Below are 72,089 nucleotides of genomic sequence, written 5' to 3'. Positions count from 1 at the left end.
ATCCACTTAGAGCCATTTTGAACCACTTCGACTAACATGAAATAAAATAAAGAGACCAACTTTAATATATAAAAATTGGTTTCTGCTTAAACACCGACAACTTTTTTTTCATCGCTTACAATTAGCCAGTCTAGTAAGATGTGAAATTAGGTGTCTCTATAATTATTGTTGACACTTTTTTAATTCTTAAGAACCAATTCAAAATTACAAAAAGAAAACCTTAAAACAAAATGCTTCATTTTTTTTTACATTAATATTTTTTTAGAAAATGAATAAATTTCCAAAAAGCTTTTTTCCTAAAAAGACTTGTGGGGGGGGGGGGGGGGGGTTAGTCTTAATTAATCAAACGTGTGGAAGGTCCGAATGATCTTCCTAGCAACCCCAATGATAAAGATAAGCTCTGAGTATGTCTGGAGACGATAAGAACGAAGAAATATCTAAAGGAAAAGCTGCTACTACCGTATTAAATGCACTGCAGCAACTTTTTTGGCCGCATTTATGTGGAGAAGACCCCTGAACAGTGTAACCTCAGCTACTGCCACTCACAAAAAACTAAAGAAGATACATGACATGACATACACTCAAGTAGGTACCCAGATGAAGAATAAGTGGACGATGGAGATGATGGGGAAGGATGCTATATAAAGAAGAAGGGCACCTGATAAAGGGGGGGGGGAGAAAATAGACAATAGAGAAAAAGAGAGACTTTACTGTAACTCTAAGAACTATAATCACTACTCAATTTATCATAAACTTCTTTGGACTTCAATTCATTTCGTCTTTTCGTGTATCTTTCTGTTGGTTTATACTTGAAGGTTGTAACCAATTGTTGTTAATTTCATAATCATCCTAGTTCTATCATCCACGCTCTACAAATTCATTGTTTTGGGCTTTGGCCACAAATCTTAACCCCACAAGACTATATCATTTTTTTTTTAATATTTAGTAGCAATCTTAAAATGTATTAGAAAACTATTTTTTGACTTTTTTTATTTAGCTTGATGTGAGATAAAGTTGTTTTTTGTAAATTTTAGTGTAAAACAACTTTATCTCACATTATGCTAAATAAGAGAAGTCAATAAATAGTTTTTCTTCGAACTTCTTTTTTTCTTGATACTACCAAATACAGGAAAATATGAAAAATTATCTTCACATGATATTTTCTACCAAAACAAATGGAGCTTCAAAATATTTAATGCTACTCCTCAACTGCCACCGGATGTTCAAGGAATATAGGGAGGCGACGGAATTTTCTTAAAGAATCTTCCATAATCTATTACATTATGTCGTGGTATATGAACTCATAAAGGTTTTTTATTTTATTTTTTTATTTTTTTTAATTTTTTTAATTTTAATTTTAATTTTTATAATAAGAATAAAAGATAATATTTGATATAAGTGATTAATGAAATATTTGATTAAAATTAGGATCTTCAATGCAGAATTTTGTAATTGCTGACCATCGCTTTCGACTCAAGAAAAAAAAAGCTTTATTTTTGTTGAATCTTTGCATAATTCTGTAATATTGATCAGCCGAATATCAGTAGAAGTCTATCATAAATTTTTTGATGAATTAGAAGTCTTATCATAATTAATTTTTCAAAGATGCCATAGTTGATTCAGTCAAATTAGAGGAACATTTTTAAAATTTTATTATTTTTATTATTTTAGTAACTAAGTATAGGATTTGACCGTTTAGTATCCTTCAACTCTCTTAACTATAATAATTGTTCTTTATTATCACTTCAAAATATTAATTAATTATTTTTTTGAATAAATAGACTAAAATACTAATCAAATTTTTTTAATAGGTTAGATTCAAATCAAGGCAGTGATAAATTTTTTTTATCAATTAAACTAATTAAACCCATGTAAAGTATTAATAAGAAAGTTAGGTCATTATCAGAACCAAACCAAAAAAAAAAAAAAAAAGATTAAATTTAGGTGTATATGAAATATGGTTAAAAAAAATAATTTAAAATTGTGGCCCAGACCAAGGTTGTCAAAATCGGGATCCTACGTAGGATCGTGGGAGGTAGGTAGGATCGTGGATCGTAGGATCGAATCGTGAATCATAAGATCCTACCTATTTTTAGATTTTAAGCAAAAAAAACCTATTGATAGTGACTTTGTATGTTATATAATCACTTAAAATATGAATCCATCCATTAAAAAAAAATTGAAAATAGAAAAATAAAAACCTTAAAAGCTTTGTCAAAATCATATACACAACACAACAATCTGGAATCAAGCTATCAAAGTACAAATAAATGATAAACTTCTAACTACCAAAACAAATTACCAGAAAGCTTAAAGGCAGCGTTGGGATGGCTCACGGCAACATCATTAAGAGGGCTAGAGGTGTTGGGTTTTTGATAGAGGATTGAGGAGGCGCCGACTGAGGTGCTAGCATTGAATGTTTCTAAATATTTTAGGTTCTGTTTTTTAAAACATTAAACTTAAGAAAGCTCACCATTGAGAGGGCTAAGAGGGGCAAGGTTTTTGACAGAGCACTGTGGAGGCGCGGGACAGAGATGCTGGTCTGCTGGAGCTTAGTGTTTCTAAAATATTTAGGTTTTGAAAACGTTAAACTTAATACTAAAGGCTTTTTTGAGATTTAATGTTAAGATAGGAGTAAATTTGGTTCAATTTATTATTGGGTTTTGATGGGCTTGTGGGTTTAGGACCTTTAGGTGGACCGTGGATTATCATACTAGACTTACCCAAATGACCCAAATGAAGCCCACTTAAAAAAGAAGAAAAAAGAAAAAAGAAGAAGCTAAATGGTAGGATTGGTAGGATCCCATACGATCCTACATCCTATACGATCCTACACGATCCTACCTACGATCCTAACATTTTTGCGATCCTGCTACGATTTTAATCTTTTGGTGAGGTGAGATCGTAAAATCGTGCTATTTTACGATCCGGATCGCGATTTTGACAACCTTGGCCCAGACTGCCACATGTGTCTTGAATCTTGATTGAATTGATCCAAAGGAGAATAGCCCCTAAATATTGGAGGTTTTTTTTTTTTTTTTGGTGGTGTTATTAACCTGCCAGGTTTTAGGGGAACACAGACTCATGTCTTATCTTGTAATACTATGGGCTTAATAAATTATGGGTCATACTAACGAGTGTTCGTTAGTAATCCATTTTAGAAAAGTTTTGATATCACTTTTATGGGAAATAGAAAAAACTGTTAAAATATTAATTTTTTTTTCATTTTTCATAAAAACTTTCTTTAAATAAATTATTAAACAGTGCCGTAAGGATACTCGTTAGCATTTTTCATAAATTATTAGTCGGGTTCTCTGTAATTTAAAGTAAAAATGAGCTGAATTTAAAAAAATTAAACCAAACTGATTGCAGATAAGATTTATTAAGTTGCACTATTGGGTTACTACTTCTTATCCATTATTCCTTTGGAAAGTGACGGTCAAAACATTGATATCAGAAAGTGCCAAATAATCAACGTCAATCAATTTTCCCAGGACTGACTATTGAGGCACAGCCTGCTTCAGAATTATTACTTACTCCTACCGAAATTGCAAGATTAAGCTGGCACGGAAAGTTTTGTAGAACATGGGTAGATTTTTTATTTTTATTTATTTTTTAATTTAAAAAAATTTACAATTTTAACCTTTACAATAGAATACATGTATTAATTAATTAATTATTTTATTATATATATTTGAGGAAGATATATATAACTAAGCATATATCAATTTTTTTTTTAATATTTATAAATAAGCATATATCAATTTAAGAGCAATAATGGATGGTAAAGTGAATACATGACCATTAAATAATACTAGTGTATAATTTGTGCATATGCATAGTACAATTAAAAATAATCACAATTACACACATATATAAATTCAAAATTTCAAATTATACCTAGTGCCTCTCTCAAAAAAAAAAAAAAAAAAAAACTTAGTGTGAGAATTACACTTTAAAAAAAAAAAAAAAAAGTCATGGATGAGTTTTATTCTCTCTTTTTTTTTTGGATATATACATGAGTTTACTCTTTTTTTTTTTTTTAATTGGATCTTTTTATGGTTTATTTATACTAGATTCTTCTTCTTTTGCATAGCATTAACTCATCTAGATAAAATAAAACTAAAAATAAAAACTTAGATAGGAAACGTGGGGTAAAATTAGACAACAATTGGAATCTAATTTAAAATCTAATAAAATATTTTTTGACTTTTGCTCTAATTATATATATATATATATATATAGATTTAGAATACAAAAGATCAAAAAGAGTGAATAAAAGATAACATTGAAACCAAAATAAAATAAAAGATTAGTGTTTAAGATGATCTAACAGCATCATCTTTTTCACTACCAACAGCTTCACTAATATTAGTACCAACATTAATACTAGCATTCCTAATAAGATTGCCATTCAACTTTGGCTCATCAATTGTAAGGCTAACAATCTCAAGCACCCTAGCTCATCCATATATGTCATTCCAATTATCTACTGCAATATCTCACATATTTGTTGCTCATAGATAGTACTCCTCATTGTTGCACCTTGACAAAAGTTAAAGATTAAAATGCTTATATACCAAATTCTCAGCACGTGCAAGAGTCATTTTATTTTTCAAATAAATAATAACAATTTAGAAAAAAATATTTGGAGCATATTGGGGTGGCATGACCAAATCCATCCTCGCCCTACCTCAATGATCAAGGCAAAGATTTTGGCCCATCCTCAAGAGAGGGTAATATCACATTTTATGAGTCTTATACACCAATGGGCTCACATACTATGTCGAGTGTCTTGTTACACGTAGTAGAAATATATAATTCTTTTTACCATTCCCACCTCTTCATTTTTTTGAAATGAGAAAAACCTATGTGGGACAAGGCGAGATGAAATAGCTGTCAGTCTATAAGTTGGGATTATTTATTTATTTTTGAATCAAGTTGGGCTTAAATTAAACTCAAACAACGCAAAAAAAAAGAAAAAGAAAAAGAAAGACAGTGTTTTAAAGGTTGCACTAGGCCCATTATAGCCTCAGAAAATACATTTAGCCCAAACCAAACCGCATCTTCATGATTTGTCAGCTCTCCATTTTGTCCTTCACTTTATAAGACACGAACACGCGCATGTTCTCTCTCTCTGTGTCTCAGAATTTTGTCTCAGCAAAACACTCCAAAATCGAACGCCGATCCTCATCAAAAATCCAGTGGTGAGTCTCTCTTCTCTTCTCTAGACCCATAAAAAAATTTTCATTGTTTTTCTTCATTTCAATAAAAATACTATCAGATATCAATCAATCAAACAATCTCTATTTTTTACAATTCGTATATAACATGGGTTGCACTGTAAGAGAGAAGCACATGCGAGCGAATCGTAGGACCCGATCGCTTAAACCCGAATTTGATCCCTGTGCTTACATAGATAGAGCATCAATCTCCAAATCCATATTTGATTCGGGTATTAAATCATTGAAATATAATCTGGGTCATCTGGGTCTCAAGGATTCGACCCAGAACCACAATTCTTGTAATAACAACCCCAATACCCAAGAAGATAACGGGTGGGGTTACTGCACTGAGGAACAATTAGAGGAAATTCTGTTGAAAAACTTGGAGTTTTTGTATAATGAAGCTATATCTAAGCTTGTTGCATTGGGTTATGATGAGGATGTTGCCCTCAAAGCCATATTGCGAAACGGGCATTGCTATGGGGGAATGGATGTATTGACAAACATATTGCATAACTCTTTGGCTTATTTGAATTGTAGTGTTAGTAGTAATTGTGGTGCTGGTGGTGGTGATTGTGATGGTGATGGTGATGGTGATGGGAATTCTGATGAATCCGAACCCGTTTTCACTGATTTGAAACAGTTGGAGGAGTACTCCCTTGCGGGTATGGTTTCTTTGTTGCAACAGGTTAAACCGCATTTGAGCAAGGGTGATGCCATGTGGTGTTTGCTTATGAGTGATCTTCATGTGGGTCGGGCAAGTAGTATTGAAATCCCAGTGCTTCCTTCAAATATGAGCAATGGGTGTGTTAGTAGTAGTAGTAGTAGTACTATGGTGTCTAGTGCTGTTGAGAGTGTTGGTAGTCATTCGGTTGGTGTTGTGACCCCGGCGCTTTGTAGGTTTCATGGTGGCTGGGGTTTTGGGAGTGGGGGAGGGTCAGAGTTTCCAGTTAATGGGTTTTTTACGTGTGGGCCAGAGGTGACTTTGCAGAGAGATATTGACTGTCCAAAAAGGTTTAACCTTTCTCCTTCGATGAAGTTGTTGTTGAAAAGGAATGTTGCCATGTTTGCTGCTGGTTTCAGGGCAAACTCAAAGCAGTTGCAGCCACGGTCTCAAGCTTGTCCGAGTGCTTTGTCACGCGGGGGTGCCCAGGCTGTATTGGGGGCTGAAGTTCCACTTGAGCAGAGTCAGGAGTCTTTGTGTTTGAAGAACCAAGAGGTTGTAAACTCGGTTATGAGTAAATTCCGCGACCTGAAACTTGATGAGAGTTGGGATTCTGTGGCAGAAGATCAGAAGGATGAGATGATAGTGACTCTGCTTCATCAAGTTAAGGATTTTGAGAGACAAGTGAAGGAGCGGAAGGAGTGGGCTCACCAGAAGGCAATGCAAGCTGCAAGAAAGCTTTGTCATGATCTGAATGAGCTTAAGATGTTGAGAATGGAAAGGGAGGAGACTCAAAGGTTGAAGAAAGGGAAACAGACCCTTGAGGACTCAACCATGAAGAGACTATCAGAGATGGAGAATGCTTTGAGAAAGGCTAGTGGTCAAGTGGACCGGGCAAATGCAGCTGTGAGACGACTTGAGACTGAGAATGCAGAACTCAGAGCTGAAAAGGAGGCTTCGAAATTAAGTGCATCAGAGTCAGTTACAACATGTTTGGAGGTTGCAAAGAGGGAGAAGAAGTGCCTCAAGAAGCTTTTAGCTTGGGAAAAACAGAAAAGTAAGTTGCAGGAGGAGATTGAAGATGAGAAAGAAAAGATTAAGGAATTGCAGCAACAACTGGTTCGGATCAAACAGGCTCAGAAAGAATTTGAGGTGTGTTAAGAATATTAATTTACCTCTGTATCAACACACACACACACACACACACACATGCAAACTCTCATGTCTATTTACATGGGTCATTTTCTTATGATATGGAAATAGAAGTGGGAGGCCAACTCAAAAGCTCCCTTGCTAAGATGATTTGTGCAAAAAAGCCATGATGTAAGATATATAGATGATCAATGTAATATGGGTTAAGGATAACAAATGAGAAACCAGTTTAGACTTGAGAGTCAGTTGAAGCAAACTGTTGCATAGAAGTATAATTTGTTAGATTGCAAAATGTTGCCTTATCTGTAAGATCAATTAATTATTCTGTGAGAGAAAGCAGTTCTTTTTTTTGGGTAAATGTTATATATGATTACAAATCAGATGAATTAACAACAAAATTATTTGGAGTTCATGGTCACTTACTCTTTTAACTTTGCTTTAGGCTTACTGTACTGAATTTCTGTTTACCACCCTCGTCCACATTCATTTAATTGTCTGTGTACCTTAAGCTCAATTTTTCACGTTCTATTTTTATTGGATTCATCACCGTTATGATTCTTTGCATCTACAACTGTCTCCACAGCTTTTGTAGCAACTTATAAGTTCCCCTGAATTCTTGTGTGTTAATCTTAAACAATCAATGTATTCTATCATATACATGCTCCACTCACTATTGCACCAATTATTTTTTTATGATAAGTACTTACTAGTGAACCAATTATGCCTGTGCAATTTTCTTATTACAGTTAAAGTGGAGGCAGGAGCTGAATGCCAAAGAGCTAGCCTCGGCACAAGTGGAGGAGGAACGACGCTCCAAGGAAGCAGCTGAGGCTAGTAACAAAAGAAAACTTGAGGCTTTGCGCCTAAAGATAGAAATAGACTTCCAGCGGCACAAGGATGATCTTCAAAGACTTGAGCAAGAACTTTCACATCTAAGAGCGTCTTCTCAATTCACTGAGTCGCACCATGCATCAGATACAGTGTCCACAGAATACAATGAGGGCATAAAACCACAAGGAGAATCCATTGCTAAGCTGCTTCATGAATTATATTGTTTGGAGGATTCTTCAGAGCAAGAAGTCAATGGTGATCGGGAATGCATAATTTGTACGAAAGATGAAGCCTCTATTGTTTTCTTGCCGTGTGCTCACCAAGTTCTATGTGCTAATTGCAGTGATAACTATGAGAAAAAGGGTAAAGCTACTTGTCCGAGCTGCAGGGTTCCGATTGAACAAAGAATCCGTGTTTTCGGTGCAAGTTCATAGTTTATTCGGTTTGAGTTGTGATTTGAAAATGGAAAATAATTGTAAGAGCATTACAAAAAGGAACATCTTTGCATGCTTGCTTCTTTATTTTTCTTCTTGTAATTTTTTGGGTGCTATGTAGGTGGTTGCACGTGTAACCTTTCAAAAATGGGCAATAAATTCTATGTTGTGTGGTTCGGCATTTTACAATCAATCTCTTTAGTCATTACATACGCCATGATTAATTTTACATTTTTCATGATATATATTAGTTTTTTTTTAAAAAAAATTCATATGTAAATGAACATGGAAATTTAAACCTATACTGTTTTCCTTTTAAATTCATTCAACATGATAGTTTGAATCAATCTCTTATTACATGACGTCATATATTTAAGGGTGGTCATATAATTAGGGTTGTTATCAAGCTAAGTTGAGTGAGTATCAACGGCTTAAGATTGGAGATTTTATTACTGACAAATTTTGTTTCTTGATAAACAAATTATATGCTAATCAAGATAAATGTAGATGATTCCAATTAGCACAAGTAAAGTCTTGTCGTTGAATAAAAAGGCTGTGATCGAATCCTGCCTACAAAATGCACCTAAAATTCCAAAATGATTGAAATACTAAAAGAATCTCCAAATTGACTAAAATACTTTCAAAACCTTCAAAATAACGAAAACACCTTGCAATCTCTAAAAATTACAAAAATATCTCTAAAATCTTCAAAATGACCAAAATATTATTTAAAACTCCAAAATGACCAAAATACCCCCAAATCTACTAAATGACTAAAATAATTTTGAAACTTTCAAAATGAATACCTCTACAACTAACCCTATAACCAAGGTTTTGAATTCTGTTCTAGATTGACAATGGGAATGAAATATTCCAGTATTGGTGTGTTTCGATACACCGTTTTAGAATTACGCACCAGATATATATACACACACATATACATAATTTATACATTCATAACTTCATATTTCATTATATCTAATTAACCAAAAATTTTAAATATATTATATAGGAATAAAATGAGTTAAATGATGAATTTTGGGCTTCAAAGTTTAAAAACAAATCCAACACAATCTGGAAAATCTCAGAATAGGCCGAAATTTAGAGATCGGAATAACTCGAAATTTAGACTAAAATGGAATAAGGGGGTATGTGCACTGGATTAAGCACAAGAACGAAATTTAAAACATTGCATATAACCCTAAAACTAAACAAATGAGAAATGTGGGGACCGTGGGCCTGATAGCCTCGGCCCATCGGGTAGCAGGCCCAAGGCCCATGCCGAGGAACACTGACTATTCAAGGCTAAATTGGGGAAAGCCTCTTTTCCCAATCCACGCCAAGGACCTCCTCATCCTCGGCCTGACAAGGTTGATTTTCGGGAAAGACCAGGCCCAAAGTAAGCTGTCACCCTCGCATTTAATGCATTCACCTAACCCTCCTGGCCGCATTAATGGGGATATAACCCCTTAGCAGGGCAACGTTGATCAGAATGAACCACTCGAGTACTGATAAGGCCTCTGATGGGATGGACGGCCAGAAGAGAGGCAAATGAATGATCAACAGATGGAATAAGGAGACAGGAAGATGAAGACTATATAAGGAAAGCAAGTAAAGTAAAAAAGGGAGGAGGAAAAAAGGGAAGAAAAAGGCTTCCTCGGCCCATGGCCGAGGAGCATCCTCCCAGTTGTATAGAAACTCTAAGTATCTTTTTATAAATAAAGGTTCATGCTTGATGAACGACGGCCAGTGCCTAAACCTTTAACCTACTCTCTATAAATTTATTGTTTGGGCTTGATTGGGCTGAAAACCTATTCACACTCAGGGTCAATTCAAACTGAGTCCCTACAAAAAAAAAAAAAAAAAAAGAAAAAGAAAAAGAAAAAGAAGAAGCTATAAACCATGTAAATAACGAGATTAAACTTGAAGCCTAAAAAATGACCACAATATGCCCAAAATATTTCAAGAATCTTTTTGAAGGTTTCAATTATTTGTATTGATGCATTTAAATGTGTAATTAGGTAAATGGTCAGATTACAGCCCACTTAGAATAATTGTGTTGGGTGGATAATGGATATTATTTTTTAGGTGATAATTTTTTTTAATAAATTTAAGTGAGTTATTAATTTTTTAGTATTTTTCTTAAAAGTGTAATTTTCAATAACTTTATTTTGAGTGTACTTATTTTTTAGATTGATTGTAGTTATTTTTTATTAATATTTTGATGCGGTAAATTAAAGTTCTTCTTTCATATTTATATCAAAATATATGAAAATTTATGATTTTTTGTATAAGCCAAATGCCAGAAAATATGTTTAGCATTTTCAAGAATTTAACCAAATTCCAAAAAAAAGTAATTTTTATATATTCTAAATAAAAAAATTTTACACCTAAACAAACAAAGTCCAGAAATAAATGTAATGCAGTGGTGGTTAACTTGTCATCTGCTCATGATGATTGCCTTTTATCATTAGATCAAGACATTAATCGGTTTTTGATATATGCAAAGATCAAATGTCAAATCTTTTATTCGATTACAAAATATTTACGTTGAACTAACCGGAACTCACAACACAGTGGTTAATTTGTAAGACAACAAAAACATGGGTTTGAGACCAAACAACAACAATATTTATTTTACAATTTTTTCAAACAAAGCAACCCAAACTGGTTCAACCCATGATTAATTCGCTACAAACCAGTAAGTTCAACCTATTTTGGACGATTTAGCCCACAAGTTCTGCCTCTTCGGTTCTTAAAAACCTGGCCCAAATCCAATGGCCTATTCACAGAAAACCAAATCGGACATGGTTTGTCCAATCATAGTTTTATATACAAAATATTTTATGCAAAGTTCATAAATCCGAGTTTTAAACCTATGGTAAATATATGAATATGATTGTGTTGGTTCTATAATGTTTTATTGCAGTAATAAAAAAAAACTATGGTAACTACTTTAATTATAATTTTGTAGTATCTTTTTATAACTCCATTTTAATGATTATTTACTTAATCCTGCTTAAAACTATATTTCAAGTTAATTAGATAGGCTAATTTTTATTTATGAATTTATAAAAATGAAATTTACTGACCTTGTATTTGTTAACAAATTATGTATAATTTTTTTTATCAATAAATAAATTATGAATATTAACAATCACTTAAATTGTAAAAATAATTAGTGTATCTTAGTCCCTCATCTATGTCTTTCAACAATCCGATATTATGTTTATTTAAGTACAATTTTTATATAAAATTATCCGATATTATGTTTATATAAGTACAATTTTTATATAAAATTATCAAATTTTCTGTTCATGAACTTCTTGAAAATACTATTATATTTATGTCTAACTTTTTTATTAAATAAATGAAAAATAAATAAAACCCTTTTTCCACGTTAAGTTTCAGGAGTTCATTCCCAATTTGGGTTGAAAAAAATTTGACTCCAAACATGTTTGGAACTATCCTTTCCAATCAATTATATGGCAAATTATAAAACTATCCACATATTATTAAAACATGTTTGGAGCTATCTTTTCCAATAAATTATATGGCAAATTATAAAACTATCCACGTATTATTAAAACATGTTTAAAGCTATTCTTATCTACCTTGGATCATCCTCCTTTTTGCATTTAGGGATGGGGTATTTATTGGAGGGCTCGGGCCCTTATCCCCATAAGTGGGGGATTGAGTTGAGGTATTTGTCTAATCTCATTTTCTTCTTGTTAGGGAAAGGGAATGGGTTAGAACTTAATCCTACCATCCCAATTGTTCAAGCAAGTCATTCAATATTTAATGTATCATGTATGGAGAATGTCTGAATAGGTAACTTAATACATTTTCTAAGGATTGTACAGGGCCAACTAGGTTTATTTGAAAATTTTCTTTGAGTGAGATTCATGCACTACAAAAAAAGGGGTCATCCCAGCGTTTTTAAAATTGCTGGGATAGCCCTAGAAAGCGCTGGGATAGGGTCAAAATTCCTATCTCGGCGTTTTTTTTCCCGGCGCTTCAAACCGTTGGTTTTTGAATGTCGGGATAGGGTCGCCAGACCTGTACCAGCGCTTTTCAAAAGCGCTGGGATAGGTCCCGGCGCTTTCAGACCCTGTTTCAGCGTTGTTACTTGTGTCGGGACAGCCTTTATGAAAATGTGAATAAAGCTCTGGAATAGAGCTTGAATGAATAAAATTTAAAAGGCCTATATCAGCACTTTTGAAAGCGCTGGCATAGGCAGTACCTATTCCAGCGCTCTGAAAAGCGCTGGTATAGGTCTTAAATCAATATAATTTAAAAGGACCTATGCCAGTGCTTTCAAAAGCGCTGGTATAGGTCTTTTTTTTAAAAAAAATTTTAGCACCTGTAATGTACCTAAAATACATATTTTCCAATACCTATTTCATAGCAACTGTAATGAATTACAATTCATATTTTCCAATAGCAAATACCATACCACATTAAACCAAGAAACAAAATATATTTAATTACACCATATCAATAATTACATCCCAAATGTCTAGAATTTTATACACAAAATAATACATCCAAAGTGTCTAGAATGTTATGAACAAAATAATACATTCTAAACAACTATGTACAATGTCCTACACAAAAGAATACATTCTAACTATATTGAATGTCCTGCACAAAAGAATACATTCTAATTGTCTAGAATGTTATAATAAAGTTTCCAACTATGATGTGTACATATATATCAAAGTTTGAAACTTTATTATAAATATCAAAATATCATAGTAACTACTCCAAAATAGGTGCCCAAAGTATTGCCTACTGCGTGTCATCAAATGATAAGTGCGGAGCACTGGGAGACTAGATATCCACTGCAGAATCACCATCACCATCCTACGAATTAAGAAACACACAATGGATTAGTGCACTAAACAACAGAGTTAGTAGCTAAATGACATAATATCACTAGTATTACTACCAAGTGCCACATTAGCAATTAAAGCACACTCAAAATGACTAATTTCAGTTAAGCATATCAATTGGGTATTAGTCTCAATAAATTTCTCAAAAAGTGATTAATAAGCAATTTATATAAAAGATTCAATAAGTGATTACTTACAAATAACCTCGAAACAACCATCAATACAAAGAAAAGGAAAATGTTTTCCAAGCTCCTAGTCACAAAACCACAATATAGTTAATAACTAAAATAAGTTAAAATGAGGATTTAATAAACAACATAAATTTTTTTTTACAAAAAATACTTTGGGGTGACTTTAAATTCAAGATAACTTCTAAAAACCCAAAAATTTACCTTATTGTATTAATAAGCCTGAGTCTAAACTCTAAACAAGCTTAATTTCATTTTTGGAATGAATGAGTTTACCTCACTTTGCTGCTTGCAATAATTCACGGACAAATAATTTTGTTTTTCCTCTATTTGAGGTGGTTGTAATAATCAAGCGCTATAAGACCACCTGAATGATCAGTTGATTACTTGGCTATTAAACCTTTTTTATTTTTATTTTATTTTATTTTTATACTTATAAACATGGGGTAATTACAAGAAATTTTTGTTTTGGGATGATTTAAAGTGTCGGTTAAAAGACTTAAACTCAGGACATTAGATCATTTGAACCTTAAAATTACTAGATTAACTCAATGTGTAGCTTGGCTGTTCCTATCTGCTACACATAAATATCTTCTCTTTACAAGTTCTTGTCAAATTCTGGGCCACTACTTGGGCATATTGTCCTCTCTCTGATCACTCATTTACTTACAACCTTGGTATATTCCTACACCTCATTACAACTCTTGATTCTCATCTTCAATCACACTACTAATCAGTACACAAAGTCATAACACATCAAGCAAAATAAACCTGACCTGACATGACATCCTCCCACTAATAAATAAATAAACACTAATACAATCTAAATTAGACAGTAAAAGAAGTAATTATAAATGATAAACAAAACGAATCTTTATTACTATTATTTTTTGGTAAAATAACTAAAAAGAATCTTTATTTGGATAGAGCAGGTGACCAACAATATTTAGCAAACTGAAAAAGTTCTTCAAAGACATGGCCAACTAATTAACCCATTTCACAGCAAAATTCATCAGATCAAAACTCACCAATCACCTACACACACAGACACACACAAAAAAGTATCATATACTATCCAATAACCCATTAACTTCATAAATTACCCATAAACCATTTCCAAACAAAATTTCATCTAATTATTTTGCATCATAGAAACTTCATGACAACTCACCAATCACCATACAAACATGAACAAAAATGCACATACTTTGTATTCAAACTTCTTACCATAGACATACTGGGAAATGATGGGCATAGTGAAGTCAACACCCTCCATATTAATCTCATTTCAGCATCATAATGATCGCATTTCTCCTTCATTTCTTCTACTTGAGTGGACAACTCGATAACCCTTTGGTCGGTTGCAGTAGATGTTGGAGGTGGCGTACTGTCATCCATTGACCTCACACGATTGCCAGAAGGGGTTGGACCAAAGCCTACCCCTCTGACACAGCCACCTCTCTCTGCACTGATGACTTGTCTAAATGTATCGTTAGGCTGCCAAAGTATGCCACCCTCAATGTCGTTTCCCCGCAACCGTGATCCCTCTGTCATAAGCTGTTTCATCTTTGCCTAGTAATCACAAATAAACAAAACAACATATTAGCAACGAGGGCAATAATACACATGCCAACATGAGTAATATGCTTATATATATATATATATATAAAGGTTGGGTTGGAGTTATTATAAAAGAAAAAAAAAAGTTGGGTTAGAGTTATACCATGCGTACTTATAACCCAAACCATATATATTGTGTCCTTAAGAGTTTCCATCAAATATCTAAGCATATTAGAAATTAAACCAACATGTGAAGAACTACAATGTTTTGAACCTAGAAGTTTCCTAGTTCATATATAAACACATTTAAGAAATAGTTGTATAAACCCATTGACTTCATAGATTCATTTTGTTATTGTTCATAAGTTTTGTAATTCTTTTAGGTTACAAAAGTGCTCATCATTGTGAGCTTGTGTAACCATTTTACACGCACAACTTGAGATACCTGAACACCACCCCAATCTGCTTGTAAATTAGGCTTGCATGGGGAGGATTATAAACAGGTAAGGTTCAAATAACACAATATTTGCCAAGATAAAATTCACAATAACAATTGAAGATGGACCAGAGTTGTCTAGTTTGATTCCTCAAACAGATCAGTATGAAAATCTGTTCAAATTGCCACAACATTTTATTTCAGATATCACAAGATATTATATACCCAAACAATGGTGCAATTACAAAGTAATCTTTTCCGTAGATGAACCTATGTCATGTGCCATTGATATGCATTGCAATGTTAGAACTGTGCTCATTAATCATATAATCTCAAAACGTCTAAATCTAACCGTTTTATTGCTCCAAAATGAGCACTATTAAAATATGTCAAAACAACACTATCCCAAAACATGCAACCCTATCTTGAAACTAAAAATCTATTTATGTTTGGAGAATTTTTGGATATTTTCATTGGGTTTTTAGATGTTACAGATGTCATTCTCACTAATGTAATTAAATAAAACTATAAGTGTGTACACTCAAATGCATAGGAAAACTACTAGTATGATTACTAGTTGGACCCTATCACGCAAACCACTAACACATTCGACACCCTTCTTAGTTCTTTGAAATGGCCTCAAGGATATTCACAACAATATCTACTGAAGACCTTTTGTATGAGGACACCTAATGCTTTTGATATCCCACTTAAGCTTTTACTTTCAAGCATTAATGTCTTCACAGATTAGGTTCAAGTAGAGGTAAATCAGCATCGGAAAAAGAAGTTGGTGTTAAGTTGGACCACCTTGCACTTGTTGCTTTTACTTGCACTTAAGTAATCATTGAAATTAAACTAAAAGTAATAAAGCAACTTACGACTGAGAGAGCTTTGTCCAACACAACGAAGCAAATTCAAACAACCAGCAATATTTATAATGGGGGATTAAGAGACAGGAAAATTTAAAAATTGTAGTCATTATCATACAAGTGAAACTCATTATCAACCTCAAAGCCCCTTTCACCATAATATCTAGAAATAATGAAGCATCAAGGCATCATATTATAAGTTGCAACAAAGTTAAACATGTGACTCTAGGCTTATTAAGCGTATTAAGGCACTTCCCAAATCCAACAACATTAAATTATTGCCTCTAGTCTTCAAGATTGCTTACTGTAATCATTAAACTTTAAGTTAAAATTGCAGGACAAACTACATTTCCAGTCCTAAAGAAATAATCTAGCCGCACTATGAAACTATTCAAACATTGGGGACTAACTCAAGAAATATTCACCATGAAAATGAAAACTTGCAATCTTAATCATAAAAGAGTAAAGTTAGGTAAAGTATTCAAACCCGTGATCCTCGTTGCAATCTTAATCATAAAAGAGTAAAGGATCTTTTAATAAATAAAAATAATAATGTTATAAACAAAAGTTTCCTAACATTGTACGACCCTAATTTAATCTAATCTAATAATGCCAACAACCTAATCAAGGACAAGGTTGGGCAATGAGAAACCAGTCTCCCCTTTAATTGAAGTCCCTACCATGTGACGTTAATCAAAGAACTTCTTTCCAACTCAAAATACAATACATTCAAATTACTAATATAATTTGTTACAAATTTACAATGTTCGCTCCCGCAGTGGCATTCATAGCAGCACCATCACGGTGAGAATACGCCACTTCATAAATCTCACCTCTCTCTAGTTGCCTGCCTTTCTTTTTTGCCTACAACATGGTCAGTACATTCAGCATATTAAAGTGAGGGTGTCAATTCGATGGCGTTGAATCACATTTATTCCTACTTTAGAATGCAAAATAATATAAGCTTTGTTGTTTTAAGCATGTTATAAATATATATAATATTGTTCTTACAATGATATTTGTTGTCCGGGCTAGGCTTCTGGATTTGAGCGTGTGCTGCTTTGTCTGCTTCCCATGCCGCTCTTTGTTATCTTTCGACAGCTCCTACAAACATTTCAAGAAAGTCACTACCAATTACAATAACAAGCTAATATATAATACTCTTAAGCATGGAACCTATAAAAGCAAAACATCTATACTGCTGTAACTATTACTACCTTAAAATCGTCAGAGAACTAGTACTCCACCAAGCCATGAAATTGAGTGTCATCAACTTTCGGCAGTGATAGTTGAAGTAAATCTTCCTTAGTTGTGTTCGGGTTGTAGTGCTTCTCCTTCAACTCTGATTTGTGGCCTTTCCACAACTTCCCAATTCGTGAGAGTGCCCATTTCCTTTGCTCGGCAAGTGGGATGCGGGTGGTTGGAATTACCCATCGTGCCTACCATGTGTAAGGTTAAATTAAATTTAAAATGTCACATTTTTAACATAATAGCAAATTGACATAAAGCTTTAAACAAGTAATAAAGAGTGAAGAATTTGAAAGAGAGAGAATTTGATACCAAAATGGTGTAGTTTGCAAAAGAAAATATTATAAGACATTTCAAATACTCAGTAAGCCCAAATGAAGCACATATCTACAAATACATATATACAAATGGACTTGGTACTCTAGTTCTATCAAAGATCCAATACACCATTATCAAGCCGTAAGTCATACAATTTTTAGCAATGACATTCGTAACTTGAAGATACATTAACAAAGATCATTTCTAGGGCTTGACAAGATCTCCTCGGTTAGGACATGTCTCCAACATTAAACGACCTACAACCTCAACAAAAACAGATGATCAACAGCCTTTACTAGCCAAATGAACAAATAGGGGTTTCCAAATTAAAGATAATTAACTTCAAACTTTAAATAAAGTCCTACCATTGAAAGAGAGATAGAACCTATTCTTGTAGTTTGCATAACTTCATATAATTTTATTTAGAAAGATTGAATCTTATTTTGAACCAAAAGATAAAAGAAAAAGAAGAAGAAGAAAATCATGACTATTGAAGCAATTGATGTATGTTTAAAGAAAATTCATGGTCATTTCTTTTACCATTGCTTTTTGCCTAATACCTAAATCACTTCCAACACCGATTCTTGTATTTTAGTGGCATTCGGTGCCATAAGCGGTAATTGATTGGGCACACATCAGGCTTTCTTGCCACTGTTCCCAGCCACTTTGCCCAAGGTCCAGCATTCTCCTCGACTGGCTAGCCCGCTTTATTATCCAAGAATAATTTTTTGCCCGGTGGCATATTCCATATATCATTGAATCGGTTAGGCCCACGTTTATTAGGCACAACAACCGCTCCAGCTGCGGGTACGGGTATGTCCTTAGTATCTATTAAAACACCAAGTTGCATCAAATTACAATGAAACACAAAAGAATGAAATGTCAACAAACTAGCCATTTACACTAGTGTAAAACTAAACTCTTAGAGTTACCTTGAATTATTTTTTATATTAGCTTGTTAATGAGGGTATTTTTGTTATTAACATGGTAATATAAAAAAATAACTCAAAGTATATCATATTCTAATATTCTTTTACCTGTAAAAATTTTTATCAGAGCCATATTTTAACAAACCCTCCTTTGGATTTTTGTTCTTTTCTTGACCAACATGCTTACCGTAGTTGATTCTAATTAGAGATTGACAGATATAAAAGTCCAAAATGCATGGTAAGAGCGCAAAAGAGGTTATTAGAGAACCTGTATTTGATCTTAGAACTCACATATGACATAAATGTGGCACTCATGCAAGTAAATAATACATTCCCTTCTTCTTGGGCTTTAAATGCCAAAAATGCATAGCTAGAGTAAACAAGGGAGTGTAGACCACCTGTTTCAGTTTCACCATATATAGCCATAGAGTTGATTGTTTTTGCCAAATGGTTTCTTGCCAATCAAATGAGGTCTATGATTTTTAGTTGAAATGAATTAGAAAAAGGCTAATACAATATGGCCAGAAGATATGAAATTTGAACATATATTACTGCAGAATTTTCAGATTTGGACAAATCAATTGAGTATATTATGTAAATTACAGTGGACAACACATAATCTACTACCTTATAAGGAATTGCACTTTTGAAAGGAATTTCAGTGCACAGGAGTCAATAATAGACATGGGATCAATTATTGGAAATGCTATTGTTTATTATGGTGGGAGAAACTTCAAATATGTGAAGCCTTCATTGCTATGGCCATAACAAAATGTCTCTGCATAGAGCATTGTTCTAGAAACATATTTATTAACACATTAACAGTGAACCTATGAGCTTCTGATTATCTTACAAATTACTTAAATTGAATTTTATTTATTAAAAACAAAACAGATTTACAATAGATATAGAAATAATTATTAAAAAAACAAATATGAAAAAAAAAATATAGTAATGGAATTTCATAATCGTGCTATTGAGTACAAATTTAGAAATACACCAACCTGGTGGTTGTGTCTCGTCATCACTCCCCTGGGACTGTCGTCTATCATCATCAGCTGGAGGAGCTTGTTGGCGTGATGGTTCTTCATTCGACCCACATGTGAGGAGCTCTCACTAGGCTTAATGAACTCAAGTCACTGCTTCCTCCCCATTCTTGTGTGCAGTACCTAAACAATGCAAGCTTGTTAGTTATAAAAAACATAATGTTACATATACATACACACACACACACACACACACACATATATATATATGTGTGTGTGTGTGTATATGTAACATTATGTTTTTTATAACTAACAAGCTTGCATTGTTTATGTACTGCTATATATATATATATATATGTATATATATAATCTCTAACAAACGCTTTAAACATATAGCACTTGACAATCACACTACCAAGCCACACATATGGAAGCAATTGAGTTTCCATTTACTTAAGTCCAAAAATAGTATAGGTGACAATGAAAATGCATATTCTAATCTAAAGTGTTATAATAGGAACGTATTAGTTCAAAAGATGGTCTTAATACATTACACTACTAATCATCGTTGTACTCATTGTCGTTATACTCCTCATTGCTGACTTTGTCATCAATAAAGTCATTATCATCTATGAAGTCCCCATCTTGCTTCTTGTTCTCCTCAATGACCATTGCATCAATTGTGGTTCCTTGGACATCAGGTCGAGCCAAACCAATGTTGTCAGAAGCCGCATTGTCACCGATGATATTGTAGGGAACATTTTCGCAATAAGTATCACCATCATCATCCTCACACAAGGGACCATTACCCGCGTCAAACACATCCCTTGCTTTAGTTTTAACAACTACAAACGAATCCTTGTCCCTCTTGTCCTCTACATAAAACACTTGTGAAGCTTCAGATGCCAATACATATGGCTCTTCTATCAATTCATGCCCCACATGTATCAAGCAGGTAAAATTCACAAGTGGAAACCCTAACTCATCAATCTTGTACCCCCGGCTACTAAGAACGTCGACCCATTTACATTTGAATAGCACATGTCTTATTTTATCTGAATAATTCAACTCAATAATATCCATTACAATACCATAGTAAGCAACGCCATCGTCAGTCACGACACATACTCCACTGTTTTGAGTTTTCTTATTCTTCTCCGAATCTTTAGTTTGAAATTTGAAACCATTGGTGACATAGTGCTTCATCTGCCTGGCTCTAGAATAGGGACATGCACCAATTGTACTAAGAGTAATGCTAAGTTTTTGCCTATTAGCATCACTCATGGACATAACCTAACACCTTTATACGTACATATTATAAGTTAGTTTACTTCCCATATATAGCCATGAAAAAAGTCACTATCATTCATACTTACAAGATCTGTAAACCAGCCATAAAACTTCTCCATGTGGTGCTTATGAATGACACCATCGGTTATACAATAATGGGCCTTTCTTAGATCACCCTCAATCACATGTTTGTGCATACTGTGCATGCATTTGTGTTAGTCATAATAAAATAGTATTTCCAGTAATGGACTATGACTGTAAACTAATTGAATCAACTATAACTTACTTGCGAAAATGTCCAACATCAGCACAGTTGAAAAGAATGTAATGATGAGCTTAAATTAATTCTGTTTGACTTGGTGTGAAGTAAGACACCGCATTGGTAGAATTTTCCACCATTCTGATAGGTCGCGTGAAAATTGTTTCAATGCCATGCATGTACCTTGAACAGAATGTTAAGCACTTTTCAATTATGTACCCCTGAGCTATAGATCCTTCTGGAGCGGCTTTATTTCGTACGTAAGACTTAAGTCGGGATAGGTACCTAGGCACAATACCGAACTCCCCAATTGAACAACGTACCATGCATTAAAATACCAATTCAATCATAAGCCAAATATTAGGATTACCTCTCAATAGGATACATCCAATGATAATGAACTGGTCCACCAAGCTTCGCTTCCCTTGCCAAATGCATGACTACATGTACCATAACCGTGAAAAATGATGAAGGAAATATCTTCTCCAATTCGCATAACATGACTGCGATATCTTTTTCGAGGTTTTCAAGATCCGGCACAATTAGTGTTTTGGAACAAATTTCACGGAAAGAACATGATAACTTGATCAAAGGCCTTGTTACTTATGACGGCAACGATCCGTGCAAAGCTATTGGAAGGAGTTGTTGCATCAAGATGTGGTCATCATGGCTTTTTAAACCAGAAATCTTGCGTTCTGTGAGATGGACACGATGTGAGATATTCGAAGCATACCCATCGGGCACTCTTACATCCTTCAAAACTTGTAGGAACCTGTCTTTCTCACTTGTAGTCATATTATAACAAGCTACTGGCATCTCAACCGTATCAACCCCTTTGTGGACTAGATGAAGTTCACTCCATATACCCATGGCCTTTAAGTCAAGGCGTGCCTGGTAGGTGTCCTTTGTCTTGCCATCCAAGTTTAGCAACGTCGCCATTATATTATCAGTTACATTCTTCTCCTTATGCATCACATCGATATTGTGACACAACTTCTGATCAGCCTAATAAGGCAAGGTGAACAAAATGCTTCTCTTTTTCCAGACATACGCATCCTCCCCCCCTCCCCCCCCCCCTTTCTTTTGTTATAAAGAGCCTGATGCTTCTTCCCAAGACAACGTCCAACTAACTTCTCTGTTTGCTGCATGATCTCTAAGCCTGATGGTGTCACTGGAGCCACTCCAAACTCCTTAGTCCCATCCAAATTTATATTATGTTCATAGAACTCATGATCCAACCATCAGCGGTAGAAGGCAAGGCCGATGGAGTGTGAGGGAGAGTAAGGAAGGGAGTGAGGGAGAATGAGGTTGTCGAAGGACTGTTGGATCGGCAGTGGGGAGGATGGTGGTGGCTTAGTAGTCTGAGTGGTGAGGGTTCGGAGACGAGAGAGTGAGGGAGAATGAGGTAGAGAGTGTTTGGGTGGGCAGTACGATGGTTTGATTTGAGTGAGAGAGTAAAGAGACCCAAATTTTTACAAAGTGTTTTGGTGGGAACCGAAGAGTTTTAGAAGGAATTTAGAATTTTTATTGTGACAACATTTTGACCTATTGTGACAACATTCAGAATTTTAAAGTTGCTGCAATAAAGAAAGAGTAGGCTAAGGTTTATTATGACGGGAATATAACTTGTTGTGGCGAAAATTAAGTCCGCCTTAATAGCTCTTTACGGATTTTTTTAATAAAATAATATTTAATACTTCAAATTAATAAAATATAATTTAATAATTAAAAAAATTTAATTTAATCCTACAAATTAACAAATATATAATTTAATACTTCAAATTTCTAAAATGCAATTTAATACTACAATTGTCAATAACATATAATTTACTAATTAATAACAATAAATTAATACTTCCAATTATGTAAATATATTTTAATACTACAAATTATTTGAGTATAATTTAATAAGTAATAAGATTTAATATAATGCTTCAAATTAATAAAATATAATTTAACACTACAAATTAATAAAATGAAATATATTAATTAATAGAAATATATTTTCATAATTCAACTAAACAAAATTTATTTAAATTTATACTTCAAACTAATTTAATATATTTTAATTTAATAGTTCAAATTAATAAAATATAATTCCTCGCTACAAATTACTAAAACATGATGTAATAACTAGAAAAAAAAAAAATTTAAGATGAGACAAGAGGACCAAAAAATTAAAATATAATTTAATATTACTTTGGAATGACAAAAATACCCCTAAAACTAAAAGAAGGCCAACTTACTTGCATAAACATAGAAAATTACCGAAACACCACTACCACCCAAAAAATGGCTGAAACACCCCCAAAGCAAGAAAAACAGTTGAAATACCTTTGAAGCATAAAAAAAGACTAAAAAACCCTTGAATCCTAAAAAAACACCAAAATTGAAGGAAATATAATGTATTATTCAGTGAAAACGACTATAATACCCCAGTACCTAAAAGAAGGCCAACCTACCCCACAAACTCAACAAATGGTTGAGACACCCGTACCACCCAAAAAATGACTGAAATACCCCCGAAGCAAGAAAGATAACTGAAATACCATTGAAGCCTATAAAAAGACCACAATACCCTTGAATCATGAGAAAAAACCAAATTTGGAAGAAATATAATTCAATATTCATTTGAAAACGACTGAAATATCCCTAAGACTAAATATAAACTGCAAAAATGGCTGAGACACCAAAATACCCTTGACAGTTGAAAATGAACCAAATACCCCATAGGTAGGGGTGGCAAATGGGCGGGTTGGGTCATAAATGGGTTGGGTGTGTAGTTACCCATTTATCAATTTATGACCCGTTTATATATAAATTAATTATCCATTACCAACCCAACCCATTTAATTAGTAACCCACCTATTTAACCTAATATNAAAACCATATTAATTACCTAAAAGAACCATTAATTACCATAATTTAAATTAAACCTTGAATGGATAAATTACACAAATATTGCTAAAAAAAATTTAATAAAAACAAAAAAAAAAAAAAAAAAAATTACCAAAATACTCAGAAACCAAAAATATGACCAAATACCCCCGAAACATAAAAAATGAAGAAATACCAAACCCAAAAAATGAGCAAAATACCTCCGAAACCTAAAAATGACCAAAAACTCCCAAACCCAAAGAAAAAGTCCAAAATACCCCCGAAACCTAAAAAACTACCAAAAACCCACGAAAACCTAAAAAAATGGCCAAAATAACCACGAAGCCTAAAAATTGACCAAAAAAACCTAGAAACCTAAAAATGACTGAAATACCCTTGAAACCTTAAAAAAGACCTAAATAACCCAAAGCTTGAATATTGACCAAAATAACTAGAAACCTAAAAATGTTCGAAATACCGTCGAAACCTAAAAAATGATTGAAGTACCCTTAAAACCTAGAAATTAACTGAAATACCCCCTAAAACCTAGAAAATGACAAAAGTACCCTTGAAACCTATATATGACCAACTAACCCTTAAAGCTTAAAATGACCAAAATATCCTTGAAACCTAAAAAATTACCAAAATACCCCGAAACCTATAAAATGACGAGAATGTCCCTTAAACTTGTAAGTTGATAAAAATACACCCTAAACCTAAAAAATTACCAAAATCCCTCTAAAACTAAAAAAATGACCAAAATACTCCCTAAACATAAGAAATGACCAAAATACCCCTTAACCCCTATTTTGGTAATTTTAGAGGCTTTGGGTGTATTTTCTTCATCTTATAGGATTAGTGGTATGTTAGTCATTTTAGATATTTTGAAGGGTATTTTGGTCGTTTTATAGTTTAGAGGTATTTTGGTCGTTATAGGTTTAGAGGTATTTTGGTTGTTTTGGGGGATATTTTGGTTATTTTTTGGATTTCAAGGGTATTTTGGTAATTTTTAGGTTTGGGGGTATTTTGGTAATTTTAGGTTTTGAGGTTATTTTGGTCATTTTTTAGACTTTGGGGGTATTTTGGTCATTTTTTTGGTTTAAAGGGTATTGGGTCATTTTTTAGACTTTGGGGTTTTTGGTCCATTTTTTTGGGTTTCAAGGGTATTTTGGTCATTTTTTAGGTTTTGGGGGTATTTTGGTAATTTTAGGTTTTGAGGTTATTTTGGTCATTTTTTAGACTTTGGGGGTATTTTGGTCATTTTTTGGATTTTGGGGGTATTTCAGTCATTTTTTTATGTTTCGGGGGATATTTTGGTCATTTTCTGGATTTCAGGGGTATTTTGGTAGTTTTTAGGTTTCGGGGGGTATTTTGGTAATTTTAGGTTTTGAAGTTATTTTGGTCATTTTTTAGACTTTGGAGGTATTTTGGTCATTTTTTGGATTTTGGGGGTATTTCAGTCATTTTTTTATGTTTCGGGGGTATTTTAAAAGCACTAGGATAGGTCTTTCCCGTAAGGGAAATCAATAACCCTATCCTAGCGCTTTTGGGCTTCCTATACCAGCGTTTTTCAAAAATGCTGCTATAGGCCTCCTATTGCAGCACTTTTTAAAGTGCTGGTTTTAAGCCACCGTAATAAGATTTCCTATACTAGTGTTTTCAAAAAGCACTGGTACAGGCTTATCTATTACAGTGGTTTGTAAAAACGCTAGGAAAAAAATCCTGGGACAGGTCGATTTTTTTGTAGTGATGCAGATTTAGCCCAAGGGGGCATCATCTTGAGTGTGGTCAATTTTGATGTTGCGTGGCTTCGTTATCATGTCAAAGGAACTCCAATGGCCATTGGATTTTTTATTTCATCTTGTATTCAAGGCACTAGTCACTATTGCCTTTCTAAGAGTGAGTTTCATGGGCTTTCATGGATGGACCCAAAACTGTAAGTTTATTTATTTAGAAACAAACTGTTAGCTATATCTATGATATATAGGAAATATATGAGCATATATGAATTGATGGACAAAGTTTAGTTATCAAATTTCTTGTAATTTAAGGTTATAACATTACTCAATATTTTTTTTATTGGAGGTGAATTTTGACTAATCTACCATTTGATTACATCCTTTTTTTTTTTTTTAATATCTTCCATGCTTGCAAAATTTCTAAGAAATTAAAGATCAATAGTTATGTCATTAATAAATTGTTTAAATTGCAAGTTTTTGTACTTTAAAATTATGCATAAAATATAAGCTTATAGATCATATAGTAAATAATATCCGATTGACACAAAATTTGACATGTGTATTAATAAGACTGTAAAGAATATGCAATTTAACGGTTAGATTTTCAAAATGTGTAGTTATGTTTAGGCAAAAATGCAAAATTGACCCTCTAACTTTCAGTTTTATTAATTCAGTCTTCTAAGTTTCAATTTTTGTCAATTCAGGGTTCCGTTACAATTCAGTTAGTAACGGCCGTTAGAACCCCTGAAACGACGCCGTTTTGTAGAGTTTATTTATTTATTTTTTTTAAAATTCAGAATTAAAAGAAAATAAGAAAAATCTGAAGAAAAAAAAAATCACCGATTCAGTCAATGACTCAATATAGGGATTCTCGGTCTAAATATCTCAGTCTCAATCTCTGCAAATCGGTCTTCATCAGAACTCAATCACCAATTCATAATATCTCTGCAAATTGGTCTCTCTCTCTCTCTCTCTCTCTCTCAGTTTCAACACTTTCTCATTAACCAAACAGCTAAACTTTCACACATTTCATCAGCAACCCAACAGTAAACAACTACACATTCCACAACCCGTCAGCCACCAAACAACACATAACCAAATGAGCAAATAAGCAAACTTATCCCACATTTTCAAAGCAACCAAACAGTAAAAAAAAAAAAAAAAAAACCCAAATTTTCAAACTTTCTAAGTAAATCAAATAGAAAATTCCACCTTGTCAAAGGCAACATGAACAATCTTCAAGCTCTGGGACTCTTTATCAAACACTCCAAGTGCATAACTACAGTGGTGGCCACCAGTTGATTCACCAGAATAGTTAGACCCAACAACATCCACATTAGACCCAGTTAGGGTTACCACCATCTCAACTCTCTGAGGTTGTTCCTGGCTCCTATAAACATTAACACTAGGTGCTGACTCATGACCATCAATTTGGTCAAAATTGTTGTGGTTTTTCGTTGGGTCATAACCAGAGGGGAAGTAAGCTACAAAAGGTGGAAACTTTTTTGGGTTTTCTTTGAAAGCTTGGACTTTGGCTTGGACTGGTGGTGAAAGTGGTGGATGTGACTCAAACCGACTCAGTTTCCTACTCGCTCTCTCTCTCTCTCTCATACTCGTCTCTCTCTCTCTCTCTCAGTCCAACTCATTTGGGTGTGGCGTTCTTTGTTTTGTTTTGGTTCAAGAGAAGGGGAATGATGCCTTAATGTTTTTTTTTTTTTCCCTTCTTCAGATTTTTCTTATTTTCTTTTAATTTCGAATTTAAAAAAAAAAAAAAAAAAAAAAAAACTCTACAAAACGGTGTTGTTTCAGGGGTTCTAACGGCAGCCATTAACTGAGTTGTAATGGAACCCTGAATTGACAAAAATTGAAACTTAGAGGACTAAATTGGCAAAACTGAAAGTTAGAGGACTGAAATGAAAAACAGTGAAAGTTAGAGGGTCAGTTTTGCATTTTTGCCTTATGTGTGTTTTATTGAGTAAGATTGTAACTTTAGGTTACAACCAATTTTGTAGCTAAATTTTGTCTTATAAAACAATCCATGCATATAAAAAGATACTTCCAAAAAAAAAAAAAATCTATTGTATCTATAATAAAATCAATTGCCATGTTGTGTGTGTCGCTATTTGTATGTATGTATGGGTTGGATTGAAGTTTCATATGGTGTAACTCTAACAATGTTATTCCACCAAATACACTCTGATTGGATTAATATCTCAAAATTTTCATTGTTGGATTAATATTTTTTATGTTCTTAACATGCATACTAGGTTAGTGTTAATTGAATGCTATTTACTATTTGATCTAAAAGTTCATATTTTATGTACAATTTTAAATACAAAAACTTGCAATTTAAACATTTGATTGATGACATAGTTATTGATCTCTAATCATTTTGAAAATTTGCAAGCGTGTATAGTATAAAAAGAAAATCTAATCCAATGGTTGATTTGCTAAAAATTGCATTTAATAAAAAAAACATTATATGATACAATATAACTTCAAGTTAGAGGATATAACTTGAATTCAATCTCTCTCTCTCTCTCTCTCTCTCTCTCTCTCTCTCTCTCTCTCTCTCTCTCAGGCCGTGTTGCCGTGTTTATTACACTATGTGTAGATCCATGCGTGTTTGACGGTTTTTCCACTGTATATAATGTTGTTGGGTTTTAGGGTTACTGAGGATTGAGAACTATAAGTCAACGGATGGTTTGGTACCCCCTAGTCTTGAGCAACAACGAGAATAGCGTTGGGGAAAGAGGAGGGAGTCTATTTCACAAACTTTTTTTTTTTTTTTTACTTCTCACGAAAAAAAGGAAGCTTATGCCAATGCCTTGTGCCACTTGGAAAAGCCTGAACTTCATATAATATAGAAGTTGAGAATGCACGGGAGGTTCGCTTGATAAATATCAACCACAACTGTTTGAAAACAACGTTAACGTACTTCATAGTTCAAAGAATCAAAAGAAAAAGTGGTCCATAATTCACCATATATTAGGTTAACAATAACAAATAATAACATTTCCTTCCACTTCTGGCAAGTTATATATGTTAGCTGTATGCAACCCGTGACCCTGAATGGTACCTCTAGCACCACCTTTTAATGCAATGGGTGCACCACATACGTGATATGTGCCACTTGAGTTAGGTCAACCGTGTCTGTGTACTGTTGACCCAACCACACCGAGTTATCAGCATTCACATGGCCAACTCGGGTGGATTAGTTTTGAGACGAGTTATTTTAGGACCATAACTAATTTTACGTCAATTTTTACAATTATTTTATGTGACAAATTATGATTAACTGCTTGTTACTTTTACATAGATCCATCATTTTTTTTTCACTATTTACAATCAATCATATTAGATAATTATAAAAATGGGTGTGAAAGTAGTTGTGTTCCTATAATTTTTCTGTTGAAACCGAGGTGGAGAGTAAGCTGATAAAACAAAGATTAGGTTTTGCTAAAATTGCGTACCTTATAAACTTGATTGAAACACACTCAAATTGTATAAGATTTTTTTTTTTTTTGGTGGTATTTTTTGAAAGTAGATTTCATGATGGGGCCACGTTCGGCGTTCCTTATGATTTCTTTTATATAGAAATCAATCAAGAAAGGAAAGCTTTTCAAAATTTTAATAATTCAAATGCTTCTCATGAGATGACAAGTGTCCCCCTTGCTAATTACATGAACGTTGCCATACTTGATGAAAAAGCTGACATAAAGGGTAAGAGGATGTATTGTGTATCATATTTAAGGAACAGTTTCTCAAAAAATAAAAAATACTCAGAGTAAAAACAGTAAGATGACATATATGTGTACGTTACTACATTAGAATTTTTCAGTTTTTTAGTTTTTTTTGTTAAATTATAAATGGCACTCTTTAACTTTGTATAAAATTTAATTCAATCCTTTAATTTTGAATTTTATTTAATTCAATCATTAGTTAGGGTACATTGGAAATGCACCATAGGTTTCTCAAAATGACGTAGTTTTAATTTTTTTTTAAAATTATAAATTATAAAATCTTAAAAAGGGATAAAAATTTAATTTTTTTTAAAATATAATATTTAAGATTAAAATTCAAAACACAATCAAATAGACAGATTCAAAAACAAAAAAGAAACAACTTTTATTTTAAAAAAGAACTGATAGATCGGTTTTAAAATCCATTTACAAAAATAGAACTTAACTAAGAACAAAGGGTACTACGAGCTGAAAATGTCTGACGGTCAAATGATCTTTCGGAAACTTTTGTTGATTTGTTCCAGGTATGCTTTCAGAAGCTTTGTTTACTTTCTTTCTTTTCGGGCAGAAGCTTTGGTTTTGTTTAATACCCATCATTTTTTTGCTTCAAGTTCGCATTTAGTTTATCTGAACCGATTTCTTGATTAATTCTTGATTATTTATTTATTTATTTAATTTTTAATTTTTTATGTTTATTGATTTTATGTAAGTTGTTTTCTTGATGATCAGAAGGTGTTAAGTCACACCAATCCTTTTTTTTTTTCTCAAAAAAAAAAAAAAATCATTTAAATTTTGGTTTTGTTGAACAATATTTATTTTATTAGTTTTTTTTTCAATATTTTTATCATTTAGGGTCTGTTTGAGATTCGTTTATTTTACTGAAACTGAAAACTTTTTGCTGAAAATATTGTAGATAAAGGTAAAAGTTAGCTGAAATAGTATAGTGAGACCTATAAATAGTACCAAAAAATGCAGTGGGGTCCATGAATAATAACAAAAATAAGCTAAATAGTAAAATATATTGGCAAAATTAATTATGCCAAATGAACACTTAGCCTCTTTTTTTTTTTTTTTGGGTAGAAACTTAAATTTTTTTTTTAATTTTTTTTTTATGGACACAACAAAATATTGTAATATTTTTACAACAAGTTAAGGTGTCAACTCACTATAAATCAAAATAAAATAAAATAAGATATATCTAGACCCACTATAACTCAAAATAAGGGCGTTATGAAAATATTGTACCCCTAAACTTTCTCCAAAGGAAAAATGTGTGAAAGATTGGAAGACCTAAATTTTGTCAAAAAAGAAATAAAGAAAAAGAAAAGAAAGGCATGAATAAATCTGCACCACCCTTAAGCCTTAAGAAAGTTCTTTCTCAAAACTTGATAGCATATCTCCCTCCTTTTGTCAAGCAATGAAACCACTCAAGTGAGGGAGGATGACGGAATTTAAAATTTTGCGACCAATAAACACACATATCGATCCGGTTTCTTTATGTACATAAATAAATTTTTGGATAAATCCAAATTATAACCTTTAATTTTTTTTAAAATTTATTTTTATCCTTAGATATTTTGTCAAAATTGTCCAAACTTAAGTTGTTATTCCTATTAAAAAAAAGAAAAAAAAAAAAAAAGAGAAAAATAAGTTTAAGTTGTTCAAGGGAAACTTCTTAATGGGAGTGGATGAAAGGATGTAATTGATAACAAATGTGAACTTTATGCCACATCTTGATTCTAGTATGTCTGAGAGTTTAAAATTTTATGAGGTCTTTTATGCATCGTTCAACTGCTCTCAATAAAAAAAAAGGTTCAAAGGTTATGTCATCTTCATTCACTTAGTTGAAATACATTACAATATAACATATTTTTATAATGGAAATTACATATACACAAATCATTTATAATTTTGAATTCTTCTAAAAAAAAAAATTGGATTAATTGTTTCAATCCCTAAATCTTCTCTAACAATTAATTTCTTGATTTATTCCAATATCAAGGGTTTCTTTTTTGGTTGTTGTTGTTGTTTAGTAACAGATGTATTACTTTGATCTCCAACAATATGGAAAGTATACATTTTCCTACAAAATAAATTGCTGTAATGACATGTTACAAAAACTAAGGGCAGCCTATTATACACAAAGTATGCATAATTCAGTTTTTAAATTAAAATCATGTCTTGAAGTTACAATTTCAATTCAAAAATGAAATTACATAAGAGTCGCTTCATATAGTTCCACACCCTATTGCTATTGCATCAATTACACGATAAAGTATCTTGTAACAACTCTCCAAGTTATGCTTTGTTAACTAAAATCTCTAACATATTTTCTTGCGTACTTTAAAAAACCTCTCTATAACTAAACTAAGAACCATCAGTTAGAATTGGAGACAACAGTGTTTAATGGTCTGTACTAATCAAAATGTTAAGGTTTGATTACTTAGTTTTACATGCGTGTCAAATAGAAATTTAGAGTTGTTGTGTGAGATTTGGTATTATTTCTTTCTAAATTTATTAAAATTATGTCGTTTATTTATTCTCCTTTAATAAAAGTTTCGAACTAAAATCGTGACTTGAAACCATGATTTGAATTCATAAAATAATTAATGACCACAAGAAAAGGTACACCGACTTTAGTTAAATTGGCTTCTACTTTGTTTTGACTAAACCCTTGTGAAAGCAACCACCTTCTATCTACTTTAATGGAATGCTTGTGAATGTAGGAATAGCATCACGATCTCTCTCTCTCTCTCTCTCACAGATATAAATATAAAGTGACACTAGCTTCTTAGAGAAAGGTGGGTTTCTCATTAAACAAACGAAACTCCACAACAACCAAACAAAAATTATCAGCTTTTCCCATATCGTGGCTGCATGGTCTTTTTTTCTTGAAGAGAATATAAATAAACTTCTTGGGAATCATCTGGAATTTTTGCATTAGGAACACCGTTCTCTCTCTATTGCTCAAGATCAAGAAATGTTTCCCAAAGTTCATGCAGGCACGGAAATGGCTATGGAAGGAAATGGAGATCGCACTAAAACTATGGGGAACTGGGAGAAACGTATCCCAATCTTTGCCCAGAAAATGAAAACATATCCGGGTTTGTTGTGTAAAACGATGTGGAAGGTAGGACATGATGACCCAAGAAGGGTGATCCACGCTTTCAAAGTTGGTCTGTCTTTGACACTGGTTTCCTTGTTATATCTTATGGAACCATTGTTCAAAGGGATCGGAAATAATGCCATTTGGGCTGTCATGACTGTGGTTGTTGTGTTAGAGTTCACAGCAGGTTAATTATTCTCTCTTTGCTATCATCTTATATTCTTCTTCCTCATATATATAGGGTTACAACAAAAGTTTTTTGCACTTGGTATGACTTGTTTTGGTCGATGTTACAAATTATTCGTCATTTGATTACAGGGGCAACTTTATGCAAAGGACTGAATAGAGGATTTGGGACGCTATTAGCAGGATCATTGGCTTTCATTTTTAAGTACATTGCAACTGAAACCAGCTCGGTCTTTCGAGCTGTTTTTATTGGAGCTTCAATTTTTCTAATTGGTAAGTTTCACATTTAATTTGCGCTATTCCAAAGGGATCCTTGAGTCTCCAAGCATTTGTATTGAGTTCATTGTATTTTACAGAAGATATTTTATATATGAGCCTTTGATTGATATATTCATTTTATTATCCTTAATTTTTTTTTTTTTTGTCATTTCTGATATGAAGGGCAGTTTATGATCTCAGTGATTGAATTGTATGTAGTCTACATAGCTCCTATAAAATAACCTTTATTTATTTTTTTTTTTTTTGAAGTCTACATAGATCTTGATGCTAAAGTTTTGTGCTTCCATAAATATTACTGTCATTGTCAAAAATTTTCTCAACCAAGAACAAAAGATTATCAATTACTCAATATCACAATCCTTAAATCCTTATTTTGTTGATTTATGTAGAGTCTTCATAAGAACCATTCCTATATAGTATAGCTGCAGCCAACTTTTTGTTTACAGTTGTACTTTCCTTTTTCTGAGGCTAAATTCTTCATTCCAAAAAAAAGACGCTAAGTTTATGCTTCTTCTTCTTCTTCGTTTATTTTTATTTTTTATTTATTTATTTTATTCTTTAATTTCATTTTCAACATGGCAGGATCTGCTGCTACATACCTGAGGTTCTTTCCCTACATAAAGAAGAACTATGACTATGGTGTTGTGATATTTCTCTTGACCTTCAATCTGATAACTGTCTCGAGCTACCGGACCAATAATGTCCTGAAGATTGCACATGACCGCTTCTTCACCATTGCCATTGGCTGTGGTGTCTGCCTGCTCATGAGTTTATTGATATTTCCTAATTGGTCAGGGGAAGAGCTCCATAACTCCACTGTGTTAAAGCTTGAAGGCCTTGCAAAATCTATAGAAGGTATACAAACTTTTAATGATAATACCACAGCTTCCTAGTTGCCATGTAAAAGAAATAATTAGTAAAATTGGTTTCAATTAAGAACCTATGAGGATGAATGTGTGCAAACTTGTAAATTATAAACTTAGAACTTCTTTTTTGGCAAGCAATACTAGTAAAACTTCACTGTTATTCATGTCATAACGTTCTTTTGATTGATTATGTAAATAATACAAGTATAATGCGACATGAATTTTGCAGCTTGTGTCAATGAATATTTTGTTGATCCTAACATAGAAGAAACCGAAAAACAGCCCTCGGAGGATCCCATTTACGAAGGTTATAAGGCTGTTTTGGACTCGAAATCCAAAGATGAAGCCTTGGTAAGATTTTCAAACTCTTTCGCTTAGTTTACTATATTCAAGAATTAATATATAGTACATATAATAACTCTTCAATGGTATTGGAATGACGATATTGTGAATTAAACAGGCACTATATGCAAGTTGGGAGCCAAGGCACTCAAGATACTGTCATCGGTTTCCATGGCAGCGGTATGTGAAACTTGGAGGTGTTCTTCGCCATTTTGGCTACACGGTTGTAGCTCTACATGGATGTTTGAGGACTGAAATTCCGGTAATATAAAATTGATTTTTTTTTTCTATTTTATCCTAGTCGAATTATAGTATAGCACATGAATTTATTTTCTCACTTCCAACTTTTAATGTTTGCCCACTATTTGCAAGGAGGCAATGAATGGCCTCCAATTAATTTTGCTTCCTAAAAGAGTAACAATGACTACAGAAATGATTGGGTTTTGTACAAAACTTGGCCACCCTGTGTGACTTTAGACAAGAGGTAAATTTTTCAAGAGCCATAATTGATGTAATCCCCATAAAGAAGTTTCCATTTGAAATTAGAGTCATAATTACTTCATTTGAAATAGGACAGAAGAAATAGTAAAGTTATTTCATTTTTTATTATTATTATTTTTTTATATAAGATAAAAATTCTACTTTAGCCTAATTAAGTGTATTTGTATGAAACTCTCTTTTGAAAATTTGAACTCTGTCCCTTACCTCCTACACTTTATAAGCAGTTATATTTGTGGAGTAACCAATGCGCCAAGAGTGCGCAGTGGTAATTTTAATTCCCAAAAAGAAGTTTTCATCAGGTTTCATAATGTTGTAATTGAAAACTTTGATTTACCCAAAAAATCTGAATGTAGTATTTAATGTCTCACTGTCCGTAACAAATATCTGATTATTTTGTCATATAAAGGCAACTCTTGCGGTGACAATAAATACAATCTCAACAATAACTGTGTTAAGCATTATATTTGATATAATCAGTACAATTGATGTTTCTTTTTTCTATAATAATTGCGACTTCTTATTAACTGATCTTTTTTTGTTTTGTTTTTCTGGCTAGACCCCGCAATCCGTGCGAAACTTATTCAAAGACCCTTGCAATAGACTTGCAGCGGAGATTTCAAAAGTGCTAATGGAACTTGCCAATAGCATAAGAAGACACCGCCACTGCTCTCCAGAAATACTCTCTGATCATCTCCATGAAGCCTTACAAGACCTTAATGCCGCCATAAAATCCCAACCAAGGCTATTCCTTGGATCCAACAAAAACCAAGCCACCAACATGCTCGCTTTAGCTGCTGCACAAGCTAGCCAAAAGCATGAAAAGGCCCCTGGAGTCTCATTATCAAGTGTGAAAACTGACAGTTCTGCATTGATGGAGTGGAAATCCAGAAGGACTACTTCTGATTCTAAGGAGGCTGAGAGGAAGGTCTTAAGGCCACAATTGAGTAAGATTGCAATCACTAGCCTTGAGTTCTCGGAGGCACTTCCTTTTGCTGCTTTTGCTTCTTTGCTAGTAGAGATGGTGGCAAAACTTGACAATGTTATTGAGGAAGTTGAAGAATTGGGGAGGGCAGCATGCTACAAAGAGTACCAACCTTGTGACGAGGTTGTTGTGACTTGTGGCAGGAAAAAAATAAGTATTTCTCAGAATAATGTGCAAACCGATGGAGCAGATTAGAGGAAAATGTTTTAGGTGTTTATAAGTTCTTATCGGTTGCTGCAGGTTTAGTGTTCAATGAAAAGATGTTTTAGATGTCTTTTAAGATTTGATATTGATTCATATGAGAGCATATTTGAGTCAAAATGAAACAAAGTAAAGCTTTTGATTTTTCAGTTTTAGATTACCTAGTGATGAAAAATTGAACTATAATAAAGACTTTCTTATGTCGACTGTGCTTTCATGAAATTTTCTCACTCTAAGACTCTAAACTTAGCAATGAAGTGAAGACTCTAAACTTAGCAATGAAGTGAATACTTTTTTTAAAATAAAATAAAATAAAAGCATTGAAATGAATACACCAAAATTAAAATTCTGAGTTTCTTATCAATAGATCCTTATAGTTTGTCTGGGTCTTTTTCTAATTCTCCACGTGTTTGATCTTGATTGGGCTTTCTAGCTGACCCAGATTTAGTTCGAAGAGCCGAATCCGCGACTTACTTCCACACGAATGATGAGGGAGGCTAGCGGTGCATCTTGACGATATGGTGCTTAATAAACTTGAAAAAATAGAAAATATTGCAGCCAGTTCTCACAACTTGGAGAATTGGGTGTTGGCTTCAAAAGAAAAAGGGAAAATGAGAGTAGTTTAATGAAGAAGAAAATGGCATTTCTTTTTGTGCATTTCAGAACTCATATGTTCATCTTAAACACCTACTGAATGTAACCAAAGTGTTTTTGGTGTATGGTAACAAAGAGGTTTCAAGTAAGTTAAGTAACACATTTTAGCCAACTAAGTTTAAAATTCACTTATATAGTTCATGCAAAATTGTGTAATAATACATAATTGGTACAGTAATTATGTAAATTTACATTATTCATTTTGCGTTTAATTTTTTTATTCTTTCTTTACATATTGTAGGGGGCGTTTTTTGTCGCCCATATAATGTTAGGGGAGTCAAAACCGAGACTCAACTTTGAGCTTGAAATATTGCCTAAAGGCTATCGGTGAAGTGTGAAAGACCTATTTTTGCTCAAAGTTTGGGTTGCATCCAACAAAAATTATAATAAGGCTCCAAACTACCTCTTGCAAAGATAAGCTAGCACAAAGGATGACCCATCACTACAAGTGCATAAATAATAGTCTAGCAGTAAATAAGAAAAACGTCTAACGGTAGATGTTTGGAAAATCAATAAATGTATTTGCATAGTAAAAATTATGCATTTCTTCCATAGTTGGTTAATATAAAAATAGGCCCATTATAACAAATAGACGAGAGAAAAAAATGGTCCAACAATGAATATAACAGACTTCCAATGGTAGACGTCTACTAGGTTAATAAGTGTGTTTACATGGTAAAAATCATATGTTTTCCTTATTATTATTATTAAGTCAATATAAGAGAAAACTTTTATAGTATCCAAAACATTATGGCTTTCATCATAATAACAACAAACAAGGATTGAAGGCTTCATAATTACAAGTAAAAGAGGAAAAAATAGGATGGAATGAAGGGAGAGAGAGAGGTTCCAGCTTAGTGCAGCAAATGTTGAACTAAGATTCTTGGAGAATATATATGTGTGGCATGAATGAGGTAGCATAGGCTGTTTTGAGTGAGTGGGTATGTGAGCTTGTGATGGTATGATAGAGTTAATGCTGAGGTTAAAGATTTAGTGAGTAAAAGGTTTTTTGTGACTGATTAGGAAGCATTTATGAGTTGTATATACGCAAAAACGGAAAAAGGAATGTTTGAGGCTAAGTGAGTGTGGGCCAAGGGGAATGATTTATGAGATTGGGGAGAGCTAAACCACAAGTAAAGTGACAAGAAAATTAGAAATTTCAGAGGGGTTGGAGTGCGTTTTGTGGGCTAGTGTGCTTACCCTTTTATAGTGGTATTTAGGGAGGTATTAATTAACAAAATTCCAAAAACGTAGGACTGATCATGGGCAGAATAACAGACTTAATTATCCTAAGATTTAACCATAGATGAGATATTTACTTTTGAAGTTGCTTTGCTTCTTTGGGTCATATAACACATTGTGAGTATTTGGGGTAATCTTGCATTAAATTCTAAGAATTCTAAGATTGTGTTCAGCCAATGAGATCAAGGTGGGTATTAAGGAGGAATTCTAGTACTACAACTAAGATTTGGACCCTAGGAGGTAGGATTCAACACCCTAAGTCAAGTGTAAAAGTTTAAGCCCACTTCAGAGGGTTTTGTTGGAGATTCTTTTATGCCCTCCAAACCACATGTTCCCAAATTTTCCCCTTTAGGATTCATGGGCTTGATTCATGAATCAATTACATACATTTTTAATAATAAAATAAACTATTTAGTTGAGGATTTCATGAGCTTGGAGGTCTTGGTTATGGCTTCCTTGAGTTGTGACCAAAACTTGGAGAGAAAGGGTATTTATTGCCCATTAGCCTTTAGGTGTCAATCTCTATTACTGTTCACGTCAGAGTTGGCAGTGGGATAGGTGGCCAGCTCCTATTTTTTTTTTTTTTTTTGAGAAAAGCCAGCTTCTAATTTGGTTTGGGAGCTTAGTTGTTTCTTGAGATAATCTCCAGTGGAAGGCAGAACTGAATGGAGTTCTCTAGCTGGGTCAGTTTGGACACATGAGCTGTTTTGGCTGAGACTTCATGTTAGGTTTGGCCATGAGGACTAATTATTTTGATGGGCCTTTGACTTGTTGGTCCTCTCCACTTGAGCCTATCCTTTTGTTTTCTCATTGTGAGCCCTACAAAATGGACAAAGCTACCATATGTTACCATAGATCTTTATTCCACATGGGCTTTAGTTGTTAGTAAAAATGAAATGTAAATATTTATGATAGGTTTTGAGTATTAATTTTCATGGGCTTTAAATAACAATTTGAATGGTTTCTCATAATTTTTGCCATGGATTTTTTTTGTAAATGAAATTTTCTTTGGGGTTTTTAAATAATAACCTCCAATATTTCTTGAGAATAATATTTACCATGGGTTTTAAATAGAGGCAATATCCATGAGTTTCAAATAAAGTATGGTAACAACCACTATAGTAGAGTAATGTGATATTCTTATGAGTTTTTCTATAGATAATCATAATGGGCTTGTAAGGTGAATAATTACCATGAGTTTTGGAAATAAATATTATGAATGTTGTGATATAAATAGTGACCATGGGTTCTTATTATATAAATTCCATGAGTTTATATTATGGTTAAAATAAATGTCATATGTCTAAAATAAATAATCATAACTTTCCATGGGTTTTTATGTTAGTAACACAAATTCATAATTCTCCATGGACTTGATATATGTTTGCCTTGAGTTTTGGAAAAATGAATAGTGTTACGTAACATAAATAATTACCATGGATTTATAATATGGTATGAAATAAATAAATATTATGGGTTTAAGATAAATCATAACTTTCCATGGGTTTTTATACTAGTAACACAAATTCATAATTCTCCATGAGCTTGATATATGTTTGCCATGGATTTTGGAAAAATGAATAGCATCACGTAACATAAATGGTTACCATGAGTTTTATAGGATAGATTTCATAGGTTTGTAATACTGTAGTAATAGGTTTAAGAACCTAAAACATTTTTAATCATTGGACTTTAAGTGAAATACTTATGATATAGTATTTTGCCAAGTATTGATAACTTTGGGCTTTTTACAAAATAGTGCCAAGTAGCTAGTTTAGGCTTTTAATATTGCCAATGAGAATTGGGCTTTTAATATATTGTTAATGAGAATTGAGCTTTTGAAATATTGTCAAACATTAGTAGCCTTGGGTTAAAAAAAAAAAAAAAAAGGATGGGATGTGTGCATTGGGTTTAGTAAAATAATGATAATGAAATTAGATAAGATATTAGTTTTTGAGCTTTTTTGTGATAATTTATATCATGACCCAGTTTAGATAATAAAATATGAAATATTCGTAGTTAACATAATAATAGGGCAAAAAATATTTTGTGAAAGCCCAATAGCTTCTCAGTGGTGTTTGAAAATAAATATGTTAGATACTTAAATAATATTAGGTGTAAAAAAAAAGTACCCTAACACATGTATGGAAGATGAAAGAAGAGAGTGGATAGAAATTGTTATGAGTGAAGAAAGAGAAATAATTAAACGAATCAAGAAAAATTGATATTTTAATGAAATGTAGTATAAACCAGATAATATTGATGTAGGGTGTTTTGAAAAGTGAGTATATAAAATAGAAAAAGTAGGTTCTTATGCTAAAATAGACGAAATTTTTTGCACAAGCTATACAAATGCACTTAAGTTTAAACAAAAATTTTAAGGTGACATAATAAACTGTAACTCTTCCACAAATGTTTAGACATAGGGGGGGTTTGGATTCCGCGTTTGCGTTTCAGCAAACGCGTTTTCCTCCCTTTTTTTTTTTTTTTTTTTTTGCCGCATTTTTTTACTTTTGGGAGTTTCCGCGTTTGCGTTTCAGCAAACGCGTTTTCCTCCCTTTTTTTTTTTTTTTTTTTTTTGCCGCATTTTTTTACTTTTGGGAGACAAAAAAAAAGCTGTGCATGAACAGTGCGTGCACTGTTTACGCACTGTTCATGCACTGTTTATGTAATAAAAAATATTAAAAATGGGTCCTACGGTACTATTTACACATTTAAAAATTATTTTGCTACAGTGTTTTCAGTTTTCAGTTTTCAGTTTTCAGTTTCAGCAACAATAAGTTCAATCCAAACACACCCATACTATAGTAATAAAGAAAAATTGGTAAATTCGTGTAAAAGTGATATGCACATTAGGACAATTACTAAAATTACTTAGTTTAAAACCTTGACTCAAATGAGTGGCTGACTCAAATGCCTTAAAATTACTTTCATAAGAGGAAAGGTCCTCATTGGAATTTGCTGGAGCCAAAAGCTCCAGCAGCTCATTGTCAGGTGATGCTTGACTCTTGACTTGATGAAAGTAAAAAAAAATGTAACAGCAGGTAATGCTTGGTTTTCGTGAGTTCTTTGTTTACACAAAGCAATTTTATAAGGATCCATTGGTTTCTCTTGCTAGACCTTTTTATTTTTTTTTATTAAGGATCCAAATTAATGTAGAACCACTCCTTTATGCCCTCCAAACACGCTCTTACTTACCCTTTTCCCTTTGCTGATTGCTTTCCTTTTTGTGAGCTTTGGTTCACATGGTAACAAACTTTAGCTCAGTTTCCTTTAATTTATTTCTGTTAAAGTCGTTTCAGCGAGCAACCAAAACTTGATTTTTTTTTTTTTAATTTCCTTTTTGGTTGTTGTTGTTGTTGCTTCTCACGTGTTGACATCTTTTTGTACGGGTTGGGCTTCAAAAAGAAGGGGTTTTGGTCTGATTTATGGGCCTTGGCCTCGTTGCTCCGCTGCCCAAAAACAAAGTCATATATGCCGAAATTCTAAGCAAGTCGCGTAAAAGAAATTAAAGAAAAAAAAAAAAAACAAATATATAGGGCCCAACCGGGTTCGAACCGGTGACCTCTTGATCTGCAGTCAAATGCTCTACCACTGAGCTATGGACCCGTTTGTACCAAGATTATGCAAAAATTATATAAATTATAAAGTCAATACGTGTCAACTCTAACTCCAGCGTTTCGGCTGAGTCCAGGATGACCCTGAACTTTGTAAAGCCCTAGCCACCAAATTATTAGAACAATACATCATGAAACAAGTTTATGAATATAAGAGTTTATTCAATCAAACATGGAATATAGAAAAATTATAAACAAAAAAAAGTTACCAAAAAACCACAATCTCAACGCACAAAACAGAAACCAAAAGCTTTAGAAGTTTTTTTTTTTTTAGAGAGATAATTACAACATGCTACTAACTTTGTAATTCGAACCCTTTTCTTCCTAGACTCCCAAACATTTTGTGCATGGGGATGTGTCAATTCAACTACAAAACCTTTGGCAAAAAAGCTTTAGAAGTTGCAAACAAACAAAACAGCAGCATATGGCATTAAGCAACAATATTTCATCTTGCCAGGGCATAGACAGGATTTTTTACTTTAGGGACCGAATTACATATTTATATGTTAGTTATAATTTATAAATATATGGTATTCAAAATGATCAAATTTAAAATATAATAATATTATTTCTAAACTCAAATCAATGTATACAAATTGTCTAATTTGCTATAAACATGTATCAATTTTTTTTTTTAAAAGGAGGAACTTAACATCTCCGGTAAAAAGGTTATGCTTGACGTTGATCTGTTGTAGTATAAAATTAATTCATTATTAATTCTATGTGAAATTTCTTATCAATTTTCTTTTCAAACCTTGATATAATAATAATAAATCTCATCTCTATGGAAACCTAAATTCTCTTCTAGCGCAACTCATCAAGCACCTAAATCCAAAATTAAAAGATAAAATTAGTTGGAGAAATATGAGAAGATGAGAAAAAGATTAAATTTGTGAAAAGAAAAAACTCATAAGTCCACGCAATACTGCCAGTGCACAAAATATACACAAGAAACACTGTGCACTTTTGGATGAAAAAACTTAGTACCACAAGTTATTACCCAACTTCTTTACTACAACTATGAAGTGGCAAAGTGTGAGTGGTGAAGAAAAAATTGTGAGTCTATGTATAGGTAACCACTCACAATTTGCGATGTCAAAGTTGAGGCAAAAAGTCATGAAATAGATTGTGATCCTAAAACCACTCACTTGGATGCAAGAAACACTGTGCATTGCACTCTTGCAACGATGTCCAACCCTACATGAACCCTACATGAAAGTGTTCAAATTCAATTGTTTGATTGAACTCAAATTCTCTAGATGTCTAATGATCAGCCTAAGAGTTAGGGTATGTTTAGTACACTGAAGGAGAATTACGACAGGAATTGTAATCTTGATTACTAGTAATAAAGTGTGTTGTAATGTAATAACTAAACCTATTCATTAGTTTGGTTGTGAGTTATAATATTAGAATAAAACTTAATATTTATTTTAGGAAATATCTTACTCATACAATTATATCTTCTTAAAAATTGTTATTTTTAAATTTAAGAAAGATATGTATTACTTTTTATGATTTTTATTTTTATACTAGTTAGATGTATATAGAAAGTTTGTTTATTTGTAAATATATTAAGTTTTGAAATTATTGCATTTACTAAGGAATCACTAATACAACATTTTAAAAAGGAATAGTTATTCCTCATTTTGAAGAATAGTTATTCATAAAGAATGACTATTCTTTGTAATATAAACATAACCCAACAAAAGAATAATTAAATCATAGGAATGACTATTACTTTATAACACTTATTACAGTCTACCAAACATACCCTAGTTAATTTCGTTGTTGAATAAATAATCTACAATTTGAACTATGCGGCATCAATAAAAAAAGGTGACTGATTTTTTTTTTTTTTTTTTATTAATTGGTCAAAATTTTGAAGTGATTGAAGAATAATGCCTACCTAAGATTCCGACCCTAAAATAAAGGTTATTTTGAATATTTTCTATTTAATGATTTATGGATCAATTTGTATAAATATAAAATGATCTTATTGTTAAGAGCATTGTAGTTCAATTAACATAAAGTCTCTTATTGTTGAATAAGAGATTGGGGGTATGAACCCCTCATATACCGTAAAACCAATTGGTATTTTGGATGGATAATAAAGAGTAGCTATATGTTGAAATTCTATCAAATATATATAAAATAAAATTAAAAAAAAAAAAAAAAGGTTAGATAGGCACCTTGTATGATAGAATATTCCTTTTAAGAAACATTACAAGGAAATATTACTATTACTTTTTCCTAACATATTTAAGTTTTAGAATAAATGATAATTTATTATGGTATTAGAACAAGTAGTCTTTTGTTTAAAGTTTAAACTATATCTTTGCATCAATTCGTTCAATCCACCTAAAGCGTTCAACCCATTTTGTCCTGCACTAACCCACATAGATATTGTTGGAGCATTTTAATATTAAGTAATTAAAATGAATAAATATTATAACATAAATGTAAATATGTGGGAGTAAATATGGAAGATGAGGAGTTAGTGAAAATGTTTAATCCCACATTGAAAAGGAGAGAGGCTATTTTATTCTTTTTAATTGTAGTGATTAATGGGCTAAAATGTATTGTATTGTATATTGGGCTAAATACGTGCGCAAGGGAGAGGTGAAGAGTGGAAGTATCAAAATTGGAAATGAATCAGCCTCTTGAATCCTCCTACTTGAAAAAATAGGGAGATTCTTTCTGGTGGAGCTTTGGGCTAGTTGGATTATTAAAGATGAGGGACAAGCTTTTCTGGCAAGTTGAGTGCCAAGACCCAACCCAATTTGCCTATATTTATATTCATTGCTCTTTACTCTTTATCTCGTGTGTGTGTGTGTGTGTGTTAATTCCAAGATTACACATGTTCAAATGAAAAATGAATGATACTTTCTCTCTATATTCGTAAGCATACATAGTGAAATGAATATGGTAGTTGTACCTTCTTTATTTTTGTGAAAAAAAAGTTAGAAAATACTCATATATAACTTAAGCTGTGTTTATTTTGATTTATAGAAAAATTTATTTGAAAATGGTAAAATAAAGTTTAAATGTTAGTTTACAACACAACTAAGATTAACCTACTTAATCCACTGAGTCAAAATTGCCCAAATTTTCAACTGACCTGCCATTTTGGAGGTTGGTAGGTTGATGGCAATTTGGTTGAAAATTTTTCCTTCAACCTATCGAATTCAACCCAAACATAATTTTAGTTTAAAATATATCTCTATTTTACCTCCTATTTAAAAGTTTTTGAAACGAATGGTAATTTATTAAGTTAATCTAAGGGCTCAAACTTATAAGACCTAAATCTATTGTTCATTTTTTAAAATATGATTATCAATTATCATTTTTAATTAATTGAAGAAGAAAAGAAAAAGAAAAGCTCCAAAAGTACCTTTGTTTTTGTTTTGGAAAATGGACACGACTTGTGTTCAGCGTCCAGTACTCCTTCCTAGGAAAATAGTTATATAATTATTGGGCGTGGGAACAATTAAAGTGTGCTTAATTTTATCCTAGAGCATAGCACTATAAACTTAAATAAATCACTTATGAGATTGGGGTTTTGGAAAATCTTGATGGATACAACAAAGTCAAAGCTTGAACAAAATCAATTCACTGCTAAGCAAGTGTCATTTGAAAAACTTAATCTGTCAAAAAAATGTGCCCTATTAGCCTAATCATAGGCCCCATTTAACATTAACTGGATTAGCATAGCTTAGGCAACATAATTGGATCTTTGGGTTCAGTGTACCACTTTGATTAAACCAATAGCAAAGTGACATATGTCCTTAATGGGTGGACAAGGTTTAGGGATAAGATATTGCATTTGATGATGTGTTTTTTGAGGACCGTAAGTGGAAAGTGTGAGGTAAATGGATTAGTCATCTACAGTCGACAGACAGATGGCTTGTTGTTGCATCTCAAACACCATATGTTATGGGAGGAACAGAAGCCCATATAGCTTATTTGGTTGGAACATAGGCAAGAAAAATTTTGATGAGAGGCCACAGACCACGTACCATGATATCGATCTTCCTTTCTCACTTTCTTTGGTTGATAAAACATTCCTAAGGGGTACTCTCTCTCTCTCTCTCTCTCTCTCTCTCAATTGCTATGCACATGCATTACTAAGAACATAATAGATAAAATCTATTCATGTGCATCTGTTTTCATAATATTAGTCTCAATCTTTATGTCCTTTACCAGATAAATATGGATTAGAATAGAATTATGATAAGACTTGGAATCATGGGGCGCATTAGAGAGTGAACTGATCAAATCACATGGTCTTGGGTTGTTCCTTGTTTTATTCTATATGTTTTGTATGAAAGGTATTCTGAACCCTATTAGTAAATCTGGCGAAAAAAAAGAAAAAAAAAGGAGACTATAAATTATGACAATTCTGCATATTTTTCCGGACAGAACTAAGTAAACTAAAATGTTTAATACAGGTAAAGAGTCTTATAGCTTAACCAGTGCCTTTTGGTGTTTTTTACAAAGAACTTTAGGGTTTAAGTCCCCCCACTTCCGCAATTATCGAACTATAAATTAGCTACAATCAATGACCTAAATTTCTGAATGATTATGATCAGGAAGGGACCTCAAATGCTGCTACAAGGCCACCATTGATGGATTTAGCGCAACTAGTTTCCACAGTTTTTGTGACTTTAAGGGACCATGTGTGATAATTGGTTACACAAACAAGTCCTTCAAGTTTGGTGCATTTAACCCTGAAGGTTATAGAAGCACAGATGATTATTATGACAGTTTTGATCCATTCCTATTCTATTGGGTAGACAATGAGAAAATTGAACCCATCATTCTACCAAAGATAGGAGGCAGTGGTGCAGCCCTTTTTGACTATTCTCGGGGTGGGCCCCAATTTGGGGCCGATGGGCTGCTCATTGGGCCTCCTCTAGCCCCGGTTATGGGTGGCTTTGCAGGGCCAGACACCAATTCAGGCATTGGTGATCTGAGGCAAGCTAAATCTAGATTAGGATTGTCATATGCTAAAAGGGAAGATGGGAAGGAGTCTCTTTTTGGAGATGAGACAAAGGCTACCCTTGAAGAAGTTGAAGTTTTTTGCAGTCCTCAAATTGCAAGCTTATACTGAAGTGCATAGAACAAGTAAGAATAAAAGTTTCTACAATTTTTGTTGTTGCTGTTGTTAAAGCGTCCAGATTTCTTCGAGTACTATCCTTAGGCTCTTGATTATAGGTACATGTTTCTTGTGTAGCAGGTCATGTCTATAGTGACATATTCAGTCAATCAAAAATCATTTTAGTCACCTTATTCTTCTCAAAATATGTGAAAAGAGTTGTCTAGTATACAGAACACCTATATTACTACTTTTTAACTATATATGCATCAATGAACTTCCATGTCACACTTTTTTTTTTCTTTGTTTCATTGTCAATGGAGCATAATCGTTAAAGGGGTTTTATTAATTACCAAATTATTTGTTTGCATAGTGAGGAAAAGCAACATACATATGCATTCTGTACTTTTAAAGCCAATAAGTAGGTGTCAAGGGAAAAGCAGTAGGGGGCGGGAGAATATATGTCTTAGAGAATTGCATAGTGTTGCATGAAAAGAATGTGGATTGTGGGGCATATAGAAAGCAGTCACACAAGTCAAGATTCTTGCCAAAGTGAGGGAGGGGCGGGGAACAATTTACAAACTTTGGCTAAGAAATAAATTTTTATTGAATATTAGCTAGTTAGCACTTTTTTATGGCCTTGTTGAAGCATTGCTGCTACACATTTGCCCTCTAAATTTGAGCAATGTTCATAACGTTAAAGAGACACAATTCATTCATTTCATTGGTTATCCTTGCGACTGAGTATCAATTTCTCAAAGCATGTTTTGAGTTAGTTTATTCCCAGAAGCAATTCTAGATAGAATATAATAGAATGGATTACTTGAAGCTTCTTCTGCCTTTCTTTTCAAGTTTGGTAAGGGATAAACGTGGGAGTTTAAAAAGGTGGTACTTAGTCATGAAGCTCTTTGCCCCTAGTAATTTAGGAGGGTTCTCTTCATAATGACATCAAATGTATAATTGCTTGAGGGTTCTCTGTGAAAAAAAGTGGTTGCATTAACAAAATATACAAATGTAACAAGAACCAATAGTAACTAGAAGGTAGTATCTTCATTCTTACAAACACCACCCTGACATAACAGAAACACAAACCATAAACAAGAAGACTAAATTTTCTTCTTCTTTTTCCTTTTTTCTTTCAGCCTTAAAATTAAACTGCATCAAACTACAATATATCGGCAAAGACTATCAAAGCTGAAGCTGCCAATTTGCACACAACTCTCTATTCACTCAGAGTCTGCTTGCAACTCAATTTATTTTCTCCAATAGGAGTTGCCGCAATATGAATATGGTCTTCAATGTTGTTTTCTTCTGGCCAAGAATCTTTTCTTGCCAAGTATGGCTAGCAAGCCAACAGCACTCCAGGTTACATTGTTCTGATATGAAACAAAGTGAGTCTGATCAATCCAAATCCTAGGCTTGAACAGGTTATTCTATCAAAGGCAAAACTCTTTTACAGATTTGTTCTGATATGAAGCAACCAAAAAAGATGTGATCCCTTATCGCCAATTCCCTTTTGCAGAAGACACTTCCTTGGTAACCCCACTGGAGCTGTCGGTCTTTTGTGGATAAGGGATAACTTGTTTTTTTTATTATTAGCCTATCAATAATACAATGCTTTTTTTATAGCTTTAGAACACCAGACAAGATGGTTCTACTGTTCTATCACAAGAAGCCACCGCCTATTGCTTCTCATGTTTGAGAGATGCTAAAAGAGGGAAAGTTTCTGATGAATGCCTCATTTGATGCATCTTAATAGAAAATTAAAAGATAACTGGAAGTTGATCTATCTTTAGCAGCTTCCACTCAGTAATGAAAGTTTTTAATAATCTACCAATATCTCAAGTGACCGCACTAAGTCAATAGGAAACCAACAAAAAGCTCAAGAATTTGTCTAAAAGCAATTTCTAAATGGAATGGCTTATCAACATGGATTTAAAAGTGAACTTTACCCTTAGCTTTAAAACTAAAGAGAACATTACATTTCAAAAACTTCAAGCAACTTGACAAACACAGTCATTAAAGAAAGCTACTTTGGCAATTGAAAGTTGTGACAGAAGCTCTCTTCCGTTCACACGCCCAACCGCCTTTCCATTTGTTCCTTGCAGTCTTGCAAAATTAAACATCTTCACCTCATCAATCCTACTAAGTTAAATGGCGCAAACATTAAAATCCAAATTATAAGGAAACATCTAGGCATCAATGTCTAATATATACTGAAGCTATCCTCTCTAAATCTGAACAAATTTGAACCACAGGGAACATACAATAGAGATGGATTGGTCACTTCAATATAAAGTATGCGTTCATTGCATCAGGAATACAGAACACTATGCATGTCCTAGCACATAGATGAGTACTTATTCCATTAGCATACAGCATTAGAAGGGAATTCATGCATAAAGACGCTTCCATATGAACTAAGTAAAGAAAAAATATAAGTGCTCTAACATATGTGTGTGCATATATATATATATATATAGAGAGAGAGAGAGAGAGAGAGAGCATACACCAGAGAATAAGAAAAATTTATAAAACATTAGATTACTAAAAGTAAACCAACTTCTGGTGCAATCGATAAAAGTGATTATCACCAGGGGGTACTAGCTTACAACATAAACAAGACATTGAGAACAGACATGCCTACTAAACCAACCCTGGTAAAAAGCATAAGGAGGACAGCAAGCCCTTTCTGCTTAATATATAAGAAAGGGTTACACATTATTTTCCATTCCAAGAACCAACATTAAAAGGCGTTGTCTCAGATACCCTTGTAGATGATAAAAATGCAAGGTACTCATAGTTGATAAATCCTACCCAAGGCAGGTCCTGCGTAATAATCACCAAGTCATCCTCTTGCAACCATAGATCACTAAGTTCCCTCAAACTCCCAACTCCACTTGCTTGTCAGAAAACTGGAGCTTGGTCATTCTAATATTGCATTGAAAATAGAGCTGCTATGATCCTCCTATCCTTTTCAGTAAGGATGTGGATATCTTAGCGAATTGGTCTGGTCATAGCCTTCATATGGCATATGTTCATTGCCAAAAAGGTCCATGTAGTTTGCATGTCCAGAGTAAGGTGACATGCAGCCAATTCGACTCAGATCCTCAGCAACTTCAATTTCCCCTGTGAAATTTGAATATGATGAACCTGGCGGCCAATTAGTTGTTGAGCCTGGAAACTGATACTGTGGAAAGTATTCAGATACAGCAACTTGTACTTGTGGATAATCCTGCAGTAAGCCAAGGTGATATGTTTCAAGAACTCTAAAAAATATAAAATAATTTATTGAAGTTCCTTTATTCCTAAAATGCAATACCTTTGATGAATCAAGAATTAGTTCAGGTGAGACCCAGAAACTTGTGGGATTGGTCTCCACCAAGGAAGGCTCAAATTCTGCCATTGGAGTAACTTCATGTGGAGGGGTGATAGGGCTAGAATATTGACTCTCATTTTGCAGGTAACTTGCTTGAGGCGAAATGTCATTGGAGATGCTGATGGGCTCATTTGAGGCTCTAGTAGAGGTGAAATCCACATTGCTCGAACTGCTTCCAACCCTCTTAGCTTTTGGCTCTCCGTGATCATTCATCTTCTGTCCATTCTCATTCTTCTTTACAACACGGCACAAAGCAAAAGGTCCCTAGAGAGAATAACCAAATAGAATATAGGTCTCTCAGACTATATAAGGCAAAACAAGCACATTTTTCCAAACAAACTTGAGGCACATTTAAAGTTAAACCATTACACAAGTCCATAGATTTTACCTGAAAACTTGATGATCCTAGTGAAAGATCATCAGAGAGGCGATACTCATGCATTACCCAGTCTGTTCGATCTCCTAAAGGAGCCCGTCCACGATAGAAAACTAGGGTCTTGCGATACCCAGTCACAGCATCCTCACAGACAACCTTCCGGTCTTTCCCAGTGGCTTTCCAGTAGCCAGCTTTGGTGGCTCTATTTGTTCTTGAGCCATTCGGGTACTTCCGATCCCGGGGACAGAAGAAGAACCACTCCATATCTCGTTTTGGAAGGAATGATTTCTCTGCAGTCCACAGCTTAGACATTAGATTTGAAACCTCTCAGAACAATCAAATTAAAAGGAAAATGAAAAAGAAATCAATTGGAGAAATAATTGTTCTTTCAGTGCTTTCCTTTTCACCGTATTCTTTGGAGATAAAAGAACTCCATATGAACCGGCTTTTAGAGGATAAAAGTTAACGGCCCCATGAGAAAAAGAATTTTTATAACAGGATTTAGTCATAAAGAAGAATGATAAAAGAAATCAAATAAACAAAACAAACAGAAAAGTACTTTTCCAGAGCTAAAGAATTCTCAGTTCACATTGGCATAAAGTTCAATATAATAAATCCATCACTAACCACATACACTCTACCCTGACTGATTTCTAGAGCACTAATGTATAGGTTGATTTTGCATTGGTCCTAACTTGTCAACAATCTTCTACTCAAATCTAACATTAATTCAAACCAATACAGATGGTTATAATGATTGTTCTCACATTCACTTTCAAATACTCACCCATTAATGCTCATATTTTAAACAGAGATGAGATGACAACAAAATTGATATAATGTAAAAGTGTGTAACAAAACTTCAATAAGACTGATTTGAAGTGTACCTGGCAACTCCCATGGATCGAATTTGTACAAATCGACTACGGGAATAACTTCCAGCTCAATTTCAAGCCCCTCCACTTTTCTTTTCAGGTAATAGCCCACCAATTCCTCATCAGTTGGATGGAACCGAAATCCGGGTGGGAGTGATGCCCCTCCCATAGTTACACTCCTCTAGACTATCTAATTCTCTAAAAGCAGCCAAGCTAGAAAAAAGAACAGATAGCAAAGCTTGCAAATTTAGGCACAAATTCTCAAAACTTTGTTGTTATGTGCCTACACCTATTAAAAATCTGGAAGATCCAAAAATAAAAGCTTTTTTCAACAATAGATTTCTTGTCAAAAGCCGAGTAAAACGTCCATAGAATGTATCCGTTGAACAACGGAATCATTGTCTGTAGGATTCAAGCTTATGATGTGGTGCAATTGTAGCCCCCACTAACCCCCTTAAAAAGTACTCACAGAACAAAGTTGAAATGAACAAAAACTTAAAACTTTAAGCAATACCCAGAAGCTGGAACTGCTTAAATTCAACAATTACACCTCCAATTCAAAGTTTTGAAACTGATAATGATCAAGAATTTCTACCAAAAAAAAACTAGTTAGAACTTCCAAAATTGGAACCTATTCAAAAACCCAGAAGCTAAAACCATTCAAAATAATTAAAAACAAAAAAACAAAAAGAAAAACAAAAAGGTGTTTTGAATGTGTGGGGACTACAATTGATAGAAAGGTCAGCAGTGTGTTCCAAGAAACAAAAAAGAAAAAGAAGAAGAAGAAGAGGAGGAGGAGGAAGAGGAAGAGTAGAGTAAAAATTTGAGGCAAATGGAGTGTGCTATATATAGCATATTGGGGGAACCAACAGTCCAAAAATACACACCGAAAGTTTTGAGATTGCTTGTCTCAAGCGCACCCAAAATTCCAAAGGTGTGGGCCACATAAGTCGAACTCAGTTCACACACAACAGTTATAGTTACTTCGCGCCAAACCAATTTATGACCGTTGCTTCAATGGCTTGAGTCTAGTTTGTGTGTTTGGCTCTACAAGAAATTCTGGGACATAAATACTACATTCTAGCACCCATACTTTCTGTTTTTCTTTGGCTAGTAAAAGGGGTCAAAAGACAATATTTAACGAGTCACTTGTTTAATATTCCAAGTACTACATGTATGACAAAGAAAAACAAATCATGTAATGATGATCGTTTCTAAAACCAACCAAAATTTTCCCATGATTTTTTGATTGCCTACAGGTTATCTATCAACTGTGACCATCCAATGCAATTCAATTTTCTACTCCTTTTTGACACAAAAAATTGAATCCTTTCCTATTGAGCCTTTTTTTCAATTCAATAATTGAGAATTAAATGTCCGTAGTGTACTTTATAATTCCACTATCAAAATACAAGGCATATGATATAATGAGCATATCATGTCATATGTAAGAGATTTCTTACATAGAGAAGACTTCCAACTAAATTAAGGAATAATTTATCATCTCTTTACAAATTAATTATATGATCTCAAAATGATACATATATATATGATAACTCAATAATCACATATATTTACAATCAATTATATTAAATTAAAGATATGATGAGCATATCATATCATATGTAAGAGATTTCTTACATAGAGAAGACTTCCAACTAAATTAAGGAATAATTTATCATCTCTTTACAAATTAATTATATGATCTCAAAATGATACATATATATGATAACTCAATAATCACATATATTTACAATCAATTATATTTAATTAAAGTTAATTCAAGAGCTTTATAATTTAATCGGTTGACATATTTTGGTGTTCTTAACAGAATTATCTAAAGTTTAAATCATTGTAACTATCAAATTATAATAAAAGTTACGAAACAACTAAGAACTTTCATTAAATAATCATATCTCTTTTTTTCTCTTAATGGATACTCTGGTAAGCAAGATGATGAGAGGCCATAGTATGAATATAACTTTGAGAGACCTCACTTCCTGAGAGTAGTGAGTAGTCAAACGCGGCATTGATTGGGGAATTTGGGCTTTCTGGGTCGTGGCCTCCAATCTGAGCTCCTTCCACATCATCTTGAGTAGGACAAAATACTTTCTCTTTTTATTTATCGAAGTGATGGTGTCAACCGGGCCCCTCTCTCCAAAAAGTAAACGAAAGTCACGAAAAGTGTCTACTGAGTTTTTGAGGCTTCGTGGAATGACCAAACGCACCTTAGTGAGTGGACACTTTTTAACCCTTCTTTTTTTCTTTTTTTGAATTCACAGCTATGTAAAGTATACCCCTTGTTAATCCCCATTTAGTGGGACCAACTAACGTAATGCCTAGTAAAGAATCTATTTGGGTGGTTAATGGGACACCTTGCTACTACATTAGCAAAATGGGAAAAGGTATAATTAGAAGACTCGCTTTAGGAGTTAGGTGGAGAATGTATTACCACACGGGATGTGGTTTGATTGTAAGGGTATTTGTCCTAGCACTTAGAGATAAGTGGTTTGATCGATAGTCCCAACAAGCTCCCTGTGGTGCACGTGATATTTACTTATTTCTGTTACATGGTGTGGGGTCGATGAGTTCACACCGAAAACCCCTTTTTTTATTTAGCCAAAAAAAAAAGAAAAAGGTAGAGAATGTATGGCTACACTTACATGTCTAATGGACAAACTTCCACCTAGGTTGTGATTAACTATTTATTGGAATTTAGTAAGAATTCTATTAGCTATTAGGACTTCTTACTTTTCATTACTTTAAGAATTAAGAATTAGGAAAAGTAAGTTGGAGTGTGCATTCAACTCATCAATCATACGGTTCAATCTAAAGTAATCTAACGCGTTACCTTGGGTTAGTTTTTCATATATTAATGGGTTGGATTAAGTCTATTTTTGTTTGTTTTTGATAATTGGGTTGAGTTAGCTTATGTTCAAATTGAAAAAAATTTCAATCCAAGTAACCCAACCTAACTCACGCTATTAATAATTTAAAAATATATGTATTTTAAGTAGAGTTATTCACCCGTTGATTTGAGTCAATTTTGGACTCAACCTAGACTCGATTTGATCACATCTAGTGGTAAAAGATGAAACTTGTCGTGAACCGAAGAGAAGCAATGCTTTGGTCCAGGTCAGTTGTCCATAGGTAGCAGTCGGTGATCAAAACAAAATAAAAATAGAGACGAGGAGCGTTTCTTCGCCAATCTAGACATATATCTAGGAGATCTCCTCCAAATTTGGTCGAAGATTGTGAGATCTCCACCAATTTGTGTAGAGATTCCAAAGGTTTAGGTTTTCTTTGGTTGGGTCAGGTTCATTCGATTCACAAGTGGAAAAATAGACACTCAACCCATTTGAGGCTAGTTTCGAATTACTCAACTTGTCGTTGACTGATAATAGTCACCAAAACCAACGAAATTCAAACAGGTTGGTTTGGGTTGAGCAGGTGTGTCAGTTTGGACATTCATTTAGATAGCCCTAATTTTAAGTTTATTAGATTCTTACAAAATGGTCTCAACTTGATCATACAACCAACTTGAGGTTGAGTTGGGAATTTCTCAATTTTAGAGGTCACATTAGATGGGAGAGGTCTTACCTAAGTAGCCCTTTTACCACCTGCATTAGAACGGCTTGGGCTTGGAGAGAGAGACATTGTTTTGTTCATTGAGCATTCATATTGTTGTGCTTCTATTTCCTATGATCATTATTGTAGACACCAAATTTTATGCCAGTTAACACTCTTTATTCCTCAGCCCAAATGAGGGTCTTTACAAATGTTAAGCAAGGGTAACTAAAGTATTCTCAATAATTTAAAGGTAATCAAAACTCAAAAATGTTGAAAATGATGTTGAAAAATGGCATTTGCTTACTATTTTACCAATATCTTTTGAACCACAAAGAATTTTTGAATGAAAGTTTTTTTTTTTTTTTTTAATCCGGTTGGAAAGTAAATACCCAGGACTTCAAAATGGACATAACTATTTCTCAATTTGGATTTAAAATGGGTAAGTTATGGTTGTTTGAAGTTGGGGTAATAGTGTTGTCAGAAAATTAAGGTTGTAGGCGAAGCTGCATATGCAAGCTCAAATCTGCGTATACATGCTTCAGGATTGCGTACATGGAGCAGCCCCAGCAAGCTTAAACTTCTATATTTGAGCCGCAAATACTTCAATCTTCAAGGGGGCACCACATAGGCGTCTAGGAAGCTCTGAAACCCTCTATAAGGCCTCAACAACAATAATTTCATTTTATAAATAGTCACTTTATGCCTCCATTTCAAATCACTTCAATAGAGAATGTCCTTTTGCTACTATCCTTACAAAAATATATTTATTTACTCTAATCTATCTGTCGCCAACACATTAGCACGTTTTTTATTCTCCAAAACCTCTCTCTAGGAGTCATACGCAAAAACTTGTTTTTAATTTCATTTTTAAAAAAATACTTTGTTCTTGAGTTGTGATAGCAAAGTTCTATAGTGTTCTTTAATTTCCCTTGCAATTTCAATCCAAATTTTTCGTTGTAGGAAGTGAGGGGTTGGTTAAAAGCTTTCAAGCATTGATCCATAAGCAAGGCGAGTCTTCTCTTATATGATTTTTTGCTTTGCTAACTAAGATCCACAAGTTTGATGTATTTCATTTTAATATTTATATTTGATTTATTTTATGACCATGCCTCTTTCCTTGTCGTGTTAATCTGATATTGAGTTGATCAGATTTAGATTTTAGGATTTCTCATGTTTTTCTTTAGTTTCTATAGTAATTATTTTTCAGTTAATTCGATCTACCATCTAAAATTCAAGTTGATTATTAAAAAGAAATTCTAAATTACAATTTTTTATGATGCATAAGTAGGATTTCGATCCTACGCATGTTTGATCAAGTATGAGTTCAAACTCTGAACCCAAAATGGGTAGAAAATTTTATTTTGATTGATTGACTCTCACATGTTTTGTGATTTGTTTGACTCCGAATATTTAGGATTACAATAGTTAAGTATTTGCCATAATTTTCTCTTTGAATTATTCCACATTTAATATTATGACATTTAGAATAGAATGTTTCTTTGTCAATGCATGCTTATTTTTTTTAACTTGAGTTGGTTTGATTTAGTTGTTGATTTTCCATATCCAAATGTTTGATTTGAATTTCAATAAATAAATTCATTTAGCTATTGATTTGAATTGAATTTCAAATGTTTCCTTCTTTACTTGATACAAGTTTGAAAATATTTACTTATGTGTTTTAAGTGTGTGATTAGGATTAGAGCTCCATTAATAACTTCTTTATTTAAATATGGTCTATCAACTCTAGTGGAGGCTAGTCAATTCAACTAGGTGGGCTTGAGTGTCTATTACCTTCCTAACCACGTATCCTAACTATAAGTGAACAAAAATCAGTTACCAATCCCAAATGGATAGAGAGTTGATATGAAATTGCCCAATACAACTAATTTGTAGAGAATAGGTTTTCGAGGTCAACATTTGTATGCTTTAATGGTTTAGTTTCAAGTCTATTGGAAAAACAAGAAGTAATTTGTAAGAAAGAAGAAGATTTCAATGTTTAATTCTTCCTCAGGTTAGTCCGAGGATCTCTAGTTCATATAATGTTCAAGTTTTGGTTACAGAGTAATGATACAAAGAATATATTTCTCTTTCAAGTTTTTTGTCCCCCAATCTGGAGGTGTTCCCTTTCTTTATATAGCTATCTAAATTGCATCCCAGCCCTCCATCTATACAGCCACTAATCTTTCTTTGGATGCTTGTCCCATCAAAGTTTTGCTGGAAGTTGTAGAATGTGTTGCAAGCTATGAGGGTACTGTTAAGGGGTCATTCTGTCATTAATGCAGCTAGCTGAGTTGGTACAGTGTATTGAATGCGGAGGTGATGGGTACTTTACTTGGATATTTTCCTTCTTCTTTGCTTGCACGTTTCTACCTCCTTCATCGGTATTTTGTCTTTTGATCCAAGTGGCTTGCTCAAAGCCTCCTGAGGAATGCTCACTCTCTGGGCTCCTCGGGCAGTCGGGTTGGGCCCATAGGGCACTATTTTGTATTCGAATCTTACCCCTCCCACACTAACTATGAACCTAAAGTCTAATGTGTAGGTCTCTACAAGGGACCCAAGTTGGTTCTTGAACCTAAACCAGGTGATGACTCTCAATTCTCTACCTCATGGCCCATTCAACTGAGGCACACTCCCAAGGGAAAACTGTCACAATTATATCTTGAGAGACATATCCAAGAGACTCAAAGACTAATTGTGAGGAGAAAAATCTATTCTAAGGAAGTAGTGTCAAACACTAGCCTTGATCATATCTACATTTTTCATTCTATACACATCTAGTTTGTGGGTATTTTAATTGTTTTACAAATTTCTTGTTTACGTAATCTATTTGTTGTATTTTGTATACAAAATCTATTTATTTTTCTTCTTTAGAGAATCTGTTTTTATTATAATATCTGTGTGTTGTTCTTGTGAGATCCAAAGCTAGAAAGCTCACTCCCAAAGTTCACTTCTGTAAATCCTTAATTCAATTTAGGGGCCCTTACAAACATTGCGCTGGACTTTGACATGTATCCCAATTTTGTTTTATTTAAACAATTAACCTCATGCATAATAGGCGTGTGAAAAATCAAACATTCCGAATCACATAATGTACACCTAGTAATAATGTTATTTCAAAATTATTGATGATGTTTGTAGTAGAAAGTAGAAACACAGGGCGTAATTAAATCCATTAGACTTAAAATATTAGTAAAATGTTTAATTTGTCACATATCTGATCATATGCAATAATTGATTATTTAAATCAAAACTCTAAGAAACAAAATTTACACGCACATTGAAATCCGACAGTGATAATTTGCAAAAACCTGTTCAATTTATCAGTCTTACTTGCAAGGGCTAGCCTATTACTTTTTTGTTTTTTTTTAATGAAAGTCTACCCTATTACTTGCTAAAACAATGATCAAAGATCCATTACAAATTTTTTTTTGGGGTCAAGTGTAAGATAAGAGGATTGGACCACCGACACAAATTCTTCCAAAATGTCGAAACACTGTCGAACCATCAGGGTCATTTGCCACTAGACATAGCTATGTTCAGATGTGCCATTGTCAACTCGACATGAATTTTTTTTTTAAAGAAAATGATGAGTTATAATTTTTTGCCCTTTTTTTCCAACTCGGCAAGATTGAAAGTAAGATTTGCTCAAATTAACCCACCGCTTTTTAGGGGTTAAAAAAAATAAATTAAAAACCCCACTCCATTGTCAATGACGGCAAAATCCGCAGATGTATAGCACTCTTGAGTGTCCAGGTACATTATTAAGTCTCACACAAAACAGTAATACACATAATAGAGACAGCTGTTATATTCCTTATGCAATGTTTGTTTAGGCAAAAATATTTTCTAAAACCACCGCGCATCCTTGCCGTGGTAGTCACTCCACAAGTATAAATATTTGTAAGGTGTAAGGGGTAAGAGACAGGGTTCAAGTCTCCAGAAAAGAGCTTCACATATATATACACTTAGATTATGTTAGAATAGAAATTCTACCTTTTATAAAATATATATATATATATTCTAGAAAATGAGTTATTTTTTAAAGGAAAATGCTATCGAGTGTCTTTAGGGCATTGATTAATAATCTATTTTAGGAAAGTTTTGATACCACTTTTATAGAAAATGAAAAATATTGTCTAAATATTAAGGGCACTCGTTAGCATTTTCATTTTTTAAAAAGTATTTTCTACTTCCTCTGTCCCAGTTCGTTTGTCCTTTATTCCATTTTGGGATGTCCCAAAATATTGTCCTGTTTCTAAAAATAAAAATCATTAATTTACTAATATTCCTATTATACCCCTACTTTAGTTTCAAAACTATTTGAAAAGAAAACTAACAAATATTTAAAAAATCAATCAAATTGAAGCACATTTTTAGTTGCCTCATTAAGAATGACTCTTTTAAAAAAATGATAAATTTATTTAAGGGTAGTTTTGTAAACTTATACATTTTAATGAGATAGACAAGACAATTAATGATGTTCTCTTAAAAAGTTTGACTTTGTAAACATGACAAACAAATTGAGATAAAGAGAGTATAAAACTATCTTATTTTCCTATTTTTGATAATTACCTTAAATGAGTTGAAAAATAATCTTCTAACTTCTCTTATTTAGTTTGCTGTAAGATAGAGTTGTTTTCCAAAAAAATTTAATGGACACAATATCTAAAAAATAAGTCGTACTTTTCTGTTGACCAAAAATAGTTTTTTTTTTTTACTTTTCTTTTTTTATACTACCAAACACTGGAAAACGTAGAAAACTATATTTACAAAAGATTTTTCATCGAAACAAACAGAGTGTAACTTAAATTTTCAGCACTATCGTGGAGGGTCCAGGTACGTTAAGTCCCATACAAAATAGTGATACACATCATAGAGACAACTATCATACTTCAGTATTGTAACTTAAATTTTCAGTACAGAAAATCCACCATTCATTTTTACCCTTAACTACAGGAAGAATGATGTGTGATTACAAATTAGTCTGTAATTTTTCTATCCAATAATTCACAATTGGATAGAATAGCAATTCGCTGGAGACTGGAGTCTTAAAAAGTTGAAAAGAAGAAGAATAGCCTAGTAGTAAGTTAGTAACCACAAATTTTACTAACTAAACCTAAAGAAGAGAAGAAAAAAAAGTTGAAAATGTAAACTTTAACATATGCCCAATCAACTTTCCACTAACTAAAATCTTTTGTCAAATTTTATCGTCCAAGAAAATACACAAGGAGAAAAATTGGTAGAAATGATTTCAAAGTGAAAAGGGGTTTTTATGTGTGTAAAATGTAGTAGGGTTATCAGTAGTGTTAACCAAGAAGGAAAAAAAGTTTTTTGACGCCTTTGTTTGTGATGAGTTGGTTTACAATATGGGAATGGTAGCGCTGAAGTTGATGTGTGAATGAAGTTTAAAAAACGAAAAAAAAAAAAAAAACTTTTTTTTTTTTGCTGAAATGGTCATAGTCACATTGGGCGTGAATGATAATGCAAGAAACGTTGGGCTGAGTTTCTTTTTATGGGGAATTGGAAAATAGGAAGACCACCTTCCTTATCCTTGTCCTTGTTTGTCTACTGCTTTCGGTTCCCTTTTGTCCCCCGGTGTATTATTGTGCATCAACTTCTTCTCTAATCAACGGCAGTCTTTAAGTCTTTGCACATAGAAACCAACACAAGAAAGAGAAATTTTCAAGATCAAATGGGATTTGAATTAACTCCAAATTCAACCACGTAATGGATGAGTTATGAGTATAATACAAATATTCTTTCGGTTAATGAACTCAAACCCAAATCATTTCCCTAGAGGATAGTATCAATTAATCAATTACACTTCTAAAAATGACCAAATTAAAAGCTTTCTCATTAAAACTTTGTACTAATATAATATTGGGCATGTGAGGGAGAGAGAGAAGGATGTGACAAGTTTCTTTCCCATATCGGTGGATGAGTTATGAGAGAGAGGGATGGGTTTGAATAAACTCTAAATTCAACAAACTAATGGATGAGTTATGATTATTAGTGTAATACAGATATTTATTCTTTCGGTTGATGAACTCAAAACCAACTGGCTTTTCCTTAGTTCAATTCTAAGATATATCTAATAATCAATTACCCTGTTTAAAAACGGCCAAATAAAAAGCTTTCTTTTTTATTACTTTGTAAAATTTGCGCATGTAAGAAAGAGATGGGGATTTGATGAGTTTCTTTCACGAATTTCTTTCCCACATTAGTGGGATGAGATTGTGGAAGATTTGAGTGATACATAAAAAAAGAAAAGTTCAAAGCCATTTTGGCTGCACCTACCCAAAATCATATTCCTATTGATGGACGAGTACAAATCATCAGTCCCACTTTTTTTGTTCAATTTTATATTCCACTAATCATAACATGTCACGTGATTGATTTTTTTTTTCTTTTTAAATTTTGATTATTTTATAAAGAAAGTCAAATAAATACGTAGCGTATCATCATTGATAAATTATAAAGTAGAACACAAAAAAGTATGACATAAAATATATACTCCCGCCGGAGTAAGTGAGCTTTGAGTCATCTCCTCTAGCTGCATTTAACAAGTTGTGGATATGTAATAATTTGGTCAGTGAGAAAATTTTGGAAAAGCAGCCACCAAACACTATTTGCCCAAAAAAAAAAAAAAAAGCCCAAAAAAGAAAAAGGTAAGAGCTGTGTTTGCACTTAACACACGCCACCTAACTATAAATTACTCACAAAAAATCAATAATGTCTCATCTAATTATCATTATATATGTTAAAGATACCTACGACCATTGAACCGTGTAACACATTAAGCATTCATGTACCAGACATGTCCCGACATGGGTCTGCATTAAAATTGAATCCACCATGTAGAGTCTGCGGCGGCCTTGTTGTCTTGATGCTAATTCTATTTTGCATGATGATCGTATTGAGTGTAAATCTTGACCCTAAGACTTTGGATATATTCATGACTAATCTGGTTTTTCATGAATTTTCTATTGTGCTCGTTTGACATGAGATGCAATTATGCAAGTATTATGCAAACATTTTGGTCAAACACTAACAATAGTATAATCAACTAGTTTTATGTGCGCAGTCATGCTGTGCTTATTCTGTATTATGTTCTGTCCCTCGTGTTTCGCAATATTTTTGAATCTTTTCTCCTATTTTGATATTTTATGGATTCACCTTCTAAAGCCTATTTTCAAGATTATGTGAAGTGGGTACGTAGTGGTACTGGTTTATCATATATGTATGCCGGTTTGAGCAATTGTTGGCTTTGTAGATACACTTTTAAGCTTTATCTATTCTGTATCTTAAGGAGGGATTTAAAAAAAAAAACAAAAAACAAAAGCCCTTTATGTTGAATCAAGTTCTAGATGTTTATTCAAATTTTGATTTACAGTCCTACTGTTAATCTTCTTTTTCTTTTTTCTATTCTTTGCTTTCTTACTTTCAACCCTTCTAGTTCGCTTGGCAGCGTTAGTTTTGCTTTCAGCTTTTTGCCTTTTGTTTCAACTTTTACCTTATCATTTATCTTATAAGATGTGATTAAGTCAAGTGGTTTTTTTTTTCTTCTTCTACATGACAAGTGACTATAAGTATTTACTACAGCATTGATTTAACAAGGTACCTAATCATCAAAGAGGCCTATCTAAAGTCATGTAGGAAGTGTTTTCTTACTGGTTTAGTGTGACTTCTTTTTGAGAATCTGGTTTAGTGTGACTTGATGCCAATAACCACTTTCATGCCAGACCACTTGTATCATGCACGACACTTTTGTTTACTAAAAAAGATGTATTGAGCAATCCGAAGAATTCCCAAAAATTTATTGTCACGGGATAAGTCAACAAATCCAAAAAAGGCAAAAATTGCAGTTACTATTCCAATATATTGCCAAAATAATAAATTCCAAACAACTTATTAATGCTCAATAAAGATGCCTTTATAGTTCACAATATGGCTAGGTCAAACTGCAAACTCAACATCAAATACAAGAGAACCGACAAGATATACATGTACATCAAACCTGTTGGGACTTCAAACCACTTTTAGCTTCCGATGCTTCATGCTTGTTGCTTGGAATTGTCAAAAAAAACTTTCCTCCATTTTCTTCTTCTTGTTGCTCAAGATCTACATATTAAATCATCATTTGGAGAGTTCCCTCAACGCCCAATTTTGAAGTTAGCTAAGCACATACTTCATCCATCTCTTCAAAAATGTTCCAACAGTCAAGCCTACATGTTTCATGGTCAAAAGATAGTTTTGAAAAATGGTTTTACAAGAACAATAATATTTAAAAGCTTTTCAACTTAGCTGTACATGGCTATACCTCCTAAGCCTTTTTAAGTAAAGAACTTCTGAGACATGACCCTTTTGGCTACCAAGGTTTGAAGCTAGGTTGATCCAAATTGTATAGCAAACAAGCCTTGATGAAGTCGTAATTTGTTTGAGATTAGACAACCATTCCCACCCAATTCACATCTTCAATTATATGGGTACTGCATCAAGTCCTCGTGGCACCAGTTCTTAGAGTTTAGATGCATATAATATAATTTCAGCTCCTTGTCAATGAAGAACCCTGTAAAGGCCAATAAAACGCACAGTAATTGCATATGACAAATAATTATGAATACTTTGCCATGACTGAGGAAAATGGGCAAGGATTCAGGATGCCTTGCAGCTTCATCCAATCCTTTTAATTAACTTGTTTAGGCAAGATCCTGGAAATAATATAGTGTCAACTCAATTGCAAAATGAAACAGTGTAAAATTAAACCGGGTAGGGCAGAATCAGAATGCTATTGCTAGCTGCTGGCTGCTACCTGTCACATCGGGTGCAAGCATTTCATATCATCTCAACTATTGTGCACCATCAAATCCTAACCAATCAAAAGCAACAGCAAAACAAAAACATCAAATTTTCAGCACAACACTAACATCAACTCCCTGACCATCCGAATACAAAGCCACAGCAGGTCTGGACAAACCGAATCTCTGGGAAGAAGTTTTTTTTTTTTAGGTTGAATTTTTATGAAGCATTTTAGTAAGGACTTTTTGTGACACCTAAAAAAAAGAAAAAAGAATTGAGTGGGACATTAATAAATCCCTACCCCAAAAAAATTAAAATAAAGACTAGTATTGACTAGTATAAATGAGCCGAATATTCAGATTTATTCATTTAATATTATTTTAAATGCGAGTCAAATTTGAGCTAATTACTAAATAATATTACATATTCAAGCTTGGTTCATTTCTTGTCGAACAAGCTTGAGCTTGTTCATGAACTACTTAATTAACTTATTTTTTTCCCTTATATGGAAGAACCATAACTAAAATTTTTTATATAGAATTAACTAAAAGTTTTATTCCTTCCTTTCTCAAAACAAAAGTTTTATTCCTTCATAAATCTATAAATTTCTACTATGAGCAAACTAATTATATTATCAATAAACTATAAATAATATTTGATATCATGTGGACCTATTTACAAAATTACACAATCCAATCTTAAGTCTATATAAATTTATTTTTACTTTTAAGACAAATATACATATAAAAATATAATATTAATATATAGTTAAATTAAGCCTCATGTTGAGTTTGGTTCATTTAATAATTGAGCCTATACTTAAACTTGATCTTCCCTTGTTTGCTAAACAAAAGAACTTAAACAAGTTTTTCCCCCCTGAGATGTGCTCGGAATTTTCACAAACAATTTGATTCATTTCAAAACTTATTCTCTAAGTTTCACTAGTTTTCATTTTAGTCCTCTAAATTTGCATTCTATCATTTCAGTTCTATAAGTTTCAAAACTCATCAATTCAATCATCTGTTAACTTACCATACACTATTGCCATTAAATTCTCAAACAATGTTGTTTTGCCCTTAATTTAATGTTTAAAATTTATTTTATTATTTATAAAAAAATTTAATTAAAAAAGTCCACAAAAAACAAAAAAAAAATCCTATCTATATGGTGGTTTCATCTCTCCTCTCCTCCGTAAAATCAAAAAACTCACCCTAATTCCCTATCTTAACTCGAAAAAAAAGAGAGAGAGAGAGAGAGAGAGAGAGAGAGAGAGAGAGAGAGAGAGAGAGAGAGAGAGAGAGAGAGGACTCCAGGAAACTCGAAAACAATTCAATCTCAGTGGTTCCAAGGAGGTATTTTTAGGTGGCTTCGGCCACTACTTGGCAGCTTTGGCCAAAACTCTTGGTTGGGTAAGTTCACAAAATTTTTAATTGGCTAAAATATTATTTTGGTCTCTAAACTTTATCAAAAGTTTGTTTTTCGTCCATAAACTTTAAGAAGTTCTTTTTCCATCCCAAAACTTTGTAAATAGTTTTTAGGCTAAAATGCAAAACTGACCCTCCTCTAATTTTCTTCATATTTCATTTTAGTTCTCTAACTTTGCTTTCGTTCATTTTAATCCTCTAAGTTTCAAATTTATTCAATTAAGGCATTTCCATTCATTTTTGTTAAAATTTTTTGAAAAAAAAATCTGGAAAATATTTTTCAATCATTAATTGAATTTTTTTAATTAAAAAAATTTGAAGAAAAATTTATAAAATTGAAAAATTAATCACAACATATAACAAAAGTTGATGAAAAAGCCTTGATTGAATAAACTTGAAAGTTAGAGGACTAAAATCAACAAAAGCAAAGTTAAAGGACTAAAATGAAATTTGAAAAAAACTTAGAGAGTCAGTTTTGCTTTTTAGTTTTTACCCTAGTTTTTACAATAGTTTAGAGACAAAAGTTGGGATGTAAAAAAAGAATTTTTTTTTTTTATTTCAATAGTTTAGGAATGAAAAAAAAAACTTTTGGTAAAATTTAAGGATATAAATAAAACATTTTCAATAATTTGGATACGAAAGATGAAATTTTCAATTTTGTCTCTTCTCTTTTTTTTTTTTTTTTTTTTGAGAAAACAATTTTCTCTCTTCTTAAAGATTATAGATGAAAAATAAATTTTTAATAAAGTTTAAGAACCAAAATAGTATTTATTTTTATTTTATTTTTTAATTTTTTGAATGATGTGGCAAGCCACATTTTGTCTTTAATGACATGGCTGATTTCTATTGGTCAGGAATACAAGATCAGCATGCTGAGTTGTACTCCGACACTATTCTATAATTTCCGCTAAGCTCACTCATCTGCACAATCCCGAGAGAGAGAGAGAGAGAGAGAGAGCCAGTGAAGTCTCTGACTTGCGGTACGAGAGGTGAGTTTTTTCCCAAGTTGTTGGTTTGTTCAATGTGTTGTTGTTGTTGGTTTTGGAATAAATTATATGATTTTTGTTGGGTTACCATAATCAATCAATCATGGTGGGAACTTTGACTGAAGTCTGAGAATTTATTGTTGGCTACTAAATAAGAAACAGCATTCCTTGCTTAAAGCTATTTGACTTTGGCCTGGCTTGGAATTGGGTTTTCATTCTTTGTGTTTATTAGTGCTTCTTGGTGCTTTCTCTTTTTAATGGGGGTTTGGGTTGATTTTTGAGTTTTAGAATATTTGGGTTTTGCTTGATTGTTGAATTTAAGTACTGGTTTTTCATTTTTTTAATGATTGGATGTGTTGGTTTTTGCTTGGTACTATGGTTGAATATTTAGTTTGGTAATTTTACTTGCTGACATGGGATTTCATGGCACCAAACCAAGTTAATTACCCTGCTTCCGTTTCTTCTTTCTATATTTAATCTAAACATTTTTTAAGTTTTTTTTTAGTTGATTTTAGGTTCTTTGTGTTCATTAAGTCTAGTGTGCAAGTGAATTCTGGTGCTTTTTTTTGTGATTTTTGGGTTTTTCTTAATTGATGAATTTACGTTTTGGGTTGTGATTGTTGGAATTTTATCTCAAGACTGGGTTGTGAAATCTTTCTTTCTGTATATGTAGGTTGATAGAAATTTTCTCTCTTTTTATTTAGACCTTACTCTTTCTTTCTTATTTTGCATTATTGGTTGAAACTTGCTGCCTCATTGTAATCTGTAGATAAATGCATCTTTAATATTTGTTCTATATGAAGAGGGAGAAGGCTCTTTTGATGCCATGAAATTTTCAGTGGTAGTATGGTACCAAATCCCCAATTTTTGTTATCTTGATGTCTTGTTTATGTATATCATTATAGCAGAGCAACATTGGCCTTTATCATGTACGTTATGATTGGAAATTTTGATTTTATACTATCTCTATCATCATTATTGTTGCCTTTTATAATTGATTTGTGTCAAGATTTATTTTTATCCAATGATTCTTTAACATATATTATGAAGTATGATTATTGATATTTTTTCATATATTTTTTTAAACAGATTCTATAAAACCTTCTCACTGATCCTGTGTACAATTTCGATCTTGACAACCTCTGTGATCTGATTAGATTATAGTGATCCTGTAACCATGGCTGCTTTGGCCTTCACACCCCATATTCAAAGACCCCAATCCCACCACTTTCAACACCCACCAAAGCTCCCAAATCCAGAACCAAAACCAGGGTCTCTCTCCAACCTTCCCCAACCTTCTCTGACCCCTTTGTTCTCCAACTGGCAGAAACCCTTGAAGACTCGCTCCCCTCTTCTTCTTCACCACCATTACCTCTCCAAAAGCTCAGAGACACCTCCTCCGAGGCCCTTCTATCAACCCCTTGGCCCTCCCGCAAAGACGAGCCCTTTCGTTTTACAGACACCTCCTTCATTAGACACTCCCAAATCCACCCAATTCCACGCCCTCCTCACTTCTCAGCTCTCTCAGGCATTTCGTCAAACACCCAGTTCCCCAATCTTGTTGTAGCCGATGGCTATATAGTAAAGTCAGTGAATTTGTCCGAATTGCCAAATGGGGTTTTTGTTGGGAGCTTGTTGGAGCTCTCTGAAGTGAGTGTTATGAAAAGGGTGAGTGAATTTGTGAGTAATTCAGATTGTGGTGACTTGTTTTGGTCTATTAATGGGATTGGTGCACCAGATTTGACAGTAGTGTATGTTCCTGCGGGGTGTAAGGTAGAGAATCCTGTTTGTTTGAGGTACATTTCAGTTGAGGGTCGCGACGAGGGATCAAATGAATTGCCCGTATCAAATCCAAGGGTGCTTGTGTTGGTGGAGAGGGGAGGGGAGATTGGTATAATTGAGGAGTTTTTGGGTAAGGATGGACAGAAGAGATATTGGGCGAATTCAGTTTTGGAAGTGATGGTTGGAGAAGGGGGAAAGGTTAGGCATTCTTATATTCAGAGGCAGTCTTTGAATGCTGCTCATATAAAGTGGACATCAGTTACACAGGTGAGTTTTTTTTTTTTTTTTTTTTTCTTGTTCTTGTTCTTTTTAAATTATTAAAAGTAGTCTGCAGAGCTCATCTGTAATATCTATTTAGGAATGAGAATGATGTTCATTTCTATGCCATCGTCTATTGTATGTTTCTTAAGTCATTAAACATGGATCATCAAGATGTACATATCTTTGTTTATATATGATTGAAATTGTGGTCTGTTAAAATGACTAGTTATTAACGTGTTCTTGAAAAGCCTTCTCATATGATTCTGGATGGCTTAAAACTGAAAAATTCTTTGAGGAATTATGATAGGTATTGCTATAAATGGTTGAAGTTCAAATGAGATTGTAATGTGCTTATGGAAAAAAATAATTCTAAGTTAGGGCTAAACCAATATCATCAAGGTCATTGAAAAGAAACTGCAATATTAATAGAAAGAAAAAGGATGTGGACAGAATAAGAACTCCATTTAAATTGGGTCATCAATAGTTGAGAAGCCATTGCCTTGGATTTTTGAACTATTTCTCAGTGGCTATGCAAGCATGTGCTCTGATTTGTGCACGCTGGCAGGCCCTCAAACAAAATGGACCTTTTAGCAAGCACGCAAGTATTTCAATTATTTGCTTCTTTTCTTCCACAAAGTTTATTTGGCAATTGGCATGCAAAATCTCCTATTACAATTGAGCACTAGTTTAGACTACAGATTATACATATATGTGTGTGTGTGTGTGTGTAGATTATTTCTTTCTTAAAGCTGCAAGCTATAGACCTCTGTGCGTCTTTCTTCTTCACCTGTTGTCCTCTTTCTTCTCCATGGCTAATTTGGGTTATATTGATATCGCTGATACTTTCTTCTTTCAAGGATTCATAGGCCTCCTCATATTTGCTTCTGTGAATAATTTGGGAGAAAAGAAATAGGTGGTTTCTTGTAGCTAGCATGCTACTTTGATTTAATTGGTTGAAATTTTCAAATTAAAAAATAAAATAAAATACAATAAAAGATTCAGGAGGGATCCCTGTAAATTATTACTATCGCAAGGGATTTATAAGGTACTAAGCTATTATATGTTGTTAGATTCAAAGCAATGGCTTTTTGTTTAGTGTTGGTATTGGACTCAGTATTAAGTAATGAACTTTGAGATGACTCATCATTTGATATGCAGTTTGTAACTAGATAAATAATTGAGGTGCTTCTGATATTCAGAATTGCAAAATGGGAATGTTAAAATCTATAATAATGAGAAGAACAAATTGAAGCAGTAGAACTTTTAGAACAAATGTATGATACAGAAATATAAGACATACAATAATACTTTACTCAAGTATAAGAAAAAAGGGTCCGGGCCTTGTAGCTCAACTAGCACCTCCTAATGTTTCCAACAGAGATATCTAAGTTTTGAATCCCCCCTCTCTCATTATATCTATTGAATTATCAAAAAATATGTATAAGAAAAGTGGGGAAATGTTTTAGAGAGTCCAATCTATCTTGCCTGAAGGAGATGCAATAGAAGCAACAGTTACATCAGAGGGTTCCTATTTCCTAAGCTCATGTAAAACATGTTCTTTTGAGATCTCTGAAAAAATATATTCCTGGGAGCTTGTTCCTGTAATATATTTCTCAAGTGGAATCTCTTGAATTTGAATGGCTAAATTGTGTATTGTTTTTCTTTTTCTTTTTTTGGTTGAAGGATTGGAGGTCTATCATACATCCCAAACCATTGAAGCCACTTTTTTGGGTTGCTTCCATTTTGTGCTTTTAACAGAGCTGGATGCAACTGTGAGCAATTGGTACATGCATCATAATCTTTGTCCTTTTTAGTAGAAAATAGCGTCTTCTTTCATCTCATCTTTTTCTTGGATTGAATTTGCAATGAATTCCCAATCTGCTGTGCTCAGTTCTACTAGTGATTATGTGGGCTATTTAACATATGTCTTATTGCAAAAGATTTAAAAGCTTAAACTTTAGCCTATTATAGGGACTACTAGGGAAATGCTACTACAGGTATACAGCTCTGGTTTAAGAAAATTTGCATCCACTTCATTTCTTCCGCTGTCTCATTTTTAGTGCAGTTGATATTTATGAAACAACCCTGGAGTTGATTTTGTAAAAAATGACTATGCTATGCGGATATAGGTTTTGAAAGCGTGCACCTCCACATATGTGGATACAGTTAATATTTATTAAAAAAAAAAAAAAAACATGTAGATGTAGGTTTCAACAGTGACTTTTTGGCTTGATTTCCTGGATCATGGTAGGACTGACCACACATGACTTGGGCATATTGTCCAACAAAGTTTGTAAGACCACTTAGTTGATTGTGCACCTTTCTTTATTTCATATCGTCTCATGTGCATGTGCATTTGTGAATGTGTGCTTTTGTCAATCTCTGGTTTATACTTGTGTGTTTGTTTGTTTTAGAGTTATTAGTGTTTTTCCATTACCTCAAATGTGCTTTTGGAGACATAATATTTTATTTCATGAGCATAATAGGATTTTAGCATAATATACTCCGCAAGAATATTGGGCTATAAAATATAAATTTTCCACAAGATGCTACATGGGTATGGAGGAGTCTGCTTATAGACTTAGAAATCTTGCTAGGCAGTTTCTAAAGCATAAAATTGGGCAAGGAGGATGGCCTCTTGCTTCCTAGCATGATTTTGGAATTATATATGATGCTGGATGCGTGCAAGGTCTAATGCTTTGGTTGAGATTCAGGCCGAAGCTCCAGGTTAGTCTTGCTAAGAAAGATTCTGTGGAGTTGTCTGCTGCTAGGTCTGGTATTTTTAGTTGTGCTAAAACCTGGGAGGCAATAAGATCTAAGCTCCCAGTTGATGGGGGTTGGTTTGGGCGGTTTGGCATTCATCTAATATACCAAGACATCCTTTTATCTGCTGGTTACCTTATCAGAGATAGATTGACTGCCTTGGATAGACTATTGAAATGGGGTTATCAAGTTGACTATATGTGTGTTTTCTGTAGGGGCTGTGTAGAAACCAGGGATCACATCTTCTTTGAATGTCCTTTCCCCCATGGGAATATGGCTCCAGATTGAAGGATTCTTTGGTTAAGAAGGTAGACATGGTCTGAAACCCTTCAATGGGGTGTTTGGACTTGAATGGAAAGTTTCTAAAATCTATAATCTGCTAAGTTGCTTGGGCTGCTGCAATATAATTTGGTTCCAAAGAAATGTGAGAATATTTAATGAAATCATCATGACTAAGAAAGCATTTTTCCCCCTCCAAATTGGTAAGATACACGCATCCAATGGGCCTTGAACCCATGACCTGACCCACCAACCAATTATTATGGGAGAAGGAAGTTCCAGTTGAGATATTCATGCTTTCAAATGGGATGTAAAGGCTAGGATTGGTTACTGCAGGAAGTTTACATGCTGCTTACAGAACAAAAGTCTTTGCAACTTGTGGGGCATTCCTTGCTCAATTTTAAAAGGGTAGGTGGGGCAGATTTTGCTATAGGCTGGCCCTGGTTTTAGTTTTTTTTTTTCCTGGCTTGTATTTTTGTTTGGTTTTTTGCTTGTATGTAACTGTGTTCCTGCAGTTTTTGTGGCCTTGCCTATTAACTGATTGTTGTATGGATTGTTGTGATTTATTAAAGTTTATGATCATTCATATATAAATAAATAAAAATGAAGTATTTCAGCAACTTGTATTAATATTTTATTTAATGCTTGCTAGATATGTTGCGTTCTAATCTTGGTGACTTCATGTTTATGAATTTCTCCGTAGGGTGTGACTTGAACAATGAGTTTCTAACCTTTGTAAACACCTACTGCTTATGTCACAAGTCTGTCAATTTGTTAAGCCCATTATATGTATTTCTTATAAGAATTGTGTACGATTTAATTTCTCCAGCAATGGTAGATCAGTAATTCTAAGTTGATTGTTTACAGGAAGCAGCTAGTAC

The 72,089-nt window shown here is 33.3% G+C and overlaps 5 protein-coding genes and 1 non-coding gene across 7 annotated transcripts in view; 4 read left to right on the top strand and 2 right to left on the bottom strand.

The window, feature by feature from the left end:
- Nucleotides 1-5,099: 5,099 nt before the first annotated feature.
- LOC112000970 (MND1-interacting protein 1) lies at nt 5,100-8,499 on the top strand. The gene is made up of 2 exons (XM_024033139.2): nt 5,100-7,041; nt 7,788-8,499. The coding sequence occupies exons 1-2, from the start codon at nt 5,332-5,334 to the stop codon at nt 8,304-8,306; spliced, it is 2,229 nt and encodes a 742-aa protein (XP_023888907.1). The 5' UTR covers nt 5,100-5,331; the 3' UTR covers nt 8,307-8,499.
- A 23,955-nt stretch (nt 8,500-32,454) lies between these two features.
- LOC112000980 (aluminum-activated malate transporter 12) lies at nt 32,455-36,312 on the top strand. Its single transcript, XM_024033150.2, has 6 exons — nt 32,455-32,936; nt 33,068-33,208; nt 33,797-34,069; nt 34,310-34,431; nt 34,541-34,684; nt 35,480-36,312. Exons 1-6 carry the CDS (start codon nt 32,624-32,626, stop codon nt 36,098-36,100), a joined length of 1,614 nt encoding a protein of 537 aa, XP_023888918.1. The 5' UTR covers nt 32,455-32,623; the 3' UTR covers nt 36,101-36,312.
- Nucleotides 36,313-41,539: 5,227 nt separating this feature from the next.
- On the bottom strand, nt 41,540-41,611 carry TRNAC-GCA (transfer RNA cysteine (anticodon GCA)). Its single transcript has one exon. It is a non-coding gene; the product is annotated as a tRNA-Cys (tRNA).
- A 3,865-nt stretch (nt 41,612-45,476) lies between these two features.
- Nucleotides 45,477-48,342, top strand: LOC136062495 (uncharacterized). Of its 2 annotated transcripts, XM_065761587.1 has the most exons (3): nt 45,477-45,690; nt 46,209-46,743; nt 47,857-48,342. In XM_065761587.1, the coding sequence occupies exons 1-2, from the start codon at nt 45,519-45,521 to the stop codon at nt 46,727-46,729; spliced, it is 693 nt and encodes a 230-aa protein (XP_065617659.1). In that variant the 5' UTR covers nt 45,477-45,518; the 3' UTR covers nt 46,730-46,743; nt 47,857-48,342. The 2 variants fall into 2 exon arrangements, with proteins under 2 accessions (XP_065617659.1, XP_065617658.1); XM_065761586.1 differs by lacking the exon at nt 47,857-48,342 and having other exon boundaries at nt 46,209-47,002.
- Nucleotides 48,343-49,502: 1,160 nt separating this feature from the next.
- Nucleotides 49,503-52,169, bottom strand: LOC136062494 (NAC domain-containing protein 71-like). The gene is made up of 4 exons (XM_065761585.1): nt 51,357-52,169; nt 50,482-50,759; nt 50,037-50,357; nt 49,503-49,949 (listed from the first exon to the last, which is right to left on the bottom strand). The coding sequence occupies exons 1-4, from the start codon at nt 51,511-51,513 to the stop codon at nt 49,692-49,694; spliced, it is 1,014 nt and encodes a 337-aa protein (XP_065617657.1). The 5' UTR covers nt 51,514-52,169; the 3' UTR covers nt 49,503-49,691.
- A 13,861-nt stretch (nt 52,170-66,030) lies between these two features.
- Nucleotides 66,031-72,089, top strand: part of LOC112025188 (protein ABCI7, chloroplastic) — a 7,424-nt gene continuing 1,365 nt past the window's right edge. The window contains 4 exon segments of the mRNA XM_065761579.1: nt 66,031-66,126; nt 67,213-67,334; nt 67,337-68,172; nt 72,076-72,089. The exon segment at nt 72,076-72,089 is cut by the window's right edge and continues 246 nt beyond it. Of these exon segments, the coding sequence (XP_065617651.1) occupies nt 67,301-67,334; nt 67,337-68,172; nt 72,076-72,089 (884 nt within the window). The 5' untranslated portion in view covers nt 66,031-66,126; nt 67,213-67,300.

Source organism: Quercus suber, unplaced genomic scaffold (genome assembly GCF_002906115.3).
Source record: "Quercus suber isolate HL8 unplaced genomic scaffold, Cork oak 2.0 scaffold_420, whole genome shotgun sequence".
In the NCBI taxonomy this organism is placed as follows: Eukaryota; Viridiplantae; Streptophyta; class Magnoliopsida; order Fagales; family Fagaceae; genus Quercus; species Quercus suber.
The sequence above is the reverse complement of the archived record's forward strand: the minus strand, read 5'-3'. Positions and strand labels throughout refer to the sequence as shown.

Bases quoted from the DNA above. Each gene is read 5' to 3' on its own strand.
- LOC112000970 (XM_024033139.2), top strand. From the start codon at position 5,332: ATGGGTTGCACTGTAAGAGAGAAGCACATGCGAGCGAATCGTAGGACC. The intron at 7,042-7,787 runs GTGTGTTAAGAA...TTCTTATTACAG, and splicing joins AGGCTCAGAAAGAATTTGAG to TTAAAGTGGAGGCAGGAGCT.
- LOC136062495 (XM_065761587.1), top strand. From the start codon at position 45,519: ATGGCTTGTTGTTGCATCTCAAACACCATATGTTATGGGAGGAACAGA. The intron at 45,691-46,208 runs GTACTCTCTCTC...GATTATGATCAG, and splicing joins TGATAAAACATTCCTAAGGG to GAAGGGACCTCAAATGCTGC.
- LOC136062494 (XM_065761585.1), bottom strand. From the start codon at position 51,513: ATGGGAGGGGCATCACTCCCACCCGGATTTCGGTTCCATCCAACTGAT. The intron at 50,358-50,481 runs GTAAAATCTATG...TATTCTCTCTAG, and splicing joins TAGGATCATCAAGTTTTCAG to GGACCTTTTGCTTTGTGCCG. The intron at 49,950-50,036 runs GTATTGCATTTT...GGCTTACTGCAG, and splicing joins TAATTCTTGATTCATCAAAG to GATTATCCACAAGTACAAGT.
- LOC112000980 (XM_024033150.2), top strand. From the start codon at position 32,624: ATGTTTCCCAAAGTTCATGCAGGCACGGAAATGGCTATGGAAGGAAAT. The intron at 33,209-33,796 runs GTAAGTTTCACA...TCAACATGGCAG, and splicing joins AGCTTCAATTTTTCTAATTG to GATCTGCTGCTACATACCTG. The intron at 34,685-35,479 runs GTAATATAAAAT...TTTTCTGGCTAG, and splicing joins GTTTGAGGACTGAAATTCCG to ACCCCGCAATCCGTGCGAAA.